This window comes from Triticum aestivum, chromosome 4D, assembly GCF_018294505.1.
Source record: "Triticum aestivum cultivar Chinese Spring chromosome 4D, IWGSC CS RefSeq v2.1, whole genome shotgun sequence".
Taxonomy (NCBI): Eukaryota; Viridiplantae; Streptophyta; class Magnoliopsida; order Poales; family Poaceae; genus Triticum; species Triticum aestivum.
The window spans coordinates 16652301-16716837 of NC_057805.1; the positions used below are offsets into that span (position 1 = coordinate 16652301).

The following is a 64537-nucleotide window of genomic DNA, read 5'->3' on the forward strand; positions in this document are numbered from 1 at the left end:
ACCATTTGGTCATCCAAACGCCCAACGATGTGCTCGCAAGGGAGCATGATGTAAAAGATTTCCCCATGCATCCCAGCCCTATTGGTTCATCTCTGTTTGTCTCGCTATGCTTCTAGGATCTAGGTTGAGGTCAAGGATTAGCTCGCGAGGGAGGTGGATATCGGAAGAAAGATTGAGGTAGAATACATGGATAATAAACTGAAATATAAATCATGCAGACACTATTCTCCCTAGAAAGCGCATGTTTGTGGCGTATTCGATGTTATTAATAGCCATTTGTTGTTTACGTCTGCTCCTAGTGCTTCACAAATCTAATGCTTTGATGCCTTCAACAAAATGTACGGGTGGAGTATTCATGCTAGGTGGGCATAAGTGTCATCTTCAATGATAGGGACCTCAACCTACTCCTTTACCCTTCACTTTTGAAAATAAGGATATGCATAGACAATAAAAGTATATTTGAAAATGTTTCTAGTGTCATCTCTGGAAATTGATGCCCGAATAAATATAAGTACGCTGAGTAATACCCTTTTTAAAAGTATATGATGATACAATGAGATTTCGTACAAGAAATAAATATATCATCAATGAGATTTCGTACATTCACCATGTCTAAATACATAAACAAATATATAAAAAGTTACATTTCTAACTTCGTTGCAGCTTATATCTTCACATTACCGGCTGATTATCTTGTTTGAAAATCATATGGAGCTGCATAGTATCAGTTTGTGTATTTGTAGTGATGTCAACATTAAGCACCCAATCCCCTAAAAAGACACTAAACACCCAATTTTTGTTTATTGTTGCGTTGATATGTGCATGCGTGAAATTAGAGGACCCTGCTGCGATTTTCGAAGGGCCGCACTAGTGTATGCATTCTCCATGCTTGTTCATATTTGGACAGTGAAATGTCCACTACAATGCCCATGTACGATACGAAGTGGCAGTGAAATGTTTCATTGCGTGTGGCGGTGTTTTCAACATTATTATGATGTTTCTCCAATATTACTATTGTTGTTGCCTAGTTGCTGTGGTGAGCCACTCATACGATGGTGTTAAAGTGATGTTTCTTTTTCACTTAAGTGAGCTCCTTTGGTTTGATGGTAGCATTTCATATAATCAGTTCATGCGCCAACAATTATGGTCGTTTTTATTCGATTTATGTGCCAAGATAGATGGTGATTGCACTACTTTATGTGGTTGTTACTTCAATACAATTACGCAAGTACAAGATACGAGTATTTTTTATGACGAATCTAAGGACGCTATTTCTACCTAATTAACCCTTTCTCTTACTAATTACCCGTCAAGAACCACATTGTCGTCACTGCTACAATGAGTTTACGTTGGACACCTGAACTACTATTCGTAGCAACCTTGAACTCGTTTTGCTACTTATTTTGAACGCTACCATATTACATCTCAATAGGCCAAACTACATCATCCTACTGTTGCACAAGTTCCATACATCGATGAAGGCAGGGGGTATCTGTGACAGCATGTGTGTCAACAATGAAGGAGAAGCACCAACAACGAATGATGCTCCACCAGCAAACCTCATCAGGGGCCGGCGCTGCTGTGATGAGCTTGCCTCCCTAAGCTTGACATGTGCCTGGGACATGGAGTTGGGAAAGACCATCAGGTCATCCAAACGCTCGACGATGTGCTAGCAAGTGAGCATGCTGTGGAAGATGTCCCTATGCATCCCATCCCTATTGGTTCATCTCTGTTTGTCTCACTATGCTTCTAGGTTGAGATCAAGGATTAGCTCGTGAGGAAAGTGGATATCGAAGGAGGGATTGAGGGAGAATACGCGGACACAGTAAACTGAAATATAAAGCATGCAGACACTTTTCTCGCTAGCAATCAAATCTTCGCGCCGTATCCGATGTTATTGACAGCCATTTGTTGTTTACATCCGCTCCTGGTACTACACAAATCTTATGCTTCAATGCCTTCAACAAAATGCACGGATGCACTATTCGTGCTAGGTGTGCATAAGTACCATCTTCAATGATAGGGACCTCAGCCTACTCCTTTACCCCTCATTTCTGAAAATAAGAATATGGACAGATGATGAAAATATATTCTCAAATGTTTTTTTTAGTATCACCTCTGGAAATTGATGCTCGGATAAATATAATCATGCCAACTAAAACAATTTTGGAAAAATATGATGATAAGATGAGATTTGGTACAAGAAATAAATGTCATTTTGACGTGCAAAGGTTACATTCACCATGTCTAAATACATAGTCAAATAAAAAAATATTTATAACTTTTTCACAGCTTATACCTTCACATTACCAGTTGATGGTCTTGTTTTGAAACCATACAGAGCCACAGAATATCGGTTTTTGTATTTATAATGACGATATTCCTTGGTGTTTCCTTGGGCATTTCCAAGCATGTTCCCATCTTAGAAGGAATTAGATGCTTGGAAATTGATGCTTGAGAATATCCTAGAAGGGGTTGTGGTCCTTCATGAAACACTCCACGAGATCCAAACGAAAAAACTAGATGGAGTTGTTTTCAAGGTGGATTTCGAGAAAGCGTACGATAGTCAAATGGCCTTTCCTTCAACAGGCCTTACGCATGAAGGGTTTTGATGAAGCCTGGCGACGCCAGGTACAATCTTTCACGCAAAAAGGGAGTGTTGGAATTAAAGTGAATGATGACATAGGTCATTATTTCCAGACACACAAGGGCCTGAGACAAGGTGATCCAATGTCTCCTATTATGTTCAACATTGTGGTTGATATGTTGGCAATTCTGATAGGCAGGGCAAAGGAGGCCGGTCAGGTGGGTGGCTTGGTGCCTCATCTAGTTGATGGAGGTGTGTCCATCCTGCAGTACGCTGATGATACGATCATCTTTATGGAGCACGACTTGGCAAAAGCGAGAAATATGAAGCTGGTGTTATGCCTATTTGAACAATTGACCGGATTGAAGATTAACTTTCATAAAAGCGAGTTGTTCTGTTTTGGTAGAGCCAAGGAGGAACAAGAGGCTTATAGGCAATTGTTTGGATGTGAATTGGGGACATTACCTTTCTCGTACTTAGGTATACCCATTCACCATCGTAAGCTGACAAACAGAGAATGGAAGTGTATTGAGGATCGGTTTGAGAAGAAACTGAGTTGCTGGAAGGGCAAACTCATGTCATATGGAGGCCGATTGATTCTGATTAATTCGGTGCTCACGAGTATGCCAATGTTTCTCTTATCTTTTTTCGAAGTCCCAGTTGGTGTTAGGAAAAGGCTGGACTTCTATCGATCCCGATTCTTCTGGCAAAGTGATGAACTAAAGAGAAAATACAGACTTGCCAAATGGGATATCATCTGTCGACCAAAGGACCAGGGGGCCTTGGTATTGAGAATCTTGAAGTCAAAAACAGATGTCTTCTCAGTAAGTGGCTGTATAAATTATCAGTTGAGACTGAGGCCACGTGGGCGCAAATTCTACGTAGTAAGTATCTGCAGTCCAAGACTTTGTCCCAGGTGACAGTGAGACCGACTGACTCGCCTTTTTGGAAGGGACTTATGAGAGTCAAAGCAGCCTTCTTTAATAGGACAAAGTTTATAGTCGGCAATGGCACCACCACTCGCTTCTGGGAGGATACTTGGCTTGGTGAAACGCCGCTGTCGCTTCAGTATCCGTCCCTGTATAGTATTGTTCAATGACGTGATGCTTTTGTTGCAACGATTTTGCAGTCCATTCCCCTTAATATTCAGTTTAGGAGGCCGCTTGTTGGCAACCGGTGGGAAGCGTGGCTCCATTTAGTGAGTAGACTGATGGAGGTTCAACTATCTCATCAATCCGATCAGTTGTGCTGGAAACTTACTAGGTCTGGAGAGTTCACAATTAAATCGATGTATATCGATGTCATTAACTCTAGTGCCATTCCTAGTTCCAAATATGTTTGGAAAGTCAAAGTTCCTTTAAAAATTAAAGTGTTTATGTAGTTTGTACATAAACAAGTCATTCTAACAAAGGATAACTTGGTAAAGCGTAACTGGACAGGATCTATTAGGTGTAGTTTCTGTGATCGGGATGAAACTATCAAGCACTTATTCTTTGATTGCCCGTTGGCTAAAGTGTTGTGGCACACGGTGCACATTGCCTTTAACATTTCTCCTCTGAATTCTGTTAGTACGTTATTTGGAACGTGCCTTGTTGAGATAGAGTCCGAAACAGCTAGACACATTCGCGTAGGAGTATGTGCTTTGTTGTGGACAATTTGAAACTGCAGAAATGATTTGGCTTTTAACATAACAACAAATATTCATTTTTTGCAGGTTATTTTTCGAGCCACTGCGCTGATCCGTATGTGGTCGTTACTCACTCCGACGGAGGGCAGGGAGCGTTTGGTTACTGGATCTATCCGCTGGGAGATGGTAGCTCGGGATATCTTCAACCGGTTTGGCTGGCGGTCATGTAATAGGATAGGCGATTAGTTTACCTACCTTTGTTATGCTAGCCGGTTGTGGCCTCTTGGCATTTGTGTTTGGTGTTGTGGCTCTCCGTGAGCTTGCCATTATTTTGATTTCAGACTGTAAGACCTTGTTGAACCTCTTTATTTATCTATAAAGGTGGCCGTATGCATCGTTCTGATGCAGAGGCCGGTGAGTCCCCCATTTTCCAAAAAAAAAACATGTTCCCATCTTTCTCAGAAAAGAGCCCCACCTATTTCACCTCCGATCTTTATTCCCGGCATTTTCAAGTACTGTTTCTGGAACAAGATACACCTATATTATTATTTTTCTCTATATATCTTCCTAACAAGATGAGTTTGATCTAGAACATTTTTACAGATCTACAGATTATCACCTCCACTGTATACATACTATAGAATTCATCGAAACTTTTACACATGGTTTCCACGGAGAGTAGCTTCGCTCTGATATAACCGGGCTCACGCGCACCCGAAATATGCAAATTGGCTGACCGCATATGCTACTGAACGCAGCGAGTTGGTGCTGCACCCAGGAACTTAACTGCAATCTGAAGTCCCATTTGCTATACACATTATTTGTACAATATATGCCAGCTACAGCAACACTAGGCACAAAATTAGAGGGGGAACAAAACTAGCTACGACTCCCTACTTGATGCGGCGCCGTCGGTAGTTTACACTAGCTCATACACTTCTCTGGTAACGAGGCTTCAGGGAAGACGGCGGCCACGTCTCCTCGTGAAGCGCCTTCGGACCGGCAGATTCGACATTTGCACTGCCTGGCCAGGCAAGAGGGGCCAGCTGCTGCTGATATGCGTCGGTGTTGTCGGATACGCCGAGCCTGATGATGAATGTAGCCGTGCAGCCTCTTCCAGCTCCTTCACTGTCCAGCCAGATGTGCCCTCCCATCAGAGTAACAAACCTGCATAGGATTTTCAGAATGGCTTCCGAGTTTTAGAAAGAGTGATTCACTAGGTTAAGAACCAAGTGAGCAGAGTTACCGAGCACAGTAACATATACTATATCTTTGTGTGCTGCTTCAAGAGAAGCAGAGTTACCAAGCACAATAACATACACTCTTGAAGGTCTACAAGTAAGGAGATCGAGACGTGATAGTGATCTACCTCCTGCAAATGGCAAGGCCAAGGCCACTACCACTGTATCCTTGGTTACCTCCAGGCTGAGTTTGAGCAAATTTTGTGAATACATGGGGTAGATCCTGAGGACTAATGCCACAGCCTGTATCCTTTAGCTGCAACAGAAAAATAACAGAGGCTTTAATAACCAAGAAAATTGCTAAACAAATATTGCCTCTGTCCCATAATATAGGACGTTTTTTGACACTAGTGTAGTGTCAAAAAACGTCTTACATTATGGGTTGGAGGGAGTAAATGATTACACATCAGTTTTACAGTTAGATATTGTTTTTGACCAACCACTTCTCTCAAAATCCATCATGTTTCTGTGGCATGTTCATGATCTGTAATCATAAATAAAACATTTTCTTTTATTTTAGTTCTATTCCCAGGAACACTGGTAGCAGCTAAACCGGAGTTTTTAGTCATGTCAGCATGCGAGCTTTTCTGATGAAATGTTCTTTTAACTGAATCGGATGGAAGTTTTTGTTGTTATATCTTAACATCGCTCTTGCATAGTTGAGAACGCGATGAGTTGGTTTGGGTTTCTGTCTCATGTACCACCGCTTCATGTTTCCATTTAATGCTGTGTTTTTTTTTGGCTAATTCAATCTCGGTCTCGCTTTGTTCTGTGTTGTTGCACAAAATATGCAATAAAAGATGGCCCCTATGGTATAGCCACATAAGGGAGAACTGGAAAAACATCTGGACCTAGACAGTCATATGGAGAACTTGAAGATGATTTGACGAAACATTCCAGCCGAGATTTCGGATGTGCCTTGAGCCCATAGCTCAATAATGATAAGTAATGATCCGAAGTGGCTAATTTCATACATGCACATGTTGAGCAAAGGTATCTCCAGTGACTGAAGATGCACAGGGCATTTAAGTTGTCTTGTATTTAGATCTTGATTTCTGAATCCTATGGCGAGAATATGAGCTCATAGCCTTGACAAGAAAAATCGTTCACACAAATCTCTATAATAGTTACCTGAACCTTCAAATAGAAATGGTCATCACTTGCAGCTGGATGGAAATCTGGGGTTCTGAACTCTCTTAAAGAATCAGGCTTGAGAACGGAAGCTAGAAGTGTAATGTGGCCCTCCTTGGTGAACTTAACAGCATTACCGGAGATATTTAGGATAGTTTGCATTAGCCTCTTTTCGTCGCCAATAGCACATAATGGTAAATCTGGCGCTAACATAACCGACATAGACAGCCTCTTGATAGCTGCAATTGGTCTGATGAAACCCATCACCTGTAACACCAACGAAAACTTTCAGGCAAGTGAACTATGCATATAGACTTTATTTATAGAAAAGCAGAAGATAATATTGCGACCTCTTTGAAAACAGCATGAAGATTGAATGCTCTGATCTCCAGTTCAAGGCTGCGATCCTCAAGTTTGGAAAGATCCAACACATCATTGATAAGTGTTGCTAGAAGATTGCTGCTTTTCAATACTGTTTCCACCATTAAACGCTGCTCAGGGGTGAGTTCAGTTTCCAAGAGCAAGGATGAAAGAGCTATGATTGCATTCATTGGTGTTCGCATTTCATGATTCATAACAGCTAGGAAATCATTCCGAGCACGGATGGCCATTTCAGCCTCTCGTCGAGCTAAATCCAGAGCAACATTTTGCTCCATTAGTAAATCACGTGCACGCATGGACTCTTCAAGAATAACTGCATGAGAGAGTGCAACTGCTACCTGAAAAAATAGGGAAAAAATCTGCTTCAATATCATTTCATGATAATGTATTAATGTTAGACCACATCTATATCTTGTATCTTTTGGTTTCAAGGAAACATAGATTTTTTAGAATGAGAGATCTGATGTTATTTGCAGAAGCCCTTGAACAATTCATAGTTGTGAACAAATAAAACATTTCCCAGTTGAAGAGTCTCTGTCGGTGGAAACATCACATGCATATGCATTTGCCAACACCTTAAACACCATTCACCCCTACAAATATCTATATTACAAATAACCAAGGGAAAAAAAGCGGCATTGTGTTCGAGAAAAAAAAGAGGCGGCATTAACCTGATCGGCGACGACCTCAACAAGCTCCAACTCATGCACATGCCAGTTCCTTGCACTATCAGATGGAAGCATCAGAACCATAATAGCATAGCTTTTTGCTGAAAGCTCTGGCCAGTCATTTATTTGGAAGTTTGAAAGATTTAGAAGAGGTACTCGCACTGCAGCCACTTCTGGTGGGACATATCGTCCCGCAAGAGGCCGAATCCGTGCCAAAGGGGATGTGTGTGGTATTATAATTGCCCGATTGCTACTGAAAACCTGGTTGACAACAGGAAGATTAATTGGTATAGATGACCCAACAGTGATTTGGTGGCGCAGGGTATGCGAAAGCTGGAGACTTGAACCACTTCTTGACGGCATCCACAGGGCGCATTCTTCCAGACCCAGGGTCCTTCCTAGCTCCACAATGGTAGTCTTCAAAATCGTATGTCTATCGAGCGTGCTTCTGATTTCATGAGTTAGCATCCTAACATGCCTCCCGGTCTCTTCCTGCGTCCTTATCAAGCCCATCTCCCAGTCAAGCTCTTCAGCTTTATTCTTCAGAAACAGCTCCCTCGTTTTGACACTCAGCAAATCAGGGATGATGTGAACAAGCATCAAAGCCGTCGCGCAGGAAACGACGGCCGTCGAAACCTTGGCAACCGTCATCACCATGGCGACGGTCTTTGTGTGTGTGGTGAAAGTCCACAGGTTTATGAGGTGGGTTGCTCCACAGAGGACTATGAAGGCACCAAACTGGATGAGGACCCATCTGTACGGGAAGAAGGACGACTTCTTCACGAAGTAGATGAGCTCCAGCGGGATGGAGAAGTAGGCGAGCGCTATGAAGAAGTCGGAGATGTACTGGTACTTGATTAGGAGCTCATCAGTCGGCCACAGCGGCTCGATGCAGTCGCATCGTTCCATCGCCAAAGCTTCAGCACTGCATCAGTTGTCACAACATTCCCTACAGAAGAACGAATGCAGAAATCAGTCATGCTCAACCCACTCATACACATTGGTGGAACTCCAACAACACAGCAGGAGGTTCATATACCACTTTAAAATAACAGGAACTGTGTAATAACATATAAATAAATAATAAAAAACAGCACTGAATATTCGTCGTGACACATATAGCATAGGAGTAGAACGCTCAAACACACGACAGGAAGCAATCAACCATCTGCAAGTGGTTCTTAGCTCATGACCAATCTTGCCTACCACTGGCATCTCTGAATTTCGAAGCAAGATTTCCTGAATTTCAGCACTCCCGACACATTTCAGCACCGCGTGTCACTTCAAGCCGCTTCCCCTTTCCCCACTCGACATCAACACGCAGCAGCCCAGCGGCCCCGCACTATCGAGCACCCGCCCGAAGCCGGCAAGCGATCGGAGCCAAGAACGCTCGGCGACGGCGACAGGAAGGCGCCGGCCCTGGCAGGGATGCGTCCCCGCGCGCCTGCCCCAAAAATCAACCCCTGCACCTCTTGACCACAGCAAGCCCCCGCGACTCAGCCAAAGAAAAGAAAACCCAGATCTGCGCAGCTTGGCGGAGCGGGGAGGAGAGCAGGGGCGGGCGGTAGGGTACCTCGGTCGACGGCGGCTCGACGCCGGGAGCTGCCGGAAGGTTGTACGGCGGGGAAGGAAGCCGGGTAGGCAGGGCGAGGAGGAAGCGGCGCTGAAAAGGGAAGGGAGGGAGGGAGGGAGCCAGATGCGCGGACAGACGGACGGGCGGGGCAGTGAAGTCGTCACCGTCTACCACCACGGACGGCACCACCCCCACCCCACCCCACACGGGTGCAAAGCAGAGCAGCAGAAAAAGAAAGGAAATGCGAAGTCCAACCGCGGCCGTTGCACGCGCCCGTGCCCGTGCCGTGGTCTTTCTTTTCGCCCCCCGCTTTTGTCCCCACGCTGCCGCGGCTGCCAGGCGTCGGCGGCCGCGGGACGCAGCAGGTCGGCAGCGAGCGAGATGGCTTGCTGGCTGGCTGGCGCGGGTGTTCACGCGGGGCGGGATGACAGCGGCGGACGGTGGCGGTGGTGTTGCCGTGTTCACTATCGTGCACGCGCGGGTGAGGGTGTACGGTTTACTACGGGCGCGGTCGCCGTTGCCGTTGCCGTTGCTGCCGGCGGGGAATGGCCGGATCGGAGCATGGAAGAAACAATGCCTGTGAAACGGATTTCGGATACGATGATATTTCCAACGTGGATTATCTAAGTGCGAGAAAAACAAGTTTGGTTGCAAACGGGATGGGCTGGCCCGCATCGGCACGGTCGAATCGGCAGTTTCCAGCGAGTCAGGCTGAGTTTGTCGCAAAAGGATGCAACTCACACGCGAGGGAGCAACACGAAATCGGGTGAAGATGGCGGGAGATGGAAACCGGGCGCGGAGGGATGGCGCCAAATCTAGCCTCATCCCCCATTTACTTGGTCACCACTGGCTCTAGGACAAGCTCCTCCTCTGTTCTTAGCACCGGCGGCGGCGGCCAGGCCCGGCCAAACGGGGCGCCCGCCCTGGGCCCCCGGAAGGCAGGGGCCCCAGCCCGAGAGGTAGTATTCCTTCGTACGTAAGAAGCCCAAGGAATATATCGGGAAAGCAGAGAGCCGATTCAGCCGTGGGCAAAATCCATCGTCAATCTTTCTCCTCGACCCCTCCACTTCGCAAGATCCTGACTCCCATAACAGCGCCGCCGCTCCCGTGCCTTACCGATTCCAAGGTCGCCGTCGGCCATTAATGGAGATTAAAGGCGAAAATCCGTTCCCAAATCGGCTCTTCTTCCTTTCTCAGTGTTCTTCTTGTTCCCCATCAACTAGATGTTGGAGATGTAGAGACGGTAGGTGTTCTTATTTTCTTCCTTTCCATAATCCCGTTCCTCAATTAAATCGCTCTGCCCTCCTACTCTGAAGAATCCGCATCTACCTGCATAGGTGTTCTTCTGATATTAACTGGATCTGAGTGTGAGAGTCCTTGGGAGTCGGGAGATTAGAAGAACTGCAGAATGGGAGAAATTATTCAGTTTTTGGTGTCGTCTTTTGGTTCGTGCTGACAACTGCAACCTACGGATCTGGCAACCGACATCCACATCAATACATATTTAGGTGTGTTTGTTCCCTGTATTAATCATTTTGTGCAAACTGTTCTTGTTTACTGTCATGTCGTCTAGAAAGTGTTTATCTAGTAAAAAGACCACTGAGTGTCGATGAACAGCAATGATGCACTCGTAATATTTTTGATCCGCCAAACTACGACAATCTGAATGATAAGGCTAGGGATTTTTTAGTTGAGATAGTAATTCTAGACATAATGATATTGTGTTCCCTCCAGATAGTAATTCTAGACATTTTTCACAAACTTATAGTTCCAGAAAGTTGAGTAAGCTTTTCAAATCCACAACAACAAATTTGGAAGAATTGAGTTATTATTTGGGTAAATTTCTTGGGAGTGAAGAACATGGCTGATTGGGAAAGATTCAGAAACAAATATACGTACATGTGCTAACTTCTTATCTGCTGGTAGCACAATTTTTCTAAGTAGCAACTAGTTTGGACATGGTTATATGTTTTGCAGAACAAAATGAAGTCTCCGTTGTTCGAATTAAGGAAAGCGAGTTAAACTGGAATTACATTGTTTCATTACTATCGTGGTGTAGTTCATCTTATCAATAGATAAATTGTACTCTCAATTTTGAAGTCCAAAGATCATCGTCTGTGCAATGCACTAGATATTTACTTTGCTTTTCAAATAGAAATATTTTGAGCTTTTGAGTCAACAAGGCCCCCTTGTTGATGTCTTGCCCCAGGGCCTCCTAAATCTGTGGTCCGGCCATGGGGGCGGCGACTCAGATCTGCGCAAGCGGCGGCGGCAGCAGCAGCCACATCATCAACACTAGCATGAGTTGCTTCTCCTCTTCCACGTGGCCACCATCTAGTCGTCCTCGACTCAGCCATGCCCCTCCCCCCTCCCCCTTCATTGTCGTCGTCGCCAAAGCTGGTAAGCAACATGGCCCCCTCCCCCATATGTTAGGTCGGTTGTTAGGCCGTTAGGCAAGGTGTAGGATCGATTTTTCCATTGCTCAAACGCACCCTCGATGTCGACTAAGTTATGGACGCACGGATGAGGCTGGTAGTTTAGATTGCAGCACTGCTATGATTCAGGCATGGCTCATGTTGATCCACAAGAGAGCTGTTTGTCGGGGTGATAAGTCTGTCATCCGTTATGGTCCAATGTTAATCCGGGACCAAGAGAGGATGGTGATGAACTACATCTACAACTGCAATGACACCGAGGCTTTGTGCATACTTCGAATGAATAGAGCATCTTTTGTCAGGCTTGTGCAGACCTAGGAGCAGAGAGCTGCTACAAGATAGCATCCACACCAGTGTGGAAGAGCAAGTAGCCATGTTCCTCCATGTTGTTGGTCATAACCAGAGGTTCAGGGTTATGGACAACACTTTCGGGAGATCAATGGAGACCATCTCCAGGTACTTCAGGCAAGTGTTGTATATTGTTGGGGAACTCCAAGTCACCAATAGGCCAGACTCCTAGCAAGGTTCGCACTATCCCAAGATGGTATCCATACTTCAAGGTGACCACTGACCGTATGTAGTTTGTGCCTTGACATGCTTGTATTGTTCGTCTATAGCCATAACACAATCTTGTAATGCCAGTTCAGGATTGCATTGGGGCAATACATGGTACTCATCGCACTGCCAGAGTGCCAAAGTCACAATCTGTAGCATACAGGGGTAGAAAGCACTACACAAGCCATTACATGCTTCCTGCTGTGGACTTTGATCTGAAATTCACATATGTGCTGGTTGGCTGGGAAGGATCAGCACATGATGCTAACATTCTCAGTGACAGCATGAGTCGTCCTGATGGCATCAACATCCCCAATGACAAGTTCTACCTAGGATATGTTGGCTATGCATGTCGGCCAGGTGTTCTTCCACCCTTCAGGAAAACCAGATATCATCTGAACGAGTTCGCTGGTAGGAACTATCCTAGGACTCCACAGGAGTTGCTTAATCTCAGACACTCCAGCCTTAGAGTTACTATTGAGAGGGCATTTGAAGCTCTGAAGAAGAAGTTTAAGATCCTGGATCATAAGTCGTTCCACACTTTTACCACCAGGTTAAGTTTGTTCCTACTTGTTGCATTATGCATAACTGGATTCTGCAATGGGGTTGTGATGAACTGGTGCCTGAGGAGAAAGATGTGACGCCTCACGATGTTGTCAGCTCCTGCCATGGTGTGGAGGCATTTGACAACGAAGTTTGGAGGAACAAAAGGATGGAGTGGGCACAGGGAATGTGAAATAACAAAAGAAGTCCTTGTTTCTTTTTAAGTCCACAACACTCAAAATAATTATAAAAAATAACACAATTCAATAAAAAATAACATGCAAATATTTCTAGTACAACAATAGTTCAAATGTAAATATCACATCCGAAATAACCGGGTGTTCAACGAGTTTTTCAAAATCATCGATACTCATGACAGAACTGACATATGTCGTCCCATGCACTATGCCCCTTGAGCTTCATCCAAATGACCTCCCTCAGTCCTGTGGTGCAGCATGACAGCCCGTTCGGGCTATACACGTGATGATTTATCAAGTTAAAACATTGAGTGAATCAATGAATTGACTAACATGTAGAGCAACAAAAGGCAAAATTTACTATCTCCTTTGTTGACGAGCCTGATGGCCACATTGTCTCCACTCGTGCAATCAAACCGCACTTCATGAGGGTGCTGGAGATGATGTACCATCAATGTGCTAGCGACTTCGCATTGCAGTTATGGGTCACGTGCAAGTCGTAGGACATGAAGCTTTTCTGCTCATGAAAGGAAGCATGCATGTTTTCCTAGATGATCAAACTCCCTTGCCTCATGCCTACAAAGTTCGTAGATACGACCTTCCATGCATCGCACGCCAACTCATCCTCCATCACCGAGTACCCCGCCATCGTTTTACTCTAAAAAAACAATAAGGTCAAAAAAATCTCAATGGCATTTGACCAAATTAACACCGGCCGAGCGTGGTGACCGCCGCGGATGACAGGGGCAGGTAGCGAAGGGTAACTAGCTGCGGCCAGATCCTGGGTGGACGGCGGCGTCCAAGGTGAGCAGGAGCGTGGGTGGAGTTGCGGACGTCCGAGGATGCCTGAGTGGCAGCCAGAGAGGTACATCGGTCGGCGGCAGCGGGCGAGGAGGGTGCAAATCCGAAGTAAGGAGGGCATGGACCGAGTGGGCGGTTTGAGTGGTCGGGGGGTGGAGTCCTACGTGACGGCGAATCAGACTCCCGCAAAGCCTTCTCTCTAGTTTGCTTTTGATTTGTGAGAATTCGGACAAACGAACGCGTCAGCGGACCAATAAAATACCTCGTTGAATCTCTACTCCTAATGGAGCAGTTGGTAGTCTCGCTTCTAGGTTTTTTTGTCCCACTTCCCATGGTTTTTTTGGTACCTCCTCCCAGCGCTGGTTTTTTTTCGTAGTTTTTTTTTGTAGCCTCCCCCACTTCATCGGTTTATTTTCGCGTCACCCTCTCACACAACGAAAGAAAATCTGAACAGATCAGAACTTTCCATACCGGCGCAAGTTATTTAGTAATGTAGAATCAATCACGAACAATCTCTAAAGATCACATCTAAATTAATTAACCTTACCTTAAATCACATTAATTAGAAAACAAATAATTGATTTTCAGAAAAATCGCTCAATCACATTAACCTTACCTTAACTCACGGATGGCAATCAATCTCCAAACAAAGGAAACAATACATCGAGGGACCAGTAAATAAACTCCCTTTCTTATGACATGTATATGATCTTCCCTTCCCTCTCCGTTGTCGAGCGTTCTTGATTCTCGAGGCCGATGCTTGGGTTGCGTCACTGGGTCGCGACGGTGCCGGAGGACGAGGACGGCGAGGCCGGGTGTCGCGGCACCGCGTTGGCCGCGGCCGGTGAAGGGGGCGAAGAAGGGCGGCTTCCCTGGCCCTGGCCGTGGTCGTGGCTCTGGGAGTTGGTGCGATGGAAGCGGCACTTGAAGGACCCGGCGTGGGTGGCCGGCGCGCAGACGCACTTGGAAGCGGGCCCGTGGCCCGCGCCGGACGGCGCCGACGACGACCCAGGCCACCTCCTCCGCGTATTCTTGGAGCTGTGGCTGGCCGATTTACATGAAATTAATTCCCTCAGTTGTGGTGGCAAATATAATACACATAATTCATATTGTTATGCACTAGCGTGTGTGTGAAATAGATGGATTATGGTCCCGTACCCAATAAGATGGATATGTGTGTGTGTTAGAGAGAGGGGGGGAGGGGGAGAGAGAGTGAGGAAGAGGGAGGGAGAGAGTGTGTGTGAGGATTTGATGGTAAAAAAAAAAGGTCGCCGTGTCACTTGATATGTATGAGAATATTAATATTAAACTCTTAAAATTAATGTGGCCCTGTTGCAATACACGGGCGTTTTTCTAGTGACAAATAACGTCCGAACGATTACGTATGTTTTGAGGGTCGACGGAGACGCCGTGACACATAGAATACGGTTGGGCGTCCGCCCGACTGATATTTTCTTTCTTTATAGCCCCTGTCACGGGAGTGAGGGGGAGAGGAGGGTTTGCACATGCAACGCGGCAGATAGCTCCGGGAGAGCAGGTGATTAGCGTTCACTTTTGAGGGCAGTAGGCTAGGCACATCAAGTTTGACCTGGAAAGTTAGGACCTTGACCTTGACGCGTAATAAGTACGGCAGTACTAATAGTAGCGATCACTAGCCAAGCTAACGCAGGCAGACACATGACACTGATGACAGCTACCGGCTACTGTTTATCTTTGCCTCCTTTCCCCCCGTGATAATCATGGTGTTTTCTCTGTTCCAAGGCACGCGAACGCGATAGTCGGCCACCTCAGACGCCCAAATCCTTTTTGTAATGGCAAGCGCTCCACTATTTATTTATTTATCTACGTCGGCGTCAAAGGCTTAACTGATGCGAGAAGGTGGTAGAAGCCACTTGGAAGTAAAATTTTCTTTTGCGGGAACAGGACACTTGTAAGTTAGGAGTACTTGATTGTGAGTCCGCTAAAAGGGTTACCTAATCATGATAACTTCAATACTAATGACTGATGACAGTTAGTTCTTGTCTACTCAACCTTGTAGCACCAAGCACTTCACATATAACCACACCATAGTTGCTATCCCCCACTCACCTAATAAAATACAGGAAATTTTGGTCCATGCCAGAAGTGAACTCGGATATTCGATGACCGCCACCGAAGCTTCACGAAGTTGGTAGGTGCCACTGTTGCTAGTGAAAATATTCAGTTTTGCTAAAGCACATCTAGATGTGACATAAGTGTTGCACATCTAAGTCATATATCATTGATCTTAAGCGAAGATTCGTGTGGGTATTTTCTTTTTCCTTTTTCTTTCTTTTTTCTATGCTTGCTTGTGTCACTTAGATGTGCAATAACTAAGGTACATCTACATGTGCCCTAGACAAACCCGAAAATATTAGCTACATGCCCCAGTGCACCGTCTCTGTTAGGTCATGACTTGTTTTCGTTTGGTTTGACCAATTTTCTTCTCTACGGAGCCCACCACTTGTCATGACGACTGCAACGAGGGGGAGACTTGTTTGACGGTAGCTTCCACTGTGGGGCCCACCAATGACAGGACGGGACGAACAACCATAATTTCTGCTTCCCTTGCTCGGCCGCCACACCGGCGCATGCAGGCTCATGCATTGAATTTCGGTGACCATCACATCTCCCACGATGCATCGTTGGACAAACCACCTGCCTATAACTATTGCACCCACCCTTGCATTAGCCACAACACTCACCTTCAGCGTGTCCTCTCCTCACGCGCCCTCAAAGCTCGTCCACCTCTTGCTCTAGCCCTTACAACAACCGTCCTGGCGCTGCCCGTCCCTGCCCCTCGCATCAGCGTGGTTGCGATCTTCCACCTCACCTATGAGGAGGGGCTGAAAGCCTGACTTTTAAGGAAGTACTGATCATACCGTGTTTGACCCCTAGCCATGGGCACATAGGGGCGATGGTAGCTAGCCTCCGCACCGTCCATCACACCGAAGAGGACATGGCGCTGGCCCTTGCGGCCCTGCCACCAAGGAGCTCCAAAAGCGACGAAACCATTATGGCGGTGGAGAGGTGCCTAGGGAGGAGCTCATGAACGACGATGATGACGCCATCAGAACAAAGGATGAGGCGGAGCGCACCCGCGTCAACGGGTTATCATAGGACTAAGGCATTCTCAGGAAATCTGGATTCATCACTAGTATGTGTGTCACTTAATTATGCGGTGTATAATTCTAGGTTCAGATCACACATCCACTTTATATGTTTCTGTTTCTGGGTCAAGCCGAGTACAATTATGTGCATATTGCCACAACTCTGTATCACATATGCCACCACCATTCCTTTCCTGTCGGGTTGGGGCAACAAGGATTAAGGGTCCCCCGTGGACACAAGTAAGGCAGTGTCCGTTGTTCCCGTATCTAAGTTATGTAAGGAGGAAGATAGCTTCTATTACCACAATACCTTCGCTTCCCTACATCGCTAAGACAATAATATCCTTCATGTCCACATATAGGTAGATGCTATGTGGCCGACTTCATATAGCATCACGAAGATAGTGAACACGTACATATGAGGAGCATCATATATCTTAATGGAGTTCAACTCATGCACATATTAGGGTTTCTTCATATCCCCGATGCCTAGGGGGTTTACTCAGACATGGAGAGAACAAGCATCACAAAGGTGTTCATGAAAAAATCCGATGAATGATTAATTTAACACACATATGAATCCACACTAGGGTATTACAAAGGGATCAATGAAGATGTTGATGATAAGGATGTGGATGACGATGGATTCATGGTTTTGGAATGTGGTTCTGGTCTCTCTGTTCGTCCTCTCTAAGATCCGATCACATGGGGTTGAAATAGTTGACCAGGGGGAGAAGATGTCGTGTGGTACGACCAGTGGTACGAGCGCATATAGTCGTACCACACGTCGTCTTCTTCTTTAAAACGTTTGCCGCTACTGGTTTTCTTCCTGGTTGGTCGTAACCTCATATGGTAGGCTATTTTGACGTCAATTAGCACAATTTTCACCCATAAACCGACATTTTCTAATTAATGCTCAAAATATTCTTCTCTTTTGGGAACCCGGCTAAATTAGACAAAACGGTCCAACCCTTTTACCTGTAGGATTGTTTATTGTTTTTCATATAGCTTATTACCACTCATGGCAAGTGGTCCACCTGCAGGATAATAAGGTACTATTATCAAACGAACGCTCACTTGTACCATGTCGTTTGCTCAAAAGAAGGGGGAAAAAAACGGCCAACGAACCAGTAGTAAATATCCCGGCACAAGCAGGAAAAATCCGAGTTCCAAACATAGCGCGGTCGGGGTCGGTCGAGGATGTCGACGCGACGGGATGAGGTCCAGATTCCCCCGTCCCCATCGGCCGCCCGCCCGCGCGTACCGTAAGCTCGCCCGCCCACGCCGCCGTCCACAGCGTCATCAATCAGGAAAACCCGGCCATGCCGCGGCGCCCGAGCAGCGCGCCCGCCGCGGGGACACGCGCCGCTCCCCGCGGTCCCCTGGCGCGCCCGGCAGGCCGCCGTCCGGCCGAGCCCTAGTCCGCAGCGAGAAAAAATACGTTGTCGCCGCCGAAAGGCCCCGCAGGATAACCAATTATTAAGGCCGAACACGATGCCCGCCTCCGGTCTCCAGTCCTTATTCGCTGCGGGCATGGAGAAAAAAATCTGGGGGAGGTGGGGCGGCTGGGATTGGTCGGCGCCAGCTTCCCCGCGCACCCCGCAACGGTGGGTGCGATCCCGGGCCCACCCCTGTCCCCTCGCCTCATCCCTCTGCCCCTGCCCTCCCCTCCGGTACCGGTGCCTCTCCTCCCTTTCCCCCTGCCCCTCGCTCCCTCCCTGCTCGCCGCGATCGTGATCTCCCTGGGCTGGGCTAGACGCGGATCGGAATCGGATGGGCGCGCGGTCTCCCCGGCCGGCGGCGTGCTGCGGGTGGGCTTCATGAGCTCCTCCTCCTCCTTCCGGCGAGCCGAGGTACGGCTTCGTGCCTGTTATTGTTGGTTCGCTCCGTGACTCGCTTGCGATTGGGGGAGCTTCGGGCCCGCGGCTCGGCGGGAAGCGATGCTGCGAGGGCGTGCGTGCGTGCGTGCGTGCCCAATTTCTTCTAGCTTGAATTCAGCTGCTTCCGACTTCCGAGTCCTCCTGCTTTAATTTGGCCCGTCTTTGAACTGGGTGCTGCGACTTCCACGACGATACTCTAGTAGCACTCACTTTGCGGCGGCTTTTCTCAGTTTCGCTGCGGATTTGACTGGCTGCCTGGCTGCTGCAATCGGGGCTCACTTTTGTGATCTGAGCCTCCTTTCTCCTCCACAAATAACTCCAACTCTTTCATAGCCTTTCTTGCTTACAGGCAGCACAAAGCGTTGTCAAACATGTTTGACGCTGTGCTTTACTATTTGTTTTACCGATGATAGATGCCCAAGTGATGTGACGTATCTGCCGCACGCCTATTAGAATGTTTGCGCCGGGGCACCAGTAGTGTACAATTCTTCTTCTGTGTTTTACTACTGTATTTGTTTGACTAGTAGTACTAGTATACGACAGTGGATTTTTCGCTCTGCTTCTCCCAACAAAGACAAAGTGGCCATTGCATGACAGCTTCCTCTGCTCTGTTTCAGGCCATCTAGAGCGATATTTTTGTGGCTTCTCAGCTATTCCTGTGGACCTTGACATGGCCGGCGCAGAGGCAAGCACCGGGAGCGCCCAGAGGTGTGCGAATTCACATTTCTAATATTAGTCTGCCTTACTCTTTTTTGGGTACAAACAGCAAGTGCTTCTTCAGTGCTTTCCCTGGATACTGAAAACCACATTACAATGAGAGCCTGATTTGCAGCTGCAAGACACACCATTAATTGAATTAATGTTACTAGATTTGTGCGGTCCATTTTTGGGATGCTTGGTATAGAAATTTGAATACATGTAATGGATGTGTGCTCTTTTAGCCTGATTCTTTTCTTCTGATTTTTATTTTTGCGGCTATTCTTTTCTTTGTGATTAGGGGGGATACCCTTCCAAATGGAGACGTCTATGTGGGCAACTTCGATGGGCTAGTGCCTCATGGAATGGGGAAGTATATGTGGACGGATGGATCCCTTTATGACGGCGAATGGGATAAAAGCAAAATGACCGGGAGAGGAATCATCCAGTGGCCTTCAGGCGCATCCTATGAAGGCGACTTCCGTGGAGGTTTCATCGATGGAACAGGCACTTTCAAGGGGGTCGACGGCTCGGTTTACAAAGGTTCTTGGAGGATGAACAAAAAGCAGGGAATGGGGACAATGGTTTACTCCAACTCTGACAGTTATGAAGGCTTGTGGAACGAGGGTTTGCCGGATGGGTATGGTAAATATACATGGGCTGCTGGCAACATCTACATTGGAAACTGGAAGTCAGGTAGCATGAACGGCCGAGGCGTAATGCAGTGGATAAATGGTGATACTCTTGACTGTAATTGGCTCAGTGGGCTGGCTCATGGGAAAGGTTACTGCAAATACGCATCAGGCGCATGTTACATTGGTACGTGGGATAGGGGAGTCAAGGATGGCCATGGCATATTTTATCAACCAGGAAGTAAAATACCTTGTAACCTTGAAGTTTCTGAGTGTGCAACAAATAATGATGGTACAAGTGCTTCAAGTTCTAGTAATGAAAAGGTCAAAGTTGGACTGTTGTTTATATTGCAAAATCTGTGCAACAAATGGGGACTACGTAGGTTTTTTCATCGTCCCAGGCGCATTTCAAATGGCACAACACCAATTTTTGTTGATGATTCTGGAAATCACTTACCACAAGATCTACCCAATAAATCCTTGTCAAGTAACGAGGGTTTACAGAACACTGATGTTCATAAGGATTTCGTCTATGAACGGGAATATATACAAGGAGTGCTTATCTCCGAACAGCCAAAGGGTAAACATTCAGGAATGTTGGACAGCGGTGAAACACAGGAAAATACCTGGCAAAAACAAGAAAGAGGGCCAATGGAGACTATTTACAAGGGCCACAGGAGCTATTTTCTAATGCTTAATTTGCAACTCGGCATCAGGTGAGCGCTGAATAGCATCAATGTATCACTGCAATTTTCTGTGTCATCTGAATTTAGCCGCATGAATCTACCTTATGTTGGTTCTTTTGCATAGTGTGTATGTATGTTTAAGGCTGGTGCACCCTGTTTAAATGAAGTAAGCTACGTAAGTAGGAATGAGTACTTGCAGATTCAGGCAACAGAGTAACAAACACAATTCAAGCGCAGTATTACTGCCTGAAAGATCAGCATTCAGTAGTCAGTTCAGTGGTGAAGGATTAACAAGTAGTCATAGTTTATATTATTTGAGTACAACAAAAGTAGGTCAATACTGGCTCCAGATAATGAATATGGTCCATGTTGTATAAAGGAATATTTCATCTTTGAGGAAGATGTACTACACTAATGTAACATATATTATTCCGTACATGAGTATTTTCCATAAAACAATCGTTCACAGATGCTTATCATTGTCACATTTTCTTGGCATGTTTTCCAACACCACACCTATTAAGTACTCCCTCTGTAAACTAATATAAGAGCGTTTAGATCACTACCACTAAAGTAGTGATCTAAACGCTCTTATATTAGTTTACGGAGGGAGTATATGCCTATACCCATCAAACCATCTCTTTAATTTCACTGCTTTGTTGTTTGTTCAAGTTATTTTAGCTATCAGATGTTCCATTAGTCAAATCATCATTTTGTTTAGTGCTATTCCATTAGCTACTGATGGACCAGACAACAATAATTTTCAGGTATACCGTGGGTAAAATCACCCCTGTACCTTTGCGTGAAGTTCGTTCAAATGATTTTGGACCTAGGGCCCGGATAATAATGTACTTCCCTTGTGAAGGCTCGCAGTATACCCCTCCACACTGCTCTGTCAATTTCTTTTGGAAAGACTATTGTCCTATGGTCTTCCGGTACGTCTCTTCCAATTTGCAAAGTGTAGAATAATTTATAATTACTACTGTACTCATATTATTTCCTCTGATAGGATTTTAGAACTGTGGCTCACTCATCCATAGTTGAGTATTAGGGTGTGCTTCTCCATGATTCACCATTCCCCAACTGACGTAGAAAATGGTGAAGGAGTTAATTTGAACATATAATTCATCATCTGAACGAAGAAGCAGCAGAATGGTTAGACACCCTGTTGCTATAAGCACAACAAATAGTACTAAATCTAACATAAATAAGTCGCCGACCGTTCCAGAAACAAGCGAGAAACTCATGGTCACAGCTTCATGAAGTTTTCTCAAAAAAATGTTCATGAAGTACTGTGGCTGGTCTGAAGGAGTCACAGCATAAGAGCGCCGCTCATGCTGAAGTGTGTGCCACGAATAATAGTTCGCACATATCTAACTGTTTCATAATTTTACTTTCTATTTTTTATTTAGAGTATAAACTGTAGTAGTGCATGTATAATATTTGTTCAAACAATGCTGGATGACACAGACTGCAGAGAAAGTTGCATCAACCCTGAATCTTGATAGGGTCTTCTGTTTTCTTTGATTTTCTCCAAAGCTAATCATTTTCTAAGTAACACATCTATGTTTGCTAGGAATCTTCGGGAAATGTTTCGTATTGATTCCGCAGATTACATGATGTCCATATGTGGGGGTGATAGTCTAAAGGAGCTTTCTTCACCTGGGAAAAGTGGCAGTATTTTCTATCTTTCTCAGGATGAACGATTTGTTATAAAAACATTGAGAAAAAGTGAACTGAAGGTATGGTCCTCAAGATTGTTTATGTGTATGTTTTCCCTGTTTACATTTGCAACCAGGAATTCTGTTTCTTGCACAAAAGACAATGCTATTAGAGTAATTAAAATATGAGTAAACTGTAAAAGTGAGCTTTACCCCCCAAAGAAAACGGGCTCCCTTGTTGAGTGATAAGATATGCCTACTGCAGATTGGTTTGATGTAATACGTCCTGCAGATACTGTTGAAGATGCTTCCAAAATATTACAATCATGTCAAAGCTTATGATAATACTCTCATTACGAAATTTTTTGGCGTGCACAGGATTACGCTAAAAGCTGGAAAAAAGGTACATGGTCATATTTTTGTGCACTATTGTAGTTTAGCTCATATGCATTTGCCATAGTTATTGCCATCTATGGTGCTATTGCAGGTCCGTTTTGTTGTGATGGGCAATATGTTCTGCACTGAGCTGCGAATTCATCGTAAGTACGACTTAAAGGGATCTACACAGGGCCGGTCAACAAAGAAGCAAAAAATTAATGAGAACACAACATTAAAGGATCTTGACCTAGCACATGCATTTCATGTTGATAAATCATGGAGGGAAGCGCTTTTCAGGTAGGCTGTTCCTTTGTTGATCTGTATATTTTCCATCTTTCTGTAGTTTATTTTCTTGTATTATCTGTGGTGGTAGCTTTAAGAGTTCACAACCATTATATTTTACGACTTTACTTGCTAGAAGTTTGTTTCATTGGGTCCCTGTACAAACCAAAGGAAGCAAATGATGTGTACTAAATTGCTACTTCAGCCTGAATCTCTGCCTATCTATCGATTGTTTCCTGCTATTTTATGAAAAATGATTTTTCTCAATATAAAGCACATGCACTTGGTTTAATCCTTATTTTTGTGTTGTTTGAATGGATGAGGGATATTAAAAGAGAAAACATTGTGTGCAAGTACTAGCAAGGAACCCGTGCGTTGCCGCGGATTAAAAGAATCATACATGTTTCCAAGTGTAAAATTCATGGTAGATTGGGTGTTTCTGCAAAACAGATTTAAATGGATGGCGAGCAATCCCATCCCAGTTTCAGCCGTTTGTAACTAGTGTGACGGTTCAAGGTAAAAGGACCATGACCACCAACTTGTTTTCCTGTAGAGTTAAAGATATGATGAAATGGCATCTCTGTAGTTGAGCTTGACATATTACTGCACCATTTCTGCTGTGGTGTTTTTTCCGGAACCAGTTTCGAACATAGGAATCCATGGAATCATTCATTATGAAACCTTGAGATCTCCTTTTAGAACATGAAGCGTTGAACATTAATAAACATATGATTCAACAATTGACAATTTGATGATAAGCGCGAACTGCTAACCATTTCGTCAACCAATTTTCAGGCAGATAGCTCTTGATAGCATGTTCCTGGAATCCCAATCGATTATTGACTATAGCATGCTACTGGGAATCCACTTCAGAGCTCCCAATCACTTGAAGGCTGCCACGTCACATCAGAATACACTTGAAAGCAGTGGAATTACATCTGCAATGGATTGTATGTACCCAGTATCCTACCTCAAGTACAGATGAGTAGTACCTCTTAAATGTGAAGTTGGAAAAAATACCTCAGATTGCACACTTGTACACTCTGTTTTGCTTCTTAATTAGTTTCATCGAATTTGTATCAATTGCCTACCTTCAGGTTTTGACTTCCATCTATTGTCTTTTTCACCTTAATCAGGTAGCGTGCCACTGCATTGTGAGGATGCAAATTCCTCAAAGGGATTTCTACTAGTTGCTCACGAGCCAGGTACGACAGCAGGCGGTTCCCACATCAGAGGAAGCATGGTTAGAGCCTCAGAAGGTGGTTACGAAGAAGTCGATCTTGTTCTGCCGGGCACCGGCAGGTAGATTTTCTTAACTTCGCCAAAAATATTCTACAATTCTGCCCAATACTGGGATATATGTTGCTGAAGTGTATGAATTCAAGTGTGTTGAGCAAAAAGTTACACTTTCGTTTTATTGTTTTGCTGAAAGTTAAAAGTCCTACATGATTATTATATTAACCTCATAATAACCAAGATTCATGTGCCGTCTATATTCAGGTTCAGAGTGCAGCTAGGGGTGAACATGCCGGCCCGAGCTCGGAAATTGCTGGAAAGCACGGACGCGGTCGAGGAGTACGACGTCGTGCTCTACCTTGGCATCATAGACATACTGCAGGAGTACAACACGTCCAAGAGGGTAGAGCATGCGGTCAAATCACTCAAGTTCGACCCCCTTTCGATATCATCTGTTGATCCGAACTTGTATTCGAAACGATTCGTTAGTTTCTTGGAGAGGGTTTTCCCTGAGCAAGACTAAAATAGAGAGGCCAAGAACAGTACATAGCAGTAATGGGTAATTTTGTTTTTTTTTGTTGTTGTTGTTTTTGTTGTAAAGAATGAACATATTCTTCACTGGAAATACTCCATAGGCAAACATATAATTCTTGTGCAGCTCCAAAAAACATATTATACTAGTGATTATTTCCCCTTCTGTAGACCCGAAAACAGCATGCAAAAATGCCGGAAAAGGCTGCGTACAAAAGACCCAAAGAGGGAGCTATCTGCACCGGGCTGCCCTTCAAGTCATGTACCAGAAAGTGGCTATGAAATGTGGCACCGTGCAGCCGTTCCCGTGAGCTGCGTTCGTCTCTCCGGCAATCTCCTTTGCTTCTTTGCACTAACTGTGAACGTCGAGGAGGGCATGGTCAGAAAAGGCCGAATGGTTTCTTAGCTTTATTTGTTTCTTTATTTTTGTTATCGTCGTGCATCTTTGAACTAACTAAGTACTACTAGAGAATAATTTTATGGATTTTCAGATCAAACTAAGTTAAGTACTCCCTGATTCAGTATAACTTTGTACTTAATCGGCGACAATTAATATTGTAGATTAGATCAGACGGGGTACTAGAGAATAATTTTATTGACTTTCAGATCAGCCAAACTCCTCCGCTTTTTCTGAACTGTTGTAAAATATATACTGCAATATAGCCCTGCCCCGCCCGGCAGTTTAATTTTCTCATTGTTATTATTCACCAGGCACGAACAAGGGGTAGTATAATACTCGACGCCACCATTGACTCCAGAGGCCGGAGCTGAATTAAGCTAAACGCACTACGCTTATCACAACACAAGATTTGTTTATTCCATCTGCTAATTAACTTCACCGCTACGCTGTTATTCATCTTCACACTATCATCCGAGGGCACGCCGTGTCTTCTACGTACATGTGCACCACTACAGCTATGTAAACACATTCCATTCCACACATTGTGGACAGACCAAACCACCAGTAATCAAGCACCAATCGAGCAGATCATGGCCATTCCCAAGACTTTGCTTCTTGCCATCGTAGGCTGCATCTGCTTATGCAGTAGTGTTGTTCTGTCAGCTCGCGAGCTCGGCGACGCGGCCATGGTGGAGCGGCATGAGCAGTGGATGGCGAAGTTCAACCGCGTTTACAAGGACGGCACCGAGAAGGCACAGCGGTTCGAGGTGTTCAAGGCCAACGTTGCCTTCATCGAGTCGTTCAACGCCGGAAACCACAAGTTCTGGCTCGGTGTCAACCAGTTTACCGACCTCACCAATGATGAGTTCAAGGCAACCAAGACCAACAAGGGCCTCAAGAGGAGCGGTAGCCAGGCTCCAACCGGGTTCAAGTACAACAATGTCAGCACCGATGCACTTCCAGCCGCTGTTGATTGGAGAACCAAGGGTGCCGTCACGCCTATCAAAGACCAAGGTCAATGTGGTAAGCAAATTTTTGTAGTACTCCCTTTGTTTATTTTTGGTTCGCATATTATGTTTGTATTAAGTCAAACTTTCTGAAGTTTGATCAGGTTTATATATCATGTTCTCATGATAAGTTAAATCACACTAAGGACCATACTATTATTGCAGGTTGCTGCTGGGCCTTTTCAGCTGTGGCCGCGACCGAGTGCATTGTGAAGTTGAGCACTGGAAAGCTTGTCTCTCTGTCGGAACAAGAGCTAGTTGACTGTGACATTCATGGTGTTGATCAGGGTTGTGAGGGTGGCGAGATGGACGACGCCTTCAAGTTCATCATCAAGAATGGCGGCCTCACCACCGAGGCCAACTACCCCTACACCGCACAAGACGGACAATGCAAGACCAGCATTGCAAGCAACAGTGTTGCAACCATCAAGGGCTACGAGGATGTGCCTGCCAACGATGAATCTTCTCTTATGAAAGCCGTGGCTAACCAGCCCGTGTCAGTAGCTGTGGATGGAGGGGATGTCATATTTTAACATTACTCCGGTGGGGTAATGACTGGCTCCTGCGGCACTGATTTGGACCATGGGATAGCAACGATTGGATATGGCATGACAAGTGACGGAACTAAATATTGGCTGCTGAAAAACTCATGGGGCACGACGTGGGGTGAAAGCGGGTACCTCAGAATGGAGAAGGATATTTCTGACAAGAGTGGTATGTGTGGCTTGGCAATGCAACCTTCCTACCCCACCGAGTAGAGGAAATACATTGCCACAAATATCTAGAAATACCGCAAAAATACACATATGTTTATCTATATGTACGCACCTTCCATTACACTACATTGTTCCTTGTTTGTAAAATCGCGAGTGTTCCGTCAATATATATATATAAAGAAGGCAGATGATTTCAAGCTTCATGCTCTATGGTGATGTTTACGCTCAAACCCATCTTGTTTGAATCCAATCATTGATTGGAACAAATATATTTTTCAGAAATAAGAGAGTGTCCCTGATCTTTGGATCAATCGGTACGCACAACCATCTTTGAATCAATCAATGCTTTATTTTAGTGCTAGATACATCCCTTTGAGTGACAAGTAATTCGAGACGTATGAAGTATTTCACTACACTTAAAAAAGGTACGACAATAGGCAACAACTTGTACCACTCATGATTCTACTACTAGGCCGTCACCCATATCGGCAAAATAAAGCTCGATCTACCATCTTCAAACGGTTCCACCCGGGATCTAGAATACCTTGTGCTTAATGCTCTATGAGGATGTTTATGCTGAAACCCATCTTGTTTGAATCCAATCATTGGTTGGAACAAAAAAAAATTCAGAATGAAAGAACGTCCCTGATCTTTGGATCGATGAATGTGCACAACCATCTTACTAGTATTTCACTACACTAAAAAGGTACAACAATACACAACAATTCGTACCACTCATGATTCCACTACTAGGCCGTCACTCATATCGGCTAAATAAAGCTCGAACTACCATCTTCAAGCGGTTCCATCCAAAATCTAGAATACCTTGTGCTTTTCACACGCTGCAGTAAAGCACATATAATAACCAAAAGAAATTCGAAAATCTCACTTTTGAGGGTGTCTATTTTTTTTTTTGATCTTGAAACCGTAGGAGAGGCTCATATTGTGCTATATTAAATATAGGTTGACTTTACATGATAGTACAAGGCATTGATGGGAGTCCACAAGGAAGGAAGAAGCTAAAGAAGTACTAGCAGAAAGAAAAACCTAAGTGTTTAAGATTTGTAAGGAGATCAAGGAGGGATTATACAATTACAAGGAACGAGCTAACAGAGTAATGCAGTCCCAAAAAGCTTTGTCCACTCTATATTTTAGCCAGAGAAGATCTGACTTGGTCCTCTCTCTCCAAGCTGCCAAAGTAGGATTGATGTGCCTGAAAATGAAGTTGTTTCGCTCTTTCCAAATATTCCAGGCAACAATACCCACAATCTCAAAAAATAAGTCTCCCAAGAAGCTCTGTTTAACAGCTTGGATGGCCTCAATCCGCCTTTGATTCGGACTCCATGAAATCCCAACTTTCAGCCAACAAGCCACAGTAAACGGACACGCGAGGATCAAATGGTCCATTATCTCTTCGGTTTCAGGGTGTATATTTCTTACAAAATATGGCCGAGGTAGCATTAATCAACACGCTAGGTAGGTCAAGCCTGGGTTGGACCTGTGCATTTTCATACTTACTACAGGCTCACGCGTGCTTAGTCGCCTTGTTCTTCGGTCAAGAGTTTAGGTTTTTATGCGGGTTATTACGAGCGGTTGCTTCATTGTGTGTTTAACCTAAGTTAGAACGGTTTTTAATTATGTTGTTGTTAGTTTTTTTGTTGTCTACGCTCTTATACAGTAGAGGCAGTATCTGTTGTACGAGGTGGACTGAGTTGTTCTGTGTCTGCCTGTGCAATTCTTACATGCAACATATAGCGGTCCAAGAAGGTCGAATGGTTTCTTTGCTTCATTGTTTCTTTATTGTTGTTTTCGTCGTGCATCTTTGAACTAAGTACTAGAGAATAATTTTACGGACTTTAGGTCAAACTAAGTTAAGTACTCCCTGATTTAGTATAACATTTTACTAAATCATAATTAATATAGATCGAAGGGAGTGCTAGAGAATAATTTATTGACTTTCGGATCAGCCAAACTCCTCCACTCTGTCTGGACTATTCTAAAATATATACTTTCGTAGCTGCAATACTGCCCTGCCCTGCCCGGAAGTTTATTTTTCACACTTCTATTTTTTCACCAGGCATGAACTAGGGGTAGTACTATAATACTCGACGCCACCGTTGACTCCAGGGGCCAGAGCTGAATTAAGTTAAAAGTACTACTCGTATCCACAATCACAAGATTATTTATTCCATCTGGTAATTAACTTCACCGCTACGCTGTTATTCATCTTCACACTATCATTCGAGAGCACACCGTGTGATGTAGGGTAGAACCCTAGATGCCCGATCTTTCACGATTGGAGCGGATCCCGCGAAGAACACGAGGGGAAAACACGAGAGGAATCACTCAAACCACAAGATTCGATTACACATGTCCTAGATCCTCGAAACACAAAGAGATACACGATCCACGATCAACAAAGGACGATACAGCAAGTTATTCTCCATGAGGAGGTCTTGAGGGTCTTCCCGTTAGGGGTCTTGAATCCAAGATGGTTCTTCTCCGTAGAGGCCGCGGTCTCTCTCGGTGGAGTAGATCCGGGTGGATGAGCAAAGCTCTATCTCTCAAATGGGCTATCACAATGCTCACCCTAATAAGTGGGAGGAGGAGGAGGAGTATATATAGTCTAGTGTCACAAAAGGGTAAGTGGGTCTCGGCCCCACACGCTGTCAACACACAGGCGTCAGACGTCCGACAGTTACCGGTTGTCCGGTGTCTCGCGGGCGCTCGGACGTTCCGTAAGCGTCGGATTTTAGACGTTTCCGCTCTAATTAGGTGACGTCGGACTTTCGGCCGGGGTCGGGCGTTCGGTGTGTCGGTTCTCCGGTGATCTCCATACTTCCGACGTTTTGGTTCTGGACTGGTGGTGTCGGACGTCCGGAGGAGCTCGGTCGTCCGGTGGCTCGAGGGCGTCGGTCGTCCGGTCTGCGTCGGACGTCCGACCGCTGTAGCGTTCGCTGGCTGCGGATCATCGGGCTGGGTGATGCTCCAGGCGTCGGACGTCCGACAAGTCTCGGTCGTCCGGTGGCTGGGGACTTCCTGGCAGCTCTTCTTCTTGTTCCTTGTACTTGGTGACCTCGCCGTCTTGTCCGTTGGGCGTAGCTGATCCATGGCCTTCCTCCAAGTACCTGATCACACATAGGGTTTGCACTTGAGGTAGCAACCATGTCTCATATGTACAAAGTGGTAGTTTAGAGAGGAGCGAGTTCACCTTATCTCCGATAGCCTTTGCTCGAGCTCTTGTCATTGGTCCACGTGTTGTTGTAGGAGACGTCGGTAGGTCCATGGGGATGACCGTGGGATGCTCCGCATCACCGTGCCTTCTAAGTACATGTGCAGGATTGCAGCTATATAAACACATTCCATTCCACACATTCTCGACAGACCAAACCGCCAGCAACTAAGCACTAATCGAACACATCATGGCCATCCCCAAGTCTTTTCTTCTTGCCATTCTAGGCTGCATCTGCTTATGCAGTAGTACAGTTATGTCAGCTCGCGAGCTCGCCGACGCGGCCATGGTGGAGAGGCATGAGCAGTGGATGGTGAAGTTCAACCGTGTTTACAAGGACAACGCCGAGAAGGTGCGGTGGTTCGAGGTGTTCAAGGCCAACGTTGCCTTCATCGAGTCGTTCAACGCCAGAAACCACAAGTTCTGGCTCGGTGTCAACCAGTTTACCGACCTCACCAATGATGAGTTCAAGGCAACCAAGACCAACAAGGGCCTCAAGAGGACCAGTAGCCGGGCTCCAACTAGGTTCAAGTACAACAATGTCAGCACCGATGCACTTCCAACCGCCGTTGATTGGAGAACCAAGGGTGCCATCACACCTATCAAAGACCAGGGCCAATGTGGTAAGAAATTTTTGGTAGTATCCTCGTTTATTTTTGGTTCGCATATTAGGTTTGTATTAAATCAAACTTTCCAAAGTTTGACCAAAGTATATATATCATTCTATCATGATAACTGAAATCACACTAAGGATAACACTATCATTGCAGGCTGTTCTTGGGCCTTTTCAGCTGTAGCCGCAACCGAAGGCATTGTGAAGTTGAGCACCGGGAAGCTTGTCTCTCTGTCGGAACAAGAGCTAGTTGCGTGACATTCATGGTGTTGATCAGGGTTGTGACGGTGGTGAGATGGACAAGCCTTCAAGTTCATCATCAAGATTGGCAGCCTCACCAGTGAGGCCAACTACCCCTACACGGCACAAGATGGACAATGCAAGACCAGCATTGCAAGCAACAATGTTGCAACAATCAAGGGCTACGAGGATGTGCCCGCCAACGATGAATCTTCTCTTATGAAAGCCGTGGCTAACCAGCCTGTGTCAGTAGCTGTGGACGGAGGGGATGCCATATTTCAACATTACTCCGGCGGGGCAATGACTGGCTCCTGCGGCACTGATTTGGACCATGGGATAGCAGCGATTGGATATGGGATGACGAGTGACGGAACTAAGTATTGGCTGCTGAAGAACTCATGGGGCACGACATGGGGCGAGAGTGGGTACCTCAGAATGGAGAAGGATATTTCTGACAAGAGTGGTATGTGTGGCTTGGCCATGCAACCTTCCTACCCCACTGAGTAGAGGAAATACATTGCCACGTATATCTACAAATACTGTAGAAATACACATATTTTTATCGATATGTCCGCACCTTCCATTACACTGCATTGTTTCTTATTTGTAAAATCGCGAGTGTTCCGTCAATATATAAAGAAGGCAGATGACTTCAAGCTTAATGGTGATGTTTACGCTGAAACCCATCTTGTTTGAATCAAATCATTGATTGGAACAAAGAAAAAAAATCAGAACCCTGATCTTTGGATCGATCAATGCGCACAACCTATTACAGAAAGCTATTACATAGTATTTCACTACTATTAAAAAAGGGACAGCAATAGGCAACAATTCGTACCACTCATGATTCTACTACTAGGCCGTCACTCATATCGGCTAAATAAAGCTCGATCGGCCATCTTCAAGCGGTTCCACCCGGAATCTAGAATACCTTGTGCTTTTCACACACAAGCACATATGATAACCAAAAGAGATTAGAAAATCTCACTATTCAGGGTATCTATTTCTTGCAAAATATGGCCGAGGTAGCATTTGTCAACATGCCACCTGGGTAGGTCAAACCTGGTTTGGACCTGTGCATTTTCATACTTACTAGAGGGTGACACGTGCTTTGTCGTCCTGTTCTTCGGTCAAGAGTTAAGTTTTTTTATGCGGGTTATTACGAGCTGTTGCTTCATTGTGTGTTTCACTTGAGTTAGGCTGCTTTTAGTTACGTTGGTGTTAGGTTTTTTTCCGAAACGAACTTGTGTTAGTCTTTTTTTTTTTGTCTTCGCTCTTATCCAGTAGAGGCAGTATTTGTTGTGCTAGGTGGGCTGAGTTGGTCTGTGCGTGGTTGTGCAATTCTTACATGTAACACATAAATCAACATATGGCGTTCCCTGAAGGTAGACCCAAATGCAACACACACCAACCATTCACTCCCTTATAGGTGGGCCCACCAACGATCGCAAAGCCTCGACGCATCAAAAGTGCATTCCTAGGGAGTTTAGTATCTTAGTACATAGATAGTATGTTCTATTTACGGAGCCGTGCAAACTTAAGAAACGTAGTGATGCATCTTTTGATCTATCAACGATTTTTCTGGTGACGCTTTCCGAAAACATCGTGCATTGGCCTAAATCCGTGACCGCCAAATTTTAACAAAAGTGTGGTCATAGATTACTATCGAATGGGACATGGTCCAAAAAATCTTCCGAAAGTATTTTTCAAATATCAAGTTAAGCTACTTATCTTTTCTGACCATATAGAAAAAATTGAAGTATTTTATATCAATGCTTTCGGAGGGTAGTACACAAGATACTTTAACTTGGTATTTCATAAATATATAATATAGTTTAGTCCCTCCAATGTTTAACCTTAGTTCAAAATTGTGACACTATTTTGGATCGGAGGAAGTATTACATAACAAGATGGGACATGAAAGTATATTTTGCAGATACTAATGTTAAAGGAAGCTACAGTCTAAATGCCAAGTGAATATTTCGTTGTACAAACTTCATAATTTGCACTAAATGGCATGATGCATCCTTACAGATTCATCAACTACAAACACCAGAACTTTTTATGGATTATCGGTACATTTGTGGAGTCAAACAGGTTTCTACTTTATTCATTTCGCTAACCCTCCCTACACTGATTATACGTTTACACTACCTACTCTGAACCGAACACCTTCTTAGATTGCTTGATAATTTGCAATTGGAGCACTGCAAACGTGGGGTAGGTGACCAAGCATTGTCACAAAAGGTCGGATGGTTTTGGCTCTCTATTGTTTCTTTATTACACTGTCATCGCCGTGCATCATTGAACTAAGTAGAGAATAATTTTACAGACTTTTAGATTATAACCAAACTCCTCCGCACTGTTTGTACTGATTTAAATATTTTTCCCATAGTTGCCTGCCCTGCCCGTCCGGCAGTTTCTGTTTGATCATTGTTTTTTATTCAACTGGCACAAAATATGGGCAATAATACTCAAGGCGATCATACTATCTGGGGCCATAGCTGAATTAATTAAGCTAACGTACCATCTATAATCACAAGATTATTTATTCCATCTAGTAATTATCTCTGAGAGCACAACGTGCATGCTACGTACCTGTGCAAGACCATAGCTATATAAACACATCCCGTTCCACCCATTGTTGACACACCAAAGTACCAAGCTACATACAATAGTACTAGTAGCACTAATCGGACAGATCATGGCCATCCCCAAAGCTTTGCTTCTTGCCATCGTAGGCTGCATCTGCTTATGCAGCAGTGCTGTTTTGTCAGCTCGCGAGCTTGGTGACACGGCTATGGTGGAGAGGCATGAGCAGTGGATGGCGAAGTTCAACCGTGTTTACAAGGACGGCACCGAGAAGGCGCAGCGGTTTGAGGTGTTCAAAGCCAACGTTGCCTTCATCGAGTCGTTCAACGCCGAAAACCGTAAGTTCTGGCTCGGTGTCAACCAGTTCACCGACCTCACCAATGACGAGTTCAGGGCAACCAAGACCAACAAGGGATTGAAAATGAGCGGCGGTAGGGCTCCAACTGGGTTCAAGTACAGTAATGTCAGCATCGACGCGCTTCCAACCGCTGTTGATTGGAGGACCAAGGGTGTTGTCACTCCTATCAAAGACCAAGGCCAATGTGGTAAGTGGATTTAGGTAGTATATCTACATTATGTTCCGCTCCCATGATAACTCGAATCACACTAAGGACGACCCTATTATTGCAGGTTGTTGTTGGGCATTTTCCGCTGTGGTGGCAACTGAAGGCATTGTGAAGTTGAGCACGGGGAAGCTCATCTCGTTGTCTGAGCAAGAGCTGGTTGATTGTGATGTCCATGGTGTGGATCAAGGTTGTGAGGGTGGTGAGATGGACGACGCCTTCAAGTTCATCATCAAGAATGGTGGCCTCACCACCGAGGCCAACTACCCATACACGGCACAAGACGGACAGTGCAAGACCAGCATTGCAAGCAACAGTGTTGCAACCATCAAGGGCTACGAGGATGTGCCCGCCAACGATGAATCTTCTCTTATGAAAGCCGTTGCTAACCAGCCTGTATCAGTAGCTGTGGACGGAGGTGATGTCATATTTCAACACTACTCTGGCGGGGTAATGACCGGCTCTTGCGGAACTGATTTGGACCATGGGATAGCAGCTATTGGATATGGCATGACGAGTGATGGAACTAAGTATTGGTTGTTAAAAAACTCATGGGGCACGACATGGGGCGAGAGTGGGTACCTCAGAATGGAGAAGGATATTTCCGACAAGAGTGGTATGTGTGGCTTGGCCATGCAACCTTCCTACCCCACCGAGTAGGGAAATACATCGGCATGTATATCTACAAATATTACATAAATACATGTATTTTTATCTGTATGTATGTACCTTTCATTACACTACATTGTTTCGTGTTTGGACAGTCACTAAATGTTCCGTAAATATATATAAAGAAGATAGATGAATTCGAGATTAAATGCTAAATGCTCTATGGCGATGTTTATGCTGAAATCCATTTTGTTTAAATCCACAAATTGATTCGAACAATATTTTTTTCTCGAAAATGGGAGGGCGCCCCTGATCTTTGCATCGATCAATGCACACATCCATCGTATTGAAGAATTTATTACATAGTGTTCCGCTACACATGAATAAAAGGCGCAAGAATAAGAAACAATGTACAATTCAGGACACTATTACTAGGCCGTCACTCATATTGGCTAAATAAAGCTTGAACTACCACCTTCAAGCGGTTGCACCCGAAGTCTACAATATTCTACGCTTTTCACACGCTGCAATAAAGCACATATGATAACCAAAAGAAATTAGAAGATATAAATTTTGAGGGCGTATTTTTCTTCAAAATATGGCCAAAGTGGCATTAGTCAACACGCCACGTGGGTAGGTCATACCTGGGTTGCACTGATGCATTTCCATACTTACAGAACCAAGATGACACACTTAGAATATCTTTGGGGCTTCCAATGCATTTTACTTTCTAGGAAACCATTACACTAGTTGAGTCCACCCGGCAAGGCAACTAGGGAAAGCCTTCCTCCCTTGATCTCCACCGGCGAGCTTGTGGATTCGCCTCCCCTCTGCTTGCCACTACGGCTGCCGGTGGCGGGGATGAGATTTCTGTTGCCTCGGATCCGGCTAGTAGATTGGTAGGGTTTTAGCCCTCGCAAGGGCGGCGTTTGGGTGGATGTCGGCGCTTCTTCGAGTCAGTCTTCTGGGCTTTGATTCTCCTCAAGTTCGTTTGTTGGAACGGATTAGACGGAGCGCCGACGTAGATTCCTGCCGGCTCCATGGGGCGGCAAGGTTAGGGTTTCTCGTCGTGCATACGAAACGACGATATTTGGTGTCAGGTTCTTCAGATCGATTCAAGGACTCAACGGTGACGACTGTGGTTCCGGGGCGCTGGTCCTCAGGGGCACGTGAACGAAGACTTCCCGGCTACCGTCAACAAGTTTAGTCCGGCTCTGGTATGAGAGCGGCGGCAGCGGCGCGGCAGCGGCTCGTTCTGGCAGCGGCAATGGTCGTTCGATGGTCCATGGACCAAAATATAATTTTTATTTATAATAGATATGACCCTTTTCGCAAAAAAAATTGAGTCCACCCCATCCATTTTGGACATGTGAGAGCTCACGAAATAGCCTTTCCTCTTGCTTTATAGATAAACTCAATTGACAGAATGATACAAGATGTTGTGGTAACCCTCTTACAAAGCCGGTCAAAGAAAACTAGGCTAAAACAAGATGATTGCGCTAACACTACACAAGGGATGCTCTACTGGATGTTGGCGGCTTGCCGCCGAGCAGAAGCACGAGAGTAGCAGGACAACGAGAAGCGCCTATAAGCCTACAAAAAGCAAACCCATGTCTCTTGGATAAAATCACTGAACTTTATCACAAAACATCCACCAAAAATGCCGCTAGAGAGGGCCCTCTACCGAGTGCTAACCCTGTAGGCGAGCAGTTTGGATCAAGGTAGCTGAAGACATAGTCCCGTGTAGGAGAGGACACAAACGAGACCGCCTAACGATAGAGCCGAAGATGCATCATCTCAATATCAAGCCTATGATGACGCCCCAAAATGGTGAAGACGCAACGCGCCATCATCAAGTCTAGCAATGGACATGGTTTTCCCCCGAGCATGGACAAGGGATGGAGGTAAAGCCGACATCACCACTAGGAGGGACGCAACACCCGCAGGCGATGGCGGTGGCATCGCCGAGAGGCATTGGGCTTTCGCTCGGTACCTCCCTCACTCCTTGCATATGAACCCTGGCACATGGCCCTTATGCCCGGATGGCATCAGTAGAAAATGGATGGCCTAAATGCAAGGGTTTTACGCTCATAGCATCAACTTACAGTGGGAGGACACTGAGTGAACCTAGTTTTCGGGATAATCAAACAACTTGACTAGGATCGGCGGAACACGGAGGAGAATAGACATGATTATATGTCAGCGTACAAGTGTGGTGTACATGAAGTATAGCTCCCCATTGCCATCTCATGTATACGGACTATGGGAGTTCCCCTTATACAATGGTCCAAATCTTTGTCCATTGACAATATGTGCGACTAAACTACCACGTGTTGTTCCAGTCATTGACTTATCTCCATTACAAGCTATCCTCGCTATCTCTAACCTTTTGGCATACAACTATGTCAACTCAACATGCCACTATGCATGAGAAAAGACCAACCTTTCACCATTCATGCTACTTATATTTAAATATACTACAACTATACAATAATCGGGTACAATAAATTTATACGCACTTTAGTTTCAATTATTATATTATTAATTCAAATACTAATGTTTCATACAACCCGATATCATTGAAATAATTGGAACCAATCCCTGCAGTGACGCACCACGCACGCTGGGTATCATTTTTATTTCCTGAAATTTTGATGGACCAAGGCCCACTATAATTCTCACACATACATATGTGGGTAGGGATTGCTAAAAAAAAACTGCGGGTAGGGTGATCATCCTAGGAAGAATCTGAATGGTTTTGATGCTTTGTTGTTTCTTTATTGTCTGTCATCGTCGTGCATCTTTGAACTCGGTTTTATATTTTCTTTTGTTGGACCATTTTAATATAAGTACTTCCGGAGCTGCTAATACTTGCACGGCCGGCTGTTCGTTCTCTCATTGTTTTGTGTTCACCTGCTCACCTAGAACGAACTAGATCCCTAGCTGCAACATACTTCTTTTTTAACAAGAGTTGAACGCACTTCCGCTCGAATTTTTACTGAACACAACCATTGACTCCAGGGACCAGAGTTGGATTAAGCTAACATACTATGTACAACCACAAGTTTATTTATTCTATCTGGTAATTAACTTCACGGTCACGCTGTTGTCCATCGATATTCACACATCATCCTAGAGCAAAACGTGCGTTCTACGTACATGTGCAAGACTACAGCTATATAAGCACATCCCTTCCACCCATAGTTGACAGACCAAAGCACCACCAAGCTAATTGTAGTATCAGCAAGCACTAGTCGAGCAGATCATGGCCATCCCAAAGGCACTGCTTCTTGCCATCATAGGAAGCATCTGCTTATGCAGTAGCACCGTTCTATCAGCTCGGGAACTTGGTGACGCGGCCATGGTGGAGAAGCATGAGCAGTGGATGGCGAAGTTTAACCGTGTTTACAAGGACAGCACCGAGAAGGCGCAGCGGTTCAAGGCGTTCAAGGCCAATGTTGCCTTCATCGAGTCGTTCAACACCGGAAATCACAAGTTCTGGCTCGGTGTCAACCAATTCACCGATCTCACCAACGATGAGTTCAGAGCAACCAAGACCAACAAGGGCCTCAAAAGAAATGGTGCTAGGGCTCCAACTAGGTTCAAGTACAACAATGTCAGCACTGATGCACTTCCAGCGGCAGTTGATTGGAGGACCAAGGGCGTCGTCACTCCTATCAAAGACCAAGGGCAATGTGGTAAGTAAATTTAGGTAGTATGTATATATCATATTCTCATGATAACTGAAATTATACTAAGTACGCCAATATTTTTGTAGGCTGTTGTTGGGCTTTTTCGGCCGTGGCTGCAACTGAGGGCATTGTGAAATTAAGCACAGGGAAGCTCGTCTCCTTGTCTGAGCAAGAGCTAGTTGACTGTGATGTCCATGGTGTGGATCAGGGGTGTGAGGGTGGCGAGATGGACAACGCCTTCAAGTTCATCATCAAGAACGGCGGCCTCACCACTGAGGCCAACTACCCATACACCGCACAAGACGGACAGTGCAAAACTAGCACTACAAGCAACAGTGTTGCAACCATCAAGGGCTACGAGGATGTGCCCGCCAACGATGAATCTTCTCTTATGAAAGCCGTGGCTAACCAGCCTGTATCAGTAGCTGTGGACGGAGGGGATGTCATATTTCAACACTACTCCGGCGGGGTTATGACCGGCTCCTGCGGAACTGATTTGGACCATGGGATAGTAGCGATTGGATATGGCATGACGAGTGATGGAACTAAATTTTGGCTGCTGAAGAACTCATGGGGCACGACATGGGGCGAGAGCGGGTACCTCAGAATGGAGAAGGATATTTCCGACAAGAGTGGTATGTGTGGCTTGGCCATGCAACCTTCCTACCCCACCGAGTAGGGAAATACATTGCCACGTATATCTACAAATATTACATAAACACACCGTTTTTTTCTATATGTATGTAACTTCCATTGCACTACATTATTTCTCATTTGTAAAGTCGTAAATGTTTGGTAAATATATATTGAAAAAATATATATGACTTTGAGCTTAAATTCTCTATGGTGTTGTTTACACGGAAATCCCTCTTGTTAGAATCCACTGATCACTGATTGGACCCAGATTTGTTATTTCAAAAATGAGAGAGCATCCCTGATCTTTGCATCTATCAATGCACACATCCCGCATATTAAAGATAATCATTATATTGTATTCCCCTAAACATAAAAAGGCACAATAATAGGCAACAATTCCTACAACTTATGGGCGAAGTGGTATGAGTCAACGCGACATGTGGGTAGGTCAAACCTAGTTTGGACCTGAGCATTTTGATACTTACAGGACCAAGCTGACACACCTAGAATACTTTTGTGACTTCCGATGCACTTAATCTCTAGGAAAACATTACACTAATTGAGTACATGTCCATCCATTTGGACATGTGAGAGTTCACGAAATAATATTTCATCCCACTTTATAGATAAACCCTTACAAAGCAGATCAAAAAAATCTAGACTAAAACAAGACGGGCAGCGCTAACACTGCATAAGGAATGCACTACAGGACGTCGTCGGCTTGCCGTTGAGTAGAAGTGCAAGAGTAACATGACCACAACTAGAGGCTCCAGAAAGTCTACAAGCAAACCCCAGTCTCTAGGATGAAATCACCGGACTTTGTCGCAATGCCTCCACAAAAATTGTCACCGGAGAGGGCCCTCTTCCGACCGCCAACCCTGCAGGCGAGCCATTTGGACCAAGGTGGCTGATGACATAGTGTATGAGAGGAGACAAACGAGACGGCCAAACGCTAGAGTCGAGGATGCTTTATCTCGGTCTCAGGATCCAATCCTGCCCAAGCACGTCTCCATGTTGTGAGACCTAAGCTCTTTGTTGACGCCCCAATAGGGTAACGACGCAACAAGTTGTCACCGAGTCTAGCAATGGACACGGTTTTCCCCGAGCACGGACAAGGGGATGGAGGTACAACCATGCTGGCACCCGTCGAACTAACGTGAATCCCGCAGGCATCGTCGGTAGTGCCACCGAGAAGCGCCTGGCTTTCACTCAGTACCTCTCTTACTTCTTGACTGGGAACCCTAGCTCTGACCCTTATGCCTGGACAGTAAGAAATGGATGGCCTAAATGCAAGTTGTTGGCGCCCAAAGCATCAACTTATGGGGAAAATATACGGAGCTCTCATGTGTAAAAAGTTAATTTTAAATGTTTCAAAAGATTTGAATTTTTCTGTGAATGTTCACAAGACATGTGGCTACGGCCTCGAAAAAAACAGATCCAAACTCGAAATACACACTGAGAAACAAAAAAGGGAAAATTGATGTAAATATTGTCATTTTTGCAATTGTCTTTTTGTGACACTACTCATGCTGAATTTGTCTTTTTTGTTCTCAGTGTGCATTTCGAGTTTGAATATGAACTTTTCAGAGTTCATGGACTCGTGTCTTGGGAACATTAAAAAATCGGAAATTTTCAAACATTTGAATTGACTTTTAGACATGGGAGCACCTTAATGTTGGGAGCACTGGATATCCTCCTCAATTTATGGTGGGAGCACACCGAGTGAACCTAGTTTTTCGGGATAACCAAACAGAAGGAAGAGGATCGACGGAGCACGGAGGAGAATAAGCACGATCAGATGTGCACGTAAGAATGTGTTGCACATGCAGTATAGCTCCCCATTGCCATCTCATGTAAATGCACGTCTCCTTATATATTTGTCCAAATCTTTGCCCATTGACAACATGTGACTAAACTACCACATGTTATTCCAGTATTGACTTCTCTCCATATCATATATAGCTAAATAGTTGACCATCACTGCCTCTAAATCTCTTAGCATTCAACTATGCCAACTCAACAAGCCACTCTGCACGAGAAAAGACCACGATAACATGCATAGTTGCTTCTACTTATATTCGACAAATATCCTAAAACTACACAACAATCAAATACAATAAGTTTATGTACAATTTAGTTTTACTTCTTATATTATTAATCCAAATACTAATGTTTCATACAACAAAACATCCTTGAAATAATTGAACCAATCCCCTCAACAACGCACAGGGTATGATTTCCATTTCCTGAAATTTGATGGACCATGAGCCGCTGATATTCTTACACATCAATCGGTGGGTAAGGTGACCACCCTAAGGAAAGGCTGAATGGTTTTGTTTCTTTATTATTACCGTTATCGTCGTGCATCTTTGAACTCTTTTTTGTTATCTTTGCTCTTGTTGGACTGTTCTAATATATGTACTTCCGTAGCTGCAATACTTGCCCGCCAGGCAGTTCCTCTTTCTCATTGTTTTGTGTTCACCCGGCACGAACTAGGGGTCAGTTCTTATTTCTCACTATTTTAAAATATACCCCCTTCGTACTAAATATAAGACGTTTCCAGGACCAGAGTTGGACTAAGCTAACGTACTATCTACAACCACAAGATTATTTATTCCAACTGGTAATTAACTTCACCGCCACGCTGTTGTCCGTCGCTCTGCACACCGTATCTGCTACGTACATGTGTATGGCTACAGCTATATAAACACATCCCTTACACCCATTTTGACAGACCAAAGCACCACCAAAGCTACTTACAGTACTAGCACTAGTAATTAAGCACTGATCTAGCAGATCATGGCCATCCCCAAGGCTTTGCTTCTTGCCATCCTAGGTTGCATCTGCTTATGCAGCAGCACTGTTCTGTCAGCTCGCGAGCTCGGCGACGTGTCCACGGTGGAGAGGCACGAGCAGTAGATGGTGAAGTACAATCGTGTTTACAAGGACGACGCCGAGAAGGCGCAGCGGTTCGAGGTGTTCAAGGCCAACGTTGCCTTCATTGGGTCGTTCAACGCTGGAAACCACAAGTTCTGGCTCGGTGTCAACCAGTTTACCGATCTCACCAACGATGAGTTCAGGGCAACCAAGACCAACAAGGGCTTGAAAAGGAGTGGCGGTAGGGCTCCAACTGGGTTCAAGTACAGTAATGTCATCACCGATGCACTTCCAACAGTTGTTGATTGGAGGACCAAGGGCGTTGTCACTCCTATCAAAGACAAGGGCCAATGTGGTAAGTGGGTTTCGGTAGCATATATCATGTTTCCGTAAATCTCATCACCCCTCTTGACATGCGCGATGTAGTTCTTGGTGCGGGAGGAAGTTTACACCAAAAGGAGGAAGTTTTCACCAGCGAAGATTGTCCAGGCAAACCAGTCGGCCTTCATTGCGGGAAGATGCTTGCACGATAATTTTCTCCTTGTAAGACAGATCGCTAGGAAATTACACGCGAGGAAGACGCCAGGAGTGTTCCTGAAACTTGACATCACGAGGGTGTTTGATTCTCTGTCATGGCCGTTCCTGTTCCAAGTTATGAGAAAAAAAGGCTTTGGGGACGCCTGGATCAGGTGGGTGGCCATCTTGCTTCAGACTGCTAGTACTAAGGTGGTAGTGAATGGATGTCTGGGACAGAGCTTTGTTCACGCTTGCGGTCTTCGCCAAGGGGACCTGGTCTCTCCACTCCTATTCGTCATTGCCATGGAACCCCTAACAGCGTTGTTCAGGAAAGGAGCTAAGGAAGGAGTCGTTAGCAAACTAAATGGGATCTCTCCAACACAAAGGCTATCCATTTACGCGGATGATGTTGCGTTGTTCATCAAGCCGACGGAGATGGACTTGATCTTTGTCAAGCAGGCGCTGGCAAGCTTTGGTGAGGCCTCTGGATTGGAAGTCAACTACAATAAATCCAAGGTTGATTCGAGGCTCGGTGGAGGACCAGCAGAGAGTTGTCGCACACTTGTAGTGTGACATTGGGCAGTTTCCATGCAAGTATCTGGGCATTCCCTTGGCGATACATCAACTAACTCGAGCAGATTGGTTGCCACTTGTGGATCAAGTTAGGAAATTTATCCCGGCATGGCAGTGCGGCCTCATTCAAAGGCCAGGACGTCTTGTTCTCATCAAATCAGTGGTGGCGGCGAGACCTATCCATCAGCTCATGGTGCTTAATGCCCCTGACTGGGTGTTCGATGAAATTAACGCATGGATGAGGTCATTCTTTTGGGCCGGGAAAGACAAGGTTAACGGAGGGCAATTCCTTGTGGCATGGAACACTATCTGCCGTCCCACAAGGTTTGGAGGCCTCGGAGTCAAGAACTTGAAGGTGCAAGCCCTCGCCCTTAGGGTGAGGTGGGAGTGGTTGAGGAGGACGGACCTTGACAGACCCTGGCAAGGTATCCCGTTCCTGGTTGACGAAGAAGCGAGGCATGTGTTCAATCAACTGGTGCAAATCACAGTAGGAGCCGGCGATAGAGTGCTCTTTTGGAAGGATCGCTGGATGAATGGCCTGGCGGTGGAAGACATTGCACCTGCCATCTTACCCTTGGTGCCCACGAGAGTGCAGAACAATCGGACGGTCGGTCAAGCTATGGTTGATAGCAGGTGGGAGCTGGACATCAATGAAGAGCCACCGTTCATGGCCCTCTTGCAGCTCATGCATCTCCGAGTGGCTACTATGGATGCTTATCGAGACTCTCAGGGGCCGGACACGTTTGCATGGCCGTGGGATACATCGGGGCAGTACACACATCGGGGCAGTACACTGCGCGGTCAGTGTATCGGGCGCTGCACCTTGGGCTTGCGACTTCCCCTAGATACGAGTGCATTTGGAGGAGTGGGGCGATCCTAAAATGCAAAATCTTTGCATGGCTAGCGGTGCAATATAGGCTATGGACTTCGGATCGGCGCGCTAGACATGGCCTGCAGGACACTACGGCGGCATGCTACACGTGCCTACAAGAGGAAGATATGGTTGACCATATCTTACTTCTTTGCCCTTATGCCAAGGAGGTTTGGCATCTTTGCTTCACGGAAATTAGGGTCACCGTCCGGCAGCCGCAATCAGGTGACTCGCTGGAACCGTGGTGGCTTCAGGCGCGGAATGCAATCTCGAAGACGGACAGAAGAGGTTTTGACACCACCGTCATCTTCGTAGCTTGGTCTTTATGGAAGCAAAGGAATGCTAGAGTATTTGGGCGGGTGGCGCAACAAAGGAGCCCGCGGCAGTTGGTACACCAAATCTTCGATGAGCTTAAAGAGTGGGATGAAGCCGATGTTGGGGGAATACATCGATTTATGAGTAGTTAGGCTAAGTATTGTTTAGGTGTTGAGTGGATCTTGCTAGCTTGATGTTCGCATCTATGCCTAGCTTCTTGTAATTATGTTTGCTGCCTTCTATAAAAATATGGTACGCCGTTGGCGTACTCTCGAAAAATCATGTTTCCGTAATAATTAAAATTACACTAAGCACATCACAATTTCAAGCTGTTGCTGGGCCTTTTCGGTTGTGGCGGCAACCGAAGGCATTGTGAAGTTGAGCACCGGGAAGCTCATCTCGTTGTCGGAGCAAGAGCTGGTTGACTGCGATGTCCATGGTGTGGATCAGGGTTGTGAGGGTGGCGAGATGGACGACGCCTTCAAATTCATCATTAAGAACGGCGGCCTCACAACCGAGTCCAACTACCCATACACGGCACAGGATGGGCAGTGCAAGACCAGCATTGCAAGCACCAGTGTGGCAACCATCAAGGGCTACGAAGATGTCCCCGCCAACGATGAATCTTCTCTTATGAAAGCAATCGCTAACCAACCTGTATCAGTAGCTGTGGACGGAGGGGATGTCATATTTCAACATTACTCTGGCGGGGTGATGACCGGCTCCTGCGGAACTGATTTGGACCATGGGATAGCGGCGATTGGGTATGGCATGACGAGTGATGGAACTAAGTATTGGCAACTGAAGAACTCATGGGGCACCACATGGGGTGAGAATGGTTACCTCAGAATGGAGAAGGATATTTCAAACAAGAGTGGTATGTGTGGCTTGGCCATGCAACCTTCCTACCCCACCGAGTAGGAGATATACATTGCCACATATTTATCTACAAATATTGCATAAATATGTGTATTTTATTTTCATGTATGTATCTTCCATTACACTACCTTGTTTCTTGTTTGTAAAGTCATGAATGCTCCGTGAATATACATAACAGAAGATAGATAGATGACTTTGAGCTTAGTATTATATGGTGATGTCTACACCAAAATCGATCTTGTTTTAATCCACTTCTTCAATGGAACACATTTCTCCCCGAAAATGAGGGAGTCCCTCTAGCCTTTACATCTATCAATGCACACAATGTTCTTAATTAAAGTAATTTATTACATAATATCAGAAAAGAAACAATGATTGTTACAACTCAGGCATCACAGATCCTATTACTAGTCCGTCACCCATATGGGCTGAACAAAGCTTGAGCTGCCAGCATCAATCGACTGCACCAAGAGTCCAGAGTACGTTCGTTTGCATGTGCTGCAGTAAGCACCAAGTATGTATCGGGTAAAACGATTGGAAACTCATTGTTAAAGACAATATCCATATAACCCAACATAAAGCACAAATTGGCGTAAGTTGTCTATAGCCCCGAAAGCTATTTCCCAAACATATCAGAAATACTATGGGGTGGTGCAAGATCGAAATACACATGAACAACTCACCACACAGGGGGCAAAAGGGCATGAAAGAAAACAAGATCTTTATTCTTTCTTCTTCGTTGTAATGGCAACACTTTTAGCTGATTTTCCAGTTCCTCTTTGCAAGGTTTTCTTTTGTAAGGATTATCCCCATCGTAGGTACCATATGAAGATCTTAATCTTAAATGTCACCTTTGAGTTTCTAGATATGTTTCACACCAATTGACTGTTTGTATTTATTATATCGGCATACATGAATTGACCGAGGAAGACCCAAACAAGTGGAGGCTCCATCTAAATACATCTCGTTCTTGGTCTAGATGTATATATAGGCGAACATTCCACTAATTCAGTCCACCATATCTACTTTGGACCTATGAGAGCTCACCTAAATCTAACACTTAGCGGTGCAATGATCACGACCATCTGCCACAGTAGCTCAACCCCTGAACGCCGATGGCGCAGGTGAAGAACAGGTTGATCGCATGATGATTGTTTTCGCGGGTTGACACTTGATCTTAAAAGAGCTGACGCGGAGTACGTGCAAATGACAATAACAATAGTGAAAAGTATGTATATGGCCTCAACAGCAAACTAGCTAGAAACAAACTGATAATGAAGCATTATAAATGGCATTGATGAAAGTAGCTAGAATCAACGGGAGATGCGCGGAACTAGCTAGCTAGTAGTACTTACTTTCGGGTATTTATATCGCAGCTCCTTCGGCAGTCCCGGAGCTTCTGCGGTGAAATTTTTCCAAACCCTGCAGGACAAAGAAAATAATTATTACTTGAGATATCAGGAAATGAACAAAAAGTTGCCGATATGGTGCGATAATGATCGATTGAACTTACTTGTTGAGAATTTTAGTCATGTCCGCATAGGTCTCGGGATCTTTTCGTCTCGAGTCTAAGACGGTTACTACTCCCTGCTCAAGCTTAATCTCCAGGAGAATATAGTGGAAGCTGCGCACGCATGCATAACTCATCAATTACATTACTATAACCTCGCTCAAGTAATAAGGGAACCCGAATATGCACAAGACAGTAACACTCACTTGAAGTTGTAAGGAAAGAGTATGGTATCTTTGTTTTGATTTATTACCAATTATTTGAGCAAGTTGACCTCGGGATCTTTGGCGCTCTTTTTAACCTGAAATTCATCTATGAGATTTGGGTTAATGAACCCAATATCATACATTTCTGCTTTTCTGCACTCGAAGATCTTCAATCTGCATAATATAGTGAGGATAATTATAAATACATGCAATGAAAGAGCTGAGCTATATATAGAGACTTAATGACAGAAGTAGTACTTACAGACAGTCACTACAGGAATCAGCTATTTTGCCGTCTGCCACGGCGGACGGCAAAGGCATGAACGGCGGACGGCAAAAGGCTCCGGCAAAGTAGGCTACGGTAAAGAGCTACTTTGCCGTCTGCTTCCTGGTGGCTGATGGCAAAGGCCCTTTGCCGTCTGCCGCGGACGGCAATAATTGCGCTGTCAGTCCGTTAAGTGGCTAACGGCAGGCCTTTGCCGTCCGCGGCAGACGGCAAACTTTCTAGTGTCTTTGCCGTCCGCCGTATGATGTCATCTACACGTCACTACATGGCAGGCCTTTGACGTCCGCCGCTGACGGCAAAATTGTTTACTCTTTGTCGTCTGCCACTGTAGGCAAACTGACCAAATGGGTCAGCTCCCAGGAAGCACAGCTGGATGCCACGTGGCTTCTTTGCCGTCCGCGGCAGACGGCAAAGAGCCCGTTGCCGTCGGTGGCAGACGGCAAAGAGCCTGCATATTGGCTCTTTTTTCTGTTTTTTATTAAATCCAACAATTTTCACAGCAAATATATATGACATATATAGATATATTTCACAGGCATTCATATCACATATATCCAGCACATAAGTTCCATACATTCATACATAAGCAAGTTCAATCCATTAATACATAAGCAAGTTCCATCCATACATATTACATAAGCAAGTTCCATCCATCAATTCATACATAAACAAGTTCCATCCATACATAAACAAGCACTCCATAGCTAAGGTGACTAGAATAAGAAGACTAGAACAAGAAGAGTAGAACAAGCACTCCATCCAGCACATAATGAAATCTGCAAAATGGCAAAATAAGAAAGTTAGAAATAGGTGACTAGAATAAGAAGACTAGAACAAGAAGAGTAGAACAAGAAGAAGACTAGAACAAGAAGAGTAGAACAAGAAGAAGACTAGAACAAGAAGAGTATGTCATTTATGAGCTAACTTACGTGAAATGGATCATATATGAGCTAACTAAGTTGAAATGGGTCGTTTATGAGCTAGCTAAGGTGAAATGGATCATTTATGAGCTAACTTAGTTGAAATGGGTCGTTTATGAGCTAACTAAGGTCAAATGGATCGTTTTTGAGGTAACTAAGGTGAAATGGATCGTTTTTTAGCTAACTTAGGTGAAATGGATCATTTATGAGCTAACTTAGTTGAAATGGACCGTTTTTGAGCTAACTTAGGTGAAATGGATCATTTATGAGCTAATTTAGTTGAAATGGATCTTTTTGAGCTAACTTAGGTGAAATGGATCATTTAAGAGCTAATTTAGGTGAAATGGATTGTTTTTGAGCTAACTTGGTGAAATGGATCGTTTATGAGCTAAATTAGTTGAAATGGATCGTTTATGAGATAACCTAGGTAAGATGGGTCATTTTGGAGTTAACCTAGGTGAAATGGGTCATTTTAAAGCTAACGTAGGTAAAATGGATCATTTAGGAGCTAATCTAGGTAAAATGGGTCATTTTTGAGCTAACTTGGATGAACTGGATCATTTATAAGCTAACCAAGGTAAAATGGGTCATTTTAGAGCTAACTTAGGTAAAATGGATCGTTTATGAGCTAACTAAGCTAATTATGCAATTTTTGACATAAGTAAGCTAAGTACAGATCGTTTTAGAGCTAACTTAGGTAAAATGGATGGTTTTGGAGGTCAGTAAGCTTATTAAGTCATTTTGGAGGAGAAGAAGCTAAGTCTAGGTCATTATGGTAAGCATTGGAGGAAATAAAGCTAAGTCTAGGTCTTTATGCATGTGTTAAGCAAAACACTAGATAAACTTACCATGATCCAGGAGGTGTAGGAGCGGGCTGGCTCGTGTCGGTAGCTGGAGAAGGATCGTGCGATGCTTGTCTGGAGCTACGCTGCACCAAAGATCATTTCCAATGTCTTGTTAGCATGATGACACTCAAATGTTAAGACTAGCAAGTAATGTCCATTCAAATTAAACTCACCGTGGTCCCAGGAGCAATCACTGGCATCGGCGGAGCGGTCTGACCGGTCTTCTCGCACACAGACTGCACATTTGGTTTTGACGACTCAGTCATACTAGTTAGTAATGAGACAAACACTACATGAATGTTTTGGCTAATCTGCAGAAGAAACTTACCACAAGGAGCTCGTACATGGCCCTTGCCTGCATGTCATTCCGTGCCCTCTCCTCCTCCATCATCTTTGTCGTCCTCTCCTCCAACTCCCGCTGCCTCTCCGCCGCCTCCGCCAGAAGTTTCTCCGTTCTATCTCTCTCACTCTGTATAGCAGCCTGCAACACCACTCACATGACCATTTGTAATCATTGATGGAAGCGCACACAATGTAATGGAGAAAGATAGCTGAGTACGTATCACTAACCTTGATGGCGAGTTGCACTGGCCGTTCACGAGGCCTTATCTCAGGAGCGGAGCTCGACTGGCGCGCCTTGATCTCCGGGAGAGTGCTAGGACAACGGATAAGTCCATCTCCAATGGCTATGGAGCCATGGGACCTCCCGCCACCAGATATCATCACCAGCTCTGGATCAATGGGACCCTGGCTCGGGTTAAAGTCCTCCCCTTTCCTCGCCTTCCCCTCATCTCTATATCTCACGAGCTTGTTGTGGGAGGAGATGTTGGTGAAGTTGTTTGCATCATCGAGGTCAGACTGAGAGAAAGCCTTGACTTTCTTGAAAGAGGCAGTGTGGGCCATGGCATACAGGTCGTACACCTCTGGCACCTTATCCACCTTATTGTGGCGTGCCTGAAAGAGAGAAACAATGTAAATTAGTAATTAAAGGGCTCAAGCTAGCATGATGAATGAATTGCATGAATCATGAAGCAAACCACATACCCAGTTCCGCCCGAACTGATATAAGTTGGAGCTGCCTTGATGGTGTGGCACACCTTCCATTTGGGCACGTTTGTCCTTGGCCTCGTTGTGGAGGGCTAGCCATTCCTTTGAGCACCACTCATTGACCAACACCTCCCAACAATCCATCCGATCCGCACACCATCTCGGAGGCGCCTAAGTTAGCAAATAGAAACTTGAGCGCTACGGCTAAGAATTACTAAATGAAGGAACTTAAGTAGAAGGCCTTAAGAATTACCTTCATGTACTGCTCCTTACTCAGGAACTTATCGCGGCACGCCGGCTTGGTCTTCTTGATACCACGCAAGGCGTAGTAGTCTCGAACAGCCTGCACCCGAGCCTCGTGCCGTAAGTTCTGTAGTAGGCGCTTGCAGACGTTCTCGATAACATGTGCCGCGTCCTCCTCGTATCCCTCCTCACACCTGTAGAATGTCTGCAATCAAATGAGACAATATTGATTAGTACAATTAATAACTAGCTAGTTGAAGATTTTTAAATGTGTAAAGGAGAAATTACCCAGAACTTTCTGATCACCATGTCTGCCCTCGTGTCGCACACGACACCGTCGATAATCTCATCCGGCGGGGCCGGGGCAGCCACGTAGTGCTCCCAGCTCAATCCAAGCTCTGGAAGCCGACCCTCACCAGGCAACGTGACAAACCCCGGGAAGTTTTGCCGGCAAAGAACTCCAAGGACGGAGTTGGGCCGGCGGACACTATGATGGTGGTCCCAACCCCTGCAGCATGACAAGGCCAACGCATTAGTTATTTGAAGAAACGTGAATGCAGAAGGTACAAAAATATTAAATGCACTTACGTACCTCTCCCCATCAGGGAAAATCAACCACCTCTGCTCGCGGGTCGCCGGCACGGACGGGAGCCGTGTAGCACCACGCTGGTAGACGGTGCCCCCCTCCTCCTCAATATCAGTCGGCTCCCCGCCATCATCAGCATGGCCACTCGGCTCCTCGGGCTGATCCGGCCAGGTACCCCATCCGGACGTGTGCTCCTCCGGGGTCTCGTGGGCCGAAGGCCAGTCGACCCGAGGCTCGTGGGCCCAAGACCCGTGGACCGGAGGCTCGTGGACCGGAGTCCGTGTAGCCTCCTTCCTCGGACGAGTCCACCCTAGCAGTCACGTGCTCGGGTGAAACAGCTGGGGGTGGCGGCGAGGAAGGCGCCGTAGCAGTCACCCTACCTCCTCTCCCGCGACCACGTGCCCCACCTCCTCTCTTCCTACCTCGTCCCTTGCTGGGCACCGCGGTCGACGAAGAAGGGCCCGGCGGTGCCGCCATACTGTCCAGCAACGCTCGGCGGAGAGGTGCGTCTGGAATGGAAGACCTCAGACCACGCGCCGACGAAGAAGGGGCCTTGGCGCGCTCCCGACCAGCGCCCACCATCTTTCAACACCTGCCATGACAAACAGTAAACGAAATTAGTACAACATAAAAAAAAGACCGACATGAATAATAATATGTGTATCACTTAAGTGTATCATCATCAAGTACAACATAAAAAATTTTAATACCTGACACTACTAATAATCTTGATGAATATCATCAATAAATGCATAATCATCATCATCACTATAATCAATGACGGGCTCATAGGGTTCAGTGGCATCAACATGTGGAAGGCCACCTTGACGTAATCGGTCAAGCAATGACAGGTCATCCGCAGCAGTAACCTCTTCTTGTTCCGGCTCTTCTTGTTCCTCCTCTGGGGTGATGTCGGATTCACTGTCGCTGTCTACTTCAATGTTTTGGGGTGAAGTATAGCGGTTCTTGAAACGCTTTTTGGAAAGACGTGTCTCTTGGAAGAATTCTCCTTCATATGTGTCTGGGTTAATGTGAGGTTCATAATCCTCTTCCTTTGGGGGAGATAGTCTAGCACGTGGCGGCACTTCATAAACGACATCCCAACCTTTCAGATTTGGATTAGTTTGGCAGGCCCACGGTAGATAGAATACTTGGGTCGCCTGTTGAGCCGTAATATAGACATCAGGAACATCTAAATGGGTGCTTTGGTTGATTTCAACTAGCCCTATATGTTCATGAGTCCTTCTAGTCTCCTTCGGCTGAAACCAATAATATTTGAAGACTACGACATTCGGTGGGTTTTCACCATAGAATAGAAGTTCATAAATTCCTTCAACTCTCCCATAATACTCGGTACCTCCTTCGCCGATAGCAGATACACAACAATTTGTAGATTCGGTCGGCCATAGATAGCTCTTTGCCATAGGTACGAAAGCGATACCCGTTGATGTCGTATTTGTCAAATGAACGGACCTTGTATATATTCATCAGTTGATCTACTTTGTCAATTTTATTACGTCCATGCAACCTACACTCTAATAGGTAATGATAGGTCCTAATCCCACCCGAGTATGTTTAGATTGGGTTCATTTTCCCATGCTATGCTCCGGATCCTACGCAAAATTTCGGCAGCACCTCCCCGCTGTTCTCCTGATACACGTCTCTGCAATAAACAGAGAGGATGTGTACCCGGAGAACAACAGGGGAGGCACTGACGAAATTTATGCGTCGGATCCGGAGCAAAGCATATGGGAAAACGAACCCAATCTAAACATACTCGGGCTGTCCATGGATAGCGTTGGACAATTCGAAAGAATCAAGGTTATAAATATGCAAATGCATGCATATTTATAACTATGACGCTTTCGAACGGGAGACACATATTGGTTACGCATACTGATGATTCAAGACACATATATAGCTAGCTATCAAGTTTCATCGGAATAGATCAAATAATTAATGGGGGAGGAGGACATGTCATTTGTGCTCACCCACGAACGAAGGGGCAGAGCTCGTCAAACGCACGACGAGGTCGTCGAACACCAAACCTCGCAGCGATGAAACAACTGCACATTTAAAACTACCCGATCAACACAATTATATATGATGTTTTTCATAACAAAATCGAAAAATATATGACCTAACTAATAATTCACAAATATATGACCCCGTTGGCCTCTGGAAGGCCAAAGAACACCTTTTCGGGAGGTGTCGGGGGTCGGGGTGTCGTGTCGGTGTCGGGGTGCCGTGTTGGGGTCGGGGTCGGGGTGTCGGGTTGGGGTGCCGGGTCGGGGTCGGGGTGCCGTGTCGGTGTCGGGGTCGGGGTGTCGGGTCAGGCTCGGGGTGTCGGGGTCGGGGTCTAGGGGTCGGGGTGTCGTGCCGGGGTGCCGGGTCGGGGTCGGGGTGCCGTGTCGGGTCGGGGTTTTTTTTCCTTTTCTTCTTCTTCCTCTTCTTCCTTTTCTTCCTTTTCTTCCTTTTTTTCCTTCTTCTTCTTCTTCTTCCTCCTTTCCTTTTTCCTCTTCTTCTTCTCCTCCTCTCCTCTTTTTTCTTCTTCTTCTTCCTCTTCTTCTTTTTTCTCCTCCTCCTCCTCTTCTTCTTCTTCCTTTCCTTTTTCCTCTTCTTCTTCTCCTCCTCTCCTCTTTTTTTCTTCTTCTTCTTCTTCTTTCCTCAAACTAAACTAAACCTAAAACTAAACCTAAATCTAAAACTAAAACTAAAACTAAAACTAAATCTAAACTAAACATAAACCTAAAACTAAAAAAAACAGAAAAAAAAGGGAAAAACTAAATCTAAACCTAAAACTAAACTAAAACTAAACCTAAAACTAAAACTAAAACTAAATCTAAACTAAACATAAACCTAAAACTAAAAAAACAGAAAAAAAGAGGAGGTAGAGCTCACCTGGGGCAGGGCCGGTGGAGGAGGGGGGCGGGGCGGTGGAGGAGGTGGCCTGTGGAGGAGGGGGCGGGGCGGCCTGGGGCGGCGGCGCCTGGCCCGGGGCGGTGGGGCGTGGGGGGCTGGGGTGGTGGGGCCCCGGGGCGGCGGGGGGCCGGGCGGTGGGGCGCGGGGGGGCCGGGGCCCCGGGGCGGCGGGGGCGACGGTGCGGGGGGCCGGTGGGGCACCGGGTGGTGGGGCGACGGCGCTGGGCGGCAGTGGCGACGGGGCGGGGGGGCGGTGGGGCGGCGGGGTGGTGGGGCGACCGGCGGCGGCGAGTGGTGGGGCGGCGGCGCGCGTGTGAAGAGCAGGGAGAGAAACAGGGCGGGGTGGGGCGCGGCCGTTAGATATGTTAAATCTTTGTCGTCCGCTTTTTTGCTCTTTGCCGTCTGCTAGCAGACGGCAAAGAGGGGGGCCGTTAAGTTTTTTTTAAGCAGCTCGTCAGTGGGGCCCCCTCCCTCTTTGCCGTCAGCTAGCAGACGGCAAAGAATCTTTGCCGTCAGCTAGCGGACGGCAAAGAACTGGCTGATGGCAAAGAAAGTCTTTGCCATCAGCCAGTTCTTTGCCGTCAGCGTTTGGGTAGCTGATGGCAAAGAGCTTCTTTGCCGTCTGCTAGCTGACGGCAAAGAGCTGGAAGATGGCAAAGTAGCTGATTCCAGTAGTGAGTAGCAAGTGACCGTTAATTTATCGAGGGCCTTTTGATTGAAAAACTGGAAGAACTCCTTAAATGGAACAGACAACACATCAATTCCAACGGGGTCGTGCTCCTCTTTAACTCTCAGATACATAGTATCCGTCCCCCCAGACTCTCTGCAGGTTTCCATGTACCAATCATGGAATCTTCGCATCATCGTTGTTAGAGATTTTTCATCTTTGACGAGAGGCTTCCCGTAATGGTATTTGTGTTCGTCCACCTCCAAGAAATCATAATGTACATCATCGGGCAGGTAATCATCAAGATTGGTATAACCGGGCACCATCCTCTGATCATTAGCGATGATATCGCTAGACACCTTGAGCGGGGGGCATGATTGGTTTGCTTGTTCGCCGAGCTGGGCAATTTTTTCCCAGCTCATCGTTCTCCTAACCTTCGATCACTGACAGTACCTCCCGACCGCTCCGCTTCCTTATATGCCTTTTCAGTAATGCGCTCATAGTTGTTTTTCGGCGGAGACTTTGGTGGTTTCTTCAGGGCATCGATAGTGCGCTTTACTTTCACCGGATCTGGAACGAACTCCGGAGGTGGATGTTTCTTTGCTTTCACCCCTTCAAAGAAATCCTTCACTTCTTTTCTCACGATCTTCGCGTTTTCCTCCACGGTCCTCTCGTATGGTAACTTCTCTAGAGGCGTGAGAGATGGACCGTATCTGTATTGCCTCCCGCCTCTGGCTGTACTGCTAGACGCCGGAGCAGACGGAGCGGCTGCGGTTGTCTTCTTTCATGCTTGCTTACGAGGCGGAGGAGAAGGACTACGACGCTCCGGAGCAGCCGGAGCGGCGGCGGTTCTCTTCCGCCCTTGCTGGTGAGGCGGAGAAGGAGGAGGCTGGCTGCTCGGGCGCGCCGGCGCAGGCGGAGAAGGAGGCGGAGTGCCGCCACGCATCAGAGAAGGAGGATGAGTGCCCTGATCACTCGCCGGAGGAGGAGGCGGAGTGCCCTGACTCGCCGGAGGTGGAGGAGGAGGCGGAGGCGTCCAGTTCGGCAAGTTGATGAGCTCCTTCCGCCATAGGCATGGAGTCTTCAGAGAAGAACCCAGCCGAGTCTCCCCTTCACCGGTAGGGTGGTCAAGCTCGAGGTCCTCAAATCCGTCCGTTATTTCATCCACCATCACCCTAGCATATCCTTCTGCAATCGGCCGACAGTGGTGGGTTGCGCCAGGTTCAGTAGGTAAAACAGAGCCAATAGCCGCCTTGACTTTGAATTTCATCCATTGCGTCATAAGGAGGCAATGTTGAGACCCCGTGATAGCATCCATGGGGTAGCTAGCAGGAGCGTGAAGACAGGCTCCAGCTGCTGAAGCAGCTCGGTGGAAGCCACGCTGCTTCGCCGCTGAGATGGCGGGGTAGCTTCGGGGGAAGCTTTGGCAGTTCGTTTGCTGCGATTTGCTTCTCGTTCCTCTATTGCTTGTACCCTGGCGTGCAGCGCCTACAGTTGGGTCTGCTGCACTTTCTTCCTCCTCTCTTGGCATTTGTAACCGCCTGCGTTCGGAAACCCAGCCTTCCACGGAACGGAGCCTGGCGTGCCTCGTGTCCGTCCAGGGTGCTCAGGATTCCCGAGGGCCATTGTGAGCTCGTCGTTCTCTCTGTCTGGAACGAACGTCCCTTGCTGCGCTGCCTCGATATACTTCTGAAGCTTTGTGACGGGTATTCTCAGTTGCTCGTCCGCCCAAACGCACTTCCCTGTTACAGGGTCCAAGGTTCCGCAAACCCCAAAGAACCAAGTCCGGCAACGGTCTGGCCAGCTCAATGTCTCTGGTTCGACCCCTTTATCAATCAGGTCATTCTCAGCCTTGGCCCACAACAGCCGGGCTTTCAGGTAGCCACCTGACCCCGTGCGATGGTGATGCTTCTTCTTCGCAGCATTCTTCTTGTTTGTCACTGACATCTTCTTACTCTTTTCCGATGTCTTATGGGCCACAAATGCGGGCCAGTGATCTCTGATCTTCTCATACCGGCCTTTGAATTCTGGTGTCTCTTCTTTGTCGACAAATTTTTTCAGCTCATTCTTCCACCTCCTGAATAGTTCTGCCATCTTCTTAAGAGCATGAGACTTGATCAATTGCTCCTTAACTGGCTTCTCTGGATCCTCCTCTAGCGGTAGGGTGAAATTTGCCTTCAGCGCGGTCCAAAGATCATCTTTCTGCATATCGGAGACATAAGACAGCTCAGGGTCTTCTTTAGCCAGCTTTAACCATTGGTGGATGCTGATCGGGATCTTGTCCCTAACCAGAACCCCGCACTGAGCAGCAAATGCTTCCTTTGTCTGGATGGGTTCAATCGGCATGCCATCGCGTGCGATTTTTATGATCTCAAACCTTTCATCCGAGCGCAAATTTTTCTTCGGGCCTCGTCTCTTTACCGAAGTTGTGCTTGATCCGGAGGGCTAGAAAAAACAAGAAAGACGAGACTTAATTAATATGTGTACATATACCAAAACAATGAATGCATCAATTAGCTAGTCAGCACAGGCTTAACTAATATATATACCTAGCCGGACTTGGTTCGGTCACCGGAGCCGCCATCACGGTCTCCTTCTTGCACCGGCATTGGGTCACCGGAGCCATCATAATCATAGCCTGCTTCTTCACCCTGTCCTTCCAGACCACCAGTGTCGTTGAGATACGACAGGACGGCATCACTTTCTTTTGCGATTATGTCCCCCAACATCTCTTCTGTTGCTTCGTCTCGGGTGTGCTCCATAGTTTCTGCAAATATTTACAACATGGCAATTATTATTCAAACATGACAGATGGATATATTAGTGGCAAACGTAGAACTAGCTAGCTAATCACAATAAGGAATCATATTAGTGGCCTCGACATCGTTTTTTCTAGGGTTTGGGTGTCCTCGACGACATACATACACGGGAAAATAATGTTATCGGGGAGGGGGTATATCGACCCCCCCTCGTGTTGAAGTTATCGGGAGGGGGTTATATCGACAACGACGACATACATACATGGGAAAATAATGTTATCGGGGAGGGGGTATATCGACCCCCCCTCGTGTTGAAGTTATCGGGAGGGGGTTATATCGACAACGACGACATACATACATGGGAAAATAATGTTATCGGGGGGTGTATATCGACCCCCCCTCGTGTTGAAGTTATCGGGAGGGGGCCGGTATATCGACAACGACATACCCGATAAAAAATAAGAAAACGAAGAAGAAATAAAAAGAGGAGAAGAAGAAAGGAATAGAGGAGAAGATCGAAGAAAAAAAAGAAGAAAAAAAGAGGCGAAGAAGAAAGGAATAGAGGAGAAGAAGAAGAAATAGAAAAGATTCTATTTTTTCTTCTTCTCCTCTATTCCTTTCTTCTTCTCCTCTTCTTTTTCTTCTTTTTTCCTCTTCTTATTTATTTCTCCTCTTCTTCTCCTTTTTTCCTCTTCTTATTTTCCTTTTTCCTCTCCTTCTTTTTCTTCTTCTTCCTTCTTCCTAGCTAGATATATAAATTTTTTCTAAAAATGTAACTTTTGCATATATAAAACTTTTTCTTCTTCTTCCTTCTTCCTAAATATATAAAACTTTTCTAAAAATCAAAATAACCTAAAACTAATGTACTAAATCAGAGAACATACGTACAAAAATTAATGTATTTTTAAAACATCATGCATATTACAATTGAAAAAATACATACATACATACAAAAAACATGTAAAAAATACATACATACATATATGAAAATCTAAAAACATCTAAAAACATCTAAAACATGTAAAAAAATACCATATATAACTAAAAAGAAGATCACGCAAGAAATTTGTTGGGGAACGTAGTAATTTCAAAAAAATTTCCTACGCACACGCAAGATCATGGTGATGCATAGCAACGAGAGGGGAGAGTGTTGTCCATGTACCCTCGTAGACCGATAGCGGAAGCGTTATCACAACGCGGTTGATGTAGTCGTACGTCTTCACGATCCGACCGATCAAGTACCGAACGTACGGCACCTCCGAGTTCTACACACGTTCAGCTCGATGACGTCCCTCGAACTCCGATCCAGCTGAGTGTTGAGGGAGAGTTTCGTCAGCACGACGGCGTGGTGACGATGATGATGTTCCACCGACGCAGAGCTTCGCCTATGCTCCGCAACAGTATTATCGAGGTGTAATATGGTGGAGGGGGGCACCGCACACGGCTAAGAGATCTCAAGGATCAATTGTTGTGTCCATGGGGTGCCCCCTGCCCCCGTATATAAAGGAGCAAGGGAGGAGGAGGCCGGCCCTAGGAGGGGGCGCACCAAGTGTGGAGTCCTACTAGGACTCCCTAGTCCTAGTAGGATTCCACCTCCCATATGGAATAGGAAAAGAGGAAGGGAAAAAGAGAAGGAAGGAAGGGGGCGCCCCCCTTCCCTAGTCCAATTCGGACCAGACCAAGGGGAGGGGTGCGGCCACCCTTGAGGCCCTTTTTCCTTCTTTCCCGTATGGCACATTAAGGCCCAATACGAATTCCCGTAACTCTCCGGTACTCCGAACAATACCCGAATCACTCGGAACCTTTCCGAAGTCCGAATATAGTCGTCCAATATATCGATCTTTACGTCTCGACCATTTCGAGACTCCTCGTCATGTCCCCGATCTCATCCGGGACTCCGAACTCCTTCGGTACATCAACATACATAAACTCATAATAAAACTGTCATCGTAACTTTAAGCGTGTGGATCCTACGGGTTCGAGAACTATGTAGACATGACCGAGACACGTCTCCGGTCAATAACCAATAGCGGGACCTGGATGCCCATATTGGCTCCCACATATTCTACGAAGATCTTTATCGGTCAGACCGCATAACAACATACGTTGTTCCCTTTGTCACCGGTATGTTACTTGCCCGAGATTTGATCGTCGGTATCTCGATACCTAGTTCAATCTCGTTACCGGCAAGTCTCTTTACTCCTTCCGTAACACATCATCCTGCAACTAACTCATTAGTCACAATGCTTGCAAGGCTTATAGTGATGTGCATTACCGAGTGGGCCCAGAGATACCTCTCCGACAATTGGAGTGACAAATCCTAATCTCGAAATACGCCAACCCAACAAGTACCTTTGGAGACACCTGTAGAGCACCTTTATAATCACCCATTTACGTTGTGACGTTTGGTAGCACACAAAGTGTTCCTCTAGTAAACGGGAGTTGCATAATCTCATAGTCATAGGAACATGTATAAGTCATGAAGAAAGCAATAGCAACATACTAAACGATCGAGTGCTAAGCTAACGGAATGGGTCAAGTCAATCACGTCATTCTCCTAATGAGGTGATCCCGTTAATCAAATGACAACTCATGTCTATGGCTAGGAAACATAACCATCTTTGATTAACGAGCTAGTCAAGTAGAGGCATACTAGTGACACTCTGTTTGTCTATGTATTCACACATGTATTATGTTTCCGGTTAATACAATTCTAGCATGAATAATAAACATTTATCATGATATAAGGAAATATATAATACTTTATTATTGCCTCTAGGGCATATTTCCTTCACGTATGGTTTGCTTTAAGCGCGGATGGCATTAATCCTTTCGGGGAGCAGAGCAGCAATGACAGCACCTGGCCCGTGACTCTATGTATGTATAACCTTCCTCCTTGGATGTGCATGAAGCGGAAGTTCATTATGATGCCAGTTCTCATCCAAGGCCCTAAGCAACCCGGCAACGACATTGATGTGTACCTAAGGCCATTAGTTGAAGAACTTTTACAGTTGTGGAATGGAAACGGTGTACGTGCATGGGATGAGCACAGACAGGAGGAATTTAACCTGCACGCGTTGCTGTTTGTAACCATCAACGATTGGCCCGCTCTCAGTAACCTTTCAGGACGGACAAACAAGGGATACCACACATGCACGCACTGTTTAGCTGACACCGAAAGTATATACCTGGACAAATGCAGGAAGAATGTGTACCTGGGCCATCGTCGATTTCTTCCGACCAACCATCAATGTCGAAAAAAGGCAAGCATTTCAAAGGCGAGGCAGATCACCGGAAGAAGCCCGCCATGCGTACCGGTGATCACGTACTTGCTATGGTCAATGATTTACACGTAATCTTTGGAAAGGGTCCCGGCGGACTAGCTGTTCCGAATGACGCTGAGGGACGTGCACCCATGTGGAAGAAGAAATCTATATTTTGGGACCTACCCTACTGGAAAGACCTAGAGGTCCGCTCTTCGATCATGTGATGCACGTGACGAAGAACCTTTGCGTGAACCTGCTAGGCTTCTTGGGCGTGTATGGGAAGACAAAAGATACAGCTGAGGCACAAGAGGACCTGCAACATTTGCACGAAAAAGACGGCATGCCTCCAAAGCAGTATGAAGGTCCTGCCAGCTACGCTCTTACCAAAGAAGAGAAGGAAATCTTCTTTGAATGCCTGCTTAGTATGAAGGTCCCGACTGGCTTCTCGTCGAATATAAAGGGAATAATAAATATGCCAGAGAAAAAGTTCCAGAAGCTAAAGTCTCATGACTGCCACGTGATTATGACGCAACTGCTTCCAGTTGGATTGAGGGGGCTTCTACCAGAAAACGTTCGATTAGCCATTGTGAAGGTATGTGCATTCCTCAATGCAATCTCTCAGAAGGTGATCGATCCAGAAATCATACCAAGGGTAAGGAGTGATGTGGTGCAATGTCTTGTCAGTTTCGAGCTGGTGTTCCCACCATCCTTCTTCAATATCATGACGCATGTCCTAGTTCATCTAGTTGACGAGATTGTCATTCTAGGCCCCGTATTTCTACACAATATGTACCCCTTTGAGAGGTTCATGGGAGTCCTAAAGAAATATGTCCGTAACCGCGCTAGGCCAGAAGGAAGCATCTCCATGGGCCATCAAACAGAGGATGTCATTGCGTTTTGTGTTGACTTCATTCCTGGCCTTAAGAAGATAGGTCTCCCTAAATCGTGGTATGAGGGGAGACTGACTGGAAAAGGCACGCTTGGAGGGGACTCAATAATATGCAGGGACGGATATTCTTGGTCTCAAGCACACTACACAGTTCTACAGAACTCTACCATGGTGACCCCGTATGTCGATGAACACAAGAACAGTCTGCGCTCCAAACACCCGGAGCAGTGCGACGACGGGATTACATGTGAACACATCAGGACTTTCAGCAGTTGGTTGGAAACACGTCTCAGAGGTGACAACACTGTTTGCGATGAGCTGTACTCGTTGTCCAGGGGACCATCTTCGACTGTATTGACTTACAAAGGATACGAGATAAATGGAAATACATTTTACACGATCGCCCAAGATCAAAAGAGCACCAACCAAAACAGCGGTGTCCGCTTTGATGCAGCAACCGAGAGGGGAAAGGACACATATTATGGTTATATAGTGGACATATGGGAACTTGACTACGGACATGATTTTAAGGTCCCTTTGTTTAAGTGCAAATGGGTCAATCTGTCAGGAGGCGGGGTATAGGTAGACCCACAGTACAGAATGACAACAGTGGATCTGAACAATCTTGGGTACACTGACGAACCGTTTGTCCTAGCCAATGATGTGGCACAGGTTATCTATGTGAAGTACATGTCTACCAAACCGAGAAAAAGAAAAGATAAGGAAGCAAAGACATCATACGATGAGCCAAAGCGCCACATAGTTCTTTCAGGAAAAAGGGACATCGTGGGAGTGGAGGGCAAGTCAGACATGTCCAAAGATTATGAAAAGTTTCATGAAATTCCTCCCTTCAAAGTCAAGGCTGGCCCAAGCATCCTGATAAATGATGAAGATTATCCATGGTTACGGCGCAATAAGGAAAGGACACAAGCGAAGAAAAACTGAAGACTTTCTCTCCACAACTATTATGATGATACCATGCCAACTTTCAAACACAAGCGAAGAAAAACTGAAGACTTTCTCTCCACAACTATTATGATGATACCATGCCAACTTTCAACCTTTTCGTAGTTCATTTGAAATCCCTTTGTAACAGACGAGTTTCCGTATGAAATCCTGATAATTCGAAAGAGATTGTCCGTTTTGTACACGAAGTGCATCCAGTTTTAGCCGTAACACTCTCAACTTTCTTGCACATGCTATGTGGATGAAATGATGATACCATGCCAACTTTCAACCTTTTCAGAGTTCATTTGAAATGCTTTTCAATTTTAGTGTCTTATAGCTCAAAATAATCAGTAAATGCATGAAAAAAAACAAATGAAGTCAGAAAGGGTTGAAAATTGATGATGTGGCTTTGAATGGTGCATTTTGAACACACAAAAAGTGAGGAGTTCAAATAAGTTTAAAAAAATGAAATCCCTTTGTAACAGACGAGTTTCCGTATGAAATCCTGATACTTCGAAAGAGATTGTCTGTTTTGTACACGAAGTGCATCCAGTTTTTGCCGTAACCCTCTCAACTTTCTTGCACATGCTATGTGGATGAAATGATGATACCATGCCAACTTTCAACCTTTTCAGAGTTCATTTGAAATGCTTTTCAATTTTAGGGTCTTATAGCTCAAAATAAAATAAATAAGTAATTAGGAACAAAATATATAAGTAGAAACAAAATAAAATAAACTTTAATAACATTTATGAAACTAAAATTAACAAAGTATTTATAAAGGAAGCAAAAAAGAAAACGAAAAAACAGTCAAAAAATAAAAAATATGCTCCCTACTGAGCCACCACGGCCTGAATACGACTAGAAACCCATTGATGGGCCAGGATTTCAGGCCCGTAGAAGGCCCAGCAGGCCCATCAGGCATAGCAGTGACAATTAGGTCCGTAAGCCTGCAATGGAGAGGAGCTTGAGAGGGGTGCGGCAGTGGGGCTTATAAACCACTACGCGCCCCTCTCAACTAGCGAGGTGGGACTAAACTTTCTGTTGGGGAACGTAGTAATTTCAAAAAAATTCCTACGCACACGCAAGATCATGGTGATGCATAGCAACGAGAGGGGAGAGTGTTGTCCACGTACCCTCGTAGACCGACAGCGGAAGCGTTATCACAACGCGGTTGATGTAGTCGTACGTCTTCACGATCCGACCGATCAAGTACCGAACGTACGGCACCTCCGAGTTCTACACACGTTCAGCTCGATGACGTCCCTCGAACTCCGATCCAGCCGAGTGTTGAGGGAGAGTTTCGTCAGCACGACGGCGTGGTGATGATGAAGATGTTCCACCGACGCAGGGCTTCGCCTAAGCTCCGCGACGGTATTATCGAGGTGTAATCTGGTGGAGGGGGGCACCGCACACGGCTAAGAGATCTCAAGGATCAATTGTTGTGTCTCTGGGGTGCCCCCTGCCCCCGTATATAAAGAAGCAAGGGAGGAGGAGTCCGGCCCTAGGAGGGGGCGCACCAAGTGTGGAGTCCTACTAGGACTCCCTAGTCCTAGTAGGATTCCACCTCCCATATGGAATAGGAAAAGAGGAAGGGAAAAAGAGAAGGAAGGAAGGGGGCGCCCCCCTTCCCTAGTCCAATTCGGACCAGACCAAGGGGAGGGGTGCGGCCACCCTTGAGGCCCTTTTTCTTCTTTCCCGTATGGCCCAATAAGGCCCAATACGTATTCCCGTAACTCTCCGGTACTCCGAAAAATACCCGAATCACTCGGAACCTTTCCGAAATCCGAATATAGTCGTCCAATATATCGATTTTTACGTCTCGACCATTTCGAGACTCCTCGTCATATCCCCGATCTCATCCGGGACTCCGAACTCCTTCGGTACATCAAAACTCAATAAAATTGTCATCGTAACGTTAAGCGTGCGGACCCTACGGGTTCGAGAACTATGTAGACATGACCGAGACACGTCTCCGGTCAATAACCAATAGCGGGACCTGGATGCCCATATTGGCTCCCACATATTCTACGAAGATCTTTATCGGTCAGACCGCATAACAACATACGTTGTTCCCTTTGACACCGGTATGTTACTTGCCCGAGATTTGATCGTCGGTATCTCAATACCTAGTTCAATCTCGTTACCGGCAAGTCTCTTTACTTGTTCTGTAATACATCATCCCGCAACTAACTCATTAGTCACAATGCTTGCAAGGCTTATAGTGATGTGCATTACCGAGTGGGCCCAGAGATACCTCTCCG

The 64537-nt window shown here is 45.7% G+C and overlaps 5 protein-coding genes and 2 pseudogenes across 6 annotated transcripts; 6 read left to right on the plus strand and 1 right to left on the minus strand.

The window, feature by feature from the left end:
• Positions 1 to 4824: 4824 nt before the first annotated feature.
• Positions 4825 to 9473, minus strand: LOC543446 (probable ethylene response sensor 1). 2 transcript variants are annotated; one of them, XM_044517373.1, is made up of 7 exons: positions 9209 to 9473; positions 8842 to 9106; positions 7639 to 8584; positions 6937 to 7305; positions 6587 to 6853; positions 5584 to 5711; positions 4825 to 5381 (listed from the first exon to the last, which is right to left on the minus strand). In XM_044517373.1, exons 3-7 carry the CDS (start codon positions 8542 to 8544, stop codon positions 5144 to 5146), a joined length of 1908 nt encoding a protein of 635 aa, XP_044373308.1. In that variant the 5' UTR covers positions 8545 to 8584; positions 8842 to 9106; positions 9209 to 9473; the 3' UTR covers positions 4825 to 5143. The 2 variants fall into 2 exon arrangements, with proteins under 2 accessions (XP_044373308.1, XP_044373307.1); XM_044517372.1 differs by lacking the exon at positions 8842 to 9106 and having other exon boundaries at positions 9209 to 9467.
• A 9045-nt stretch (positions 9474 to 18518) lies between these two features.
• LOC123095807 (phosphatidylinositol 4-phosphate 5-kinase 1) lies at positions 18519 to 25015 on the plus strand. Its single transcript, XM_044517374.1, has 10 exons — positions 18519 to 18720; positions 19365 to 19455; positions 19745 to 20791; positions 21529 to 21696; positions 22338 to 22503; positions 22715 to 22825; positions 22910 to 23097; positions 23878 to 24032; positions 24219 to 24384; positions 24583 to 25015. Exons 2-10 carry the CDS (start codon positions 19418 to 19420, stop codon positions 24839 to 24841), a joined length of 2298 nt encoding a protein of 765 aa, XP_044373309.1. The 5' UTR covers positions 18519 to 18720; positions 19365 to 19417; the 3' UTR covers positions 24842 to 25015.
• An 824-nt stretch (positions 25016 to 25839) lies between these two features.
• LOC123099433 (senescence-specific cysteine protease SAG39-like) lies at positions 25840 to 27014 on the plus strand (annotated as a pseudogene).
• A 3476-nt stretch (positions 27015 to 30490) lies between these two features.
• LOC123099434 (senescence-specific cysteine protease SAG39-like) lies at positions 30491 to 31564 on the plus strand. The gene is made up of 2 exons (XM_044521594.1): positions 30491 to 30827; positions 31113 to 31564. The coding sequence occupies exons 1-2, from the start codon at positions 30491 to 30493 to the stop codon at positions 31562 to 31564; spliced, it is 789 nt and encodes a 262-aa protein (XP_044377529.1).
• A 2197-nt stretch (positions 31565 to 33761) lies between these two features.
• LOC123099435 (senescence-specific cysteine protease SAG39-like) lies at positions 33762 to 34872 on the plus strand. The gene is made up of 2 exons (XM_044521595.1): positions 33762 to 34194; positions 34280 to 34872. Exons 1-2 carry the CDS (start codon positions 33762 to 33764, stop codon positions 34870 to 34872), a joined length of 1026 nt encoding a protein of 341 aa, XP_044377530.1.
• A 3214-nt stretch (positions 34873 to 38086) lies between these two features.
• Positions 38087 to 39192, plus strand: LOC123099436 (senescence-specific cysteine protease SAG39-like). Its single transcript, XM_044521596.1, has 2 exons — positions 38087 to 38519; positions 38600 to 39192. Exons 1-2 carry the CDS (start codon positions 38087 to 38089, stop codon positions 39190 to 39192), a joined length of 1026 nt encoding a protein of 341 aa, XP_044377531.1.
• A 2756-nt stretch (positions 39193 to 41948) lies between these two features.
• Positions 41949 to 45222, plus strand: LOC123099437 (senescence-specific cysteine protease SAG39-like; annotated as a pseudogene).
• Positions 45223 to 64537: the final 19315 nt, after the last annotated feature.

Coding starts and splice junctions, on each gene's coding strand:
- LOC543446 (XM_044517373.1), bottom strand. CDS start 8,544: ATGGAACGATGCGACTGCATCGAGCCGCTGTGGCCGACTGATGAGCTC. Junction 7,306..7,638: donor TTGAGGTCGTCGCCGATCAG/GTTAATGCCGCC, acceptor CTATTTTTTCAG/GTAGCAGTTGCACTCTCTCA. Junction 5,712..6,586: donor ATTTCTATTTGAAGGTTCAG/GTAACTATTATA, acceptor TTTCTGTTGCAG/CTAAAGGATACAGGCTGTGG.
- LOC123095807 (XM_044517374.1), top strand. CDS start 19,418: ATGGCCGGCGCAGAGGCAAGCACCGGGAGCGCCCAGAG. Junction 23,098..23,877: donor TGGAGGGAAGCGCTTTTCAG/GTAGGCTGTTCC, acceptor ACCAATTTTCAG/GCAGATAGCTCTTGATAGCA. Junction 24,033..24,218: donor AATTACATCTGCAATGGATT/GTATGTACCCAG, acceptor CACCTTAATCAG/GTAGCGTGCCACTGCATTGT.
- LOC123099434 (XM_044521594.1), top strand. CDS start 30,491: ATGGTGGAGAGGCATGAGCAGTGGATGGTGAAGTTCAACCGTGTTTAC. Junction 30,828..31,112: donor CAAAGACCAGGGCCAATGTG/GTAAGAAATTTT, acceptor GACGGTGGTGAG/ATGGACAAGCCTTCAAGTTC.
- LOC123099435 (XM_044521595.1), top strand. CDS start 33,762: ATGGCCATCCCCAAAGCTTTGCTTCTTGCCATCGTAGGCTGCATCTGC. Junction 34,195..34,279: donor CAAAGACCAAGGCCAATGTG/GTAAGTGGATTT, acceptor CTATTATTGCAG/GTTGTTGTTGGGCATTTTCC.
- LOC123099436 (XM_044521596.1), top strand. CDS start 38,087: ATGGCCATCCCAAAGGCACTGCTTCTTGCCATCATAGGAAGCATCTGC. Junction 38,520..38,599: donor CAAAGACCAAGGGCAATGTG/GTAAGTAAATTT, acceptor ATATTTTTGTAG/GCTGTTGTTGGGCTTTTTCG.